Source organism: Musca autumnalis, unplaced genomic scaffold (genome assembly GCF_047663935.1).
Source record: "Musca autumnalis isolate F117 unplaced genomic scaffold, ASM4766393v1 scaffold_1, whole genome shotgun sequence".
Classification (NCBI taxonomy): domain Eukaryota; kingdom Metazoa; phylum Arthropoda; class Insecta; order Diptera; family Muscidae; genus Musca; species Musca autumnalis.
The window spans coordinates 62,826,022-62,898,110 of NW_027411644.1; the positions used below are offsets into that span (position 1 = coordinate 62,826,022).

Below are 72,089 nucleotides of genomic sequence, written 5' to 3' on the forward strand. Positions count from 1 at the left end.
GTGTCTCAGAACATACCCGTATAATTGAAGAAATGATAAAGGAGATACCCCAAAATCAATACATAACCTGAAAAACAGTTGAAAGAGTGGAAAGAAGCTTGATTACATAATTTCCACCATAACGTTGCGTAGTAAACTTTTGAAAATGCTTGGGTCTTCTGAGGGGGGATCACTTGAAGGTCCAACAACACAGGAAGATTTATACTTTTCAATGTCGTAAGAAATATTAAATGCTTATGAAGTGGCCGAAGGTGGGTTAAACGTCTATGGAATGCATGGACATTCATTAATTAAAAGTCTAAAGAAGAGCATAATTCCTGCTAATATCTTTATCATGTCAACAGGTGGTTGTGATTCAAAAGGTTGGTATATAATGAGAGGTACTTAAAGAACATTCATAAATCCATAACTCGGGAAGTATGGATTTCGGCAACAACAACGATGGAATCAGGGTTCCAAGGACAACTTATTAGAAAACATATTGATAGTCTATAAGAAAACCACTGCATGTTCGTAAACCAGTAAGGAAAGGATCAAAGTCAGACGGGGACGAGAATTTATATATGGTTTATCCAAATCTAGACCGATTTCAAAATAATTTGACAATCTTATTTCTAGACCGAATCAATCACACATTCCAAATTCTATCGAAATTAGACAGATATGCGTGTTTGGTGCATCAAATATGTACCTCAGTAATGGAATTCTGTAACTAACAGTCTGTTTCACTATGTCGAATGAAAATGAACAAAAACAAAGTCAATATTACCAAGGCATATTCATATAAGGTAAATGCATGAATTACAACAACTAACAAATTTACAAAAACAACATTGTTGTTATTGAAAATTAATTGTCAAAGATAAATATTGAATAATAGAGTCGTTCCAAAATTTTGTTCAGGAAAAACATAAATACATTTTGAAAATCCTCTAAAATAGAACAAATTTGAATCAAAATGTAAATATAAAGCACTCAAAACTGTCGTAGGTCATTGTTATTACACGTTTCCGGTGAAAAGAAGAATTTTATGGTAGCAAATTTCGAAGTTTCAAATTTCATGAGTAGACCCCATTACATTTCGAAAACTAAATTTACAAAAAAAGTAAGAATACAGCTGATTGTCACTTCTACCTTGTATAAATATGCCTTGAATATTACCATGTAAAGAAAAGTTTAGATGTTTTTCGTTCGCATTCACTTTGTTTCGACATAGTGAAACAGGCCCTAAGTTTTCGAAAACAAAACAATTGGGCTGCCATTGTATGTATGACAGTGCATGAATATGAAACCAAAACCAATATGGGTCCATTCATCAAAAGAAGCGGCCCTTCTTTTAGAAACGGTCTATAGAAGCACTCATTCTTTCCGAAAGGGTCTATAGAAGCACTTTTTCTTTTAGAAAGGGTCTATCGAATCGCCCTTTCTTTTAGAAATGGTCTATCGAAGCACTCTTTCTTTCAAAAATGGTCTATACAAGCACCCTTTCTTTCACAAAGGGTCTATAGAAGTACCCTTTCTTTTAGAAATGGTCTATCGAAACACACTTTCTTTCAGAAAGGGTCTATCGAAGCACCCTTTCTTTCAGAACGGGTTTATAGAAGCACCCTTTCATTCAGAACGGGTTTATAGAAGCACCCTTTCATTCAGAACGGGTTTATAGGGTCTATAGAAGCATCCTTTCATTCAGAACGGGTTTATAGGGTCTATAGAAGCACCCTTTCATTCAGAAAGGGTCTATAGAAGCACCGTTTCATTCAGAAAGTGTCTATAGAAGCACGCTTTCATTCAGAAAGGGTCTATAGAAGCACCCTTTCATTCAGAAACGGTCTATAGAAGCACCCTTTCATTCAGAAAGTGTCTATAGAAGCACCCTTTCATTCAGAAAGTGTCTATAGAAGCACCCTTTCATTCAGAAAGTGTCTATAGAAGCACCCTTTCATTCAGAAAGTGTCTATAGAAGCACCCTTTCATTCAGAAAGTGTCTATAGAAGCACCCTTTCATTCAGAAAGGGTCTATAGAAGCACCCTTTCATTCAGAAAGGGTCTATAGAAGCACCCTTTCATTCAGAAAGGGTCTATAGAAGCACTCTTTCATTCAGAAAGGGTCTATAGAAGCACCCTTTCATTCAAAAAGGGTCTATAGAAGCACCCTTTCATTCAGAAAGGGTCTATAGAAGCACCCTTTCATTAAGAAAGGGTCTATAGAAGCACCCTTTCATTCAGAAAGGGTTTATAGAAGAACCATTTCATTCAGAAAGGGTCTATAGAAGCACCCTTTTATTCAGAAAGGGTCTATAGAAGCACCCTTTCATTCAGAAAGTGTCTATAGAAGCACCCTTTCATTCAGAAAGGGTCTATAGAAGCACCCTTTCATTCAGAAAGGGTCTATAGAGGCACCCTTTCATTCAGAAAGGGTCTATAGAAGCACCCTTTCATTCAGAAAATGTCTATAGAAGCACCCTTTCATTCAGAAAGGGTCTATAGAAGCACCCTTTCTTTCAGAAAGGGTCTATAGAAGCATCCTTTCCTTCAGAAAGGGTCTATAGAAGCACCCTTTCATTCAGAAAGGGTCTATAGAAGCACCCTTTCTTTCAGAAATGGTCTATAGAAGCACTCTTTCATTCAGAAAGGGTCAATAGAAGCACCCTTTCATTCAGAAAGGGTCTATAGAAGCACCCTTTCATTCAGAAAGGGTCTATAGAAGCACCCTTTCATTCAGAAAGGGTCTATAGAAGCACCCTTTCATTCAGAAAGGGTCTATAGAAGCACCCTTTCATTCAGAAAGGGTCTATACAAGCACCCTTTCTTTCAGAAAGGGTCTATAGAAACATCCTTTCCTTCAGAAAGGGTCTATAGAAGCACCCTTTCATTCAGAAAGGGTCTATACAAGCACCCTTTCATTCAGAAAGGGTCTATAGAAGCACCCTTTCTTTCAGAAAGGGTCTATAGAAGCATCCTTTCCTTCAGAAAGGGTCTATAGAAGCACCCTTTCATTCAGAAAGGGTCTATAGAAGCACCCTTTCATTCAGAAAGGGTCTATAGAAGCACCCTTTCTTTCAGAAAGGGTCTATAGAAGCATCCTTTCCTTCAGAAAGGGTCTATAGAAGCACCCTTTCATTCAGAAAGGGTCTATAGAAGCACCCTTTCATTCAGAAAGGGTCTATAGAAGCACCCTTTCATTCAGAAAGGGTCTATAGAAGCACCCTTTCATTCAGAAAGGGTCTATAGAAGCACCCTTTCTTTCAGAAAGGGTCTATAGAAGCACCCTTTCCTTCAGAAAGGGTCTATAGAAGCACCCTTTCTTTCAGAAAGGGTCTACAGAAGCATCCTTTCCTTCAGAAAGGGTCTATAGAAGCACCCTTTCATTCAGAAAGGGTCTATAGAAGCACCCTTTCATTCAGAAAGGGTCTATAGACGCACCCTTTCATTCAGAAAGGGACTATAGAAGCACTCTTTCATTCAGAAAGGGTCTATAGAAGCACCCTTTCTTTCAGAAAGAGTCTATAGAAGCACCCTTTCTTTCAGAAATGGTCTATAGAAGCACCCTTTCATTCAGAAAGGGTCTATAGAAGCACCCTTTCATTCAGAAAGGGTCTATAGAAGCACCCTTTCATTCAGAAAGGGTCTATAGAACAGGGACGAGCTTCTTTGCTTAGATCGTATAGTGAGGGCGCCCACTGAGTTGTTTTTGCATTTGCTTCTCTCTCTCACGTATAGTGTAAATGAATGAAAACAAACAAAAACATAATGTGGTTGTTGCTTTTTTCACTCATACGTTCATACATGTCTTCGCTTTGGTTGTATTTCTGTGGTCGTCGCTGCTATAGAAGCACCCTTTCATTCAGAAAGGGTCTATAGAAGAACCCTTTCATTCAGAAATGGTCTATACAAGCACCCTTTCTTTCAGAACGGGTTTATAGAAGCACCCTTTCTTTCAGAACGGGTTTATAGGGTCTATAGAAGCACCCTTTCTTTCAGAACGGGTTTATAGGGTCTTATAGAAGCACCCTTTCTTTCAGAACGGGTTTATAGGTTCTATAGAAGCACCCTTTCTTTTATAAAGGGTCTATAGAAGCACCCTTTCTTTTATAATTTGTTTGTTAACGCAAATCGAAACAACGCAACGCAAAGTCGACTAAAAAGTGACGGCAACGTCTTCAATATAGACGACTGAAAAGTCTTCCATGTAGATGACTGAAAAGTCTCCAATATAGACGACTAAAAAGTCGTCCATATAGACGACAGCAAAGTCGTTTATTTAGGCTCCTGAAAAGTCGTCCATATAAACGACTGAAATGACGTGCATATAGACGACTGAAATGTCGTCCATATACATACGTAGGCTTCTGAAAAGTCGTCCATATAAACTGAAATATCGTCCATATAGAAGACCCAAAGTCGTCCACAAAAACGATCCATATAGCCGACCGTAAGGTTGTCAATTTTTAACGATTGCTTTAAAAATGATGTTTCGGTTTCAAAAATAATTCTCAAAATATTTGTTGTTGTTTATTCGACTACAATATCAAATTTTATAACTAAAAAAAAAAAGAAAACATAATTAAATAAGTTCAAAAGCATAGCTAAGTACATGGTACATGGGCGATATTTATCGCCTTTTTTAACGTCATAAACAAATGTCATTATTTCGGTTTTGTTTCTTCTCCTCTTTCCTCTTTGTTGCTCAGGCTGCTAACTAAAGTTCAACATTATTTAGATTTGACCCCGATGAGGATGGTAAATCAACATCACTGGGTGGTATAAAGAGACCCTTACTTTGTACCGATTTATTCTTTTCGGATAACTTGAGCATTTCTGTACGCAGCTTATCGAGAATGGCATAATTTGGTTGATTAATGGCAGCCTTACTTTGCAGAACTGTGATTTCCTGTTCCTCTTGTTTCTTTTCTTTGAATGTTTTAATGGAGTTATTGCCATAGAGGCGTAACAGAGAGCCCCAGGTTTTAATGTGGGGATGGAGAATCTAAAATGCACAAACATTAGCATGAGATTCGTTAGGGAAATTCCTTTTGACTCACCTGTAAGATGGCCTGCGAAGCAAGTTGTTTACCCTCGCGCTTATTTTTACACAATACTTTGGCGGTGTGTTTACCCACAGTCATGGTGAACTCATTCTTTTTACTATGGGTCCGATTGATTTCATAATTGATTTGTACATCTTCACCCAGACCATAGTTACGCTGCAAACAAGTCAGCAGTATGGCATGTGGTGTGGGTTCTGTGGTCTTGTTGCAAAACTCCGTTACACGGGGATCTTCTATTCGTATGTCATCGAACACCTAAAGACCAAAACAACTAAAATCTTTCCAAACAAAGTCTCTCCAAATTCCCTACTTACCGATAAATCCTTTTGATTACTCCTAGCCACGGCGCTTTTGTCCTGTTTAACACCCGTTATTTTATCTTTCATTTCAGGTATTAGTATCTCTAGAGTCTCTCTGGCCGCCTCCGATTTGGCTTGCCTCTTACTTGTACCATATCCCGTACCATATTTCAAATCATTTATTGACACTGTGGCAGCATAGGGTGTGGCAGCATTTTCCAATTCCTTAAACTCATATGTCGGCTGCTTCTTCAGGGCATGTTGGACATATTCATGCAGGATACACACATAACTTTTGCCACTTGGATTCATAATCCATTCACGACGTGCACGAGGATTTGATTTACCATCACCTGGCACTAATACTGGGAACTTAATGAGTTTTGTACCATCGGGCAGTGTTGGTCTTTGTATATTTTTGAGATTTTTACGATTTTTGGTAAATTTACGTCGCGCATTCCACGACTTGAAGCGCAGGACACGTATTACACGAAATTTGAACAGCTTTTGGCAATATTCATTGAACTGTTCGGGTGTGAGAGATTCTTTTTGGATATTTTCATTGACGGTAACTATTTTGGCAGCTGGTACTAAGCTACGCAGTTTTTCTTTTTCTACATCTGAGGATTTTTGGGGAGAATTGCTGTCGGTGTTATTGGTAGAGTTGTCTCCACCAGCCACTGTGGTAGCTTCATCAGTCATTTCTACATCATTGGCATTTTCTTGGTTACCATTTTGTTCACTGCCATTAGTAGTGGCGTTTGTCGTGCTTGTGGTTGACGTTGTAACACTATTTTCCTCTGTACTCGAAGTGGCTGAAAACCCAAATGGACATTTCGATTGTGTGATTGTGGATGAGGACACAGTTGCTTCGTTGCCATTTTCTTCAGTTGCTTTGGCAGATTCTTCAGATTTTCTTATTTCAGCTTCAGCTTCTTCCGCCAAAGCTCGTCGATAATTTAGACAAGGTATGGAACCAACGGGTATTGCATGTTTCTGCAAGGCAGAGAAAGAAAATGGATGTTCTATTAAAAACTATTTGGTCAGTAGTGCTATTCTCTAACTCATTCTTTGAGCTACCGACAAAAATCGATAAAATTAAAATGCTTATTATGTCGGTAAACAACAATATTTTTCGGTAAGTTAGCGACCTAAAAATAGTAGTCGTAAAGTTCTACCGATAGCAAGAGTGATTTCAACTTTTATTTTAACTTTTCATTTAAAATTTTGTTTTTTAATGTAACCGATTTTTTGGAGAAGGTATTCTATCTACAAAAAACCATTAAAAGGTACATATTAATAGGGCGTTTTCAGTCTAAAAAACCTGTATAGAACGACTTCTATCCACAAAAAGACAGTGGAACAGGCATTCTACCCAGCAAAAAAAAGTCCTCCCAAAAGCATGGGTTTTGTAGGGGGTTTTTGACAGCCGTAACTACTCCCAAACCCCCTTTCTTCCCCATTATTTTTACAAGGGCATGTCGCACTCATTTTCTAGTTATTTTATGACCACTGGAATAACTAGTTATTCTGTGGCCACTAGAAGTTGAAAAGTAAGGTGAAAAAAATTCTATTTTTAGAACAGTTGATGTAGAGAATTTGTTTTTAATTTCATCACACTTCTTTCTTTTATTTTACTTTATTTTATTTCGCTGTCCGCCCGAATTGAACCCACGAACCCTCTGATTTCTAGACAAAGACTCTACACACTGTGCCACGCACACGAATATTAGGGGTTGCTTAAGAACTTAAATGTGCAGTGCATATGTGCACCACGAATTGTTATTTTTTAATTAAAAAAACTCGCGTTCCGACGGTGAGCGTTGAACACACAACCCTAGGATTTATAGTCGGACACACACACACTGTGTCACCGTCCTCATTACTTAGTGAGGAGTAAAGTAAGTAGATTTGCCTTGTAAAATTTTTAAGAAGTAACCCATTACTTTTCAAATTACTTGTAATGCGAAAAGAAGCTTGTTTACATTACTTTGTAATGGGTTACGTAATGACTAACAGATCCGAATTTTTTGCTGGGTACCTATAAACACCTACAAAGTTTTCTGTCTATTAAAGACTTCTATAGATATCCTTCAAGCCACAAAAAAAGAGTGAAAAAGGTATTCTAGCTAAAGGGAAGCATTTCCAGGTGCTTTTAATGACTTCGCCTTTCAGGAAAGCATTTCAAAATTGTACCGTACGCGTCCACAGGTATAATAGATATAATGAATAGCTGTGAATCAAATAAGCAGTCGCGGACAGCTCAGTTGGATCAGGGAGGGTAGAGAGTCCCCAAATCGATGAGACGAGTATTTGTCTCAACTAAAATTTATAACATAAAAACTAAAACTGTGGGTCCTGATGTTGCTATCAGACCAACGAATGTACATATACCCCACAGAGATACCTTGACCATGGAGAGATCTCAACCTTTAGACGGTATAGATATTTATAACGGTGGCTCAAACATGGAAACAGGAACAGGGGACTACACTGCCGAAAACCTCAGCCTACAGATGTAAGCGATGGCAAATGTGACGATGATATTGTCAATATCGTACCCGAAGCTATGCTAGTTAGCCCTGTTGTAATAAATAATCAGGTATGTGATGAATTTCGAATCGATTTGCAATGAAAACGATTTGCCCAAAACGAGTGAATTATTTTTAGATGTGATGGGAACGGCATCGAATTTCAATTCCACGTTGTTTCTATTTCATTAAATGCACACAAACAAAAAACAGACTATTGATCCCTAATCTGCAGTTGAAAGAAAAAAAAAATAGAAATAAAAAAACACTTTTTTAATCTTGGCGATGGCAAAAACCGAAAAAATTTTAATAAGAAATAAAATATATTTGTGTTCTTATTTAAATTGGCCTATATGGAAGTTTAGTGTCGAAATTCTTTATAAATAGTGAAAACAACATATTAAGCGTATGTTCACCAATTTGGAGAAAACAAACAAGTTAAAAGTAGATTTTTTTTTTGATATGTGCTTTTTTTTAAAGAAATAACAAATATTTTCGTAATAAAATATACTAAAAATAAGGAAAATAAATGTAAATTTATCTATTCTATATCCGTGTTTAACTTTCAAGCTTTTTTCTAAAAAATCTTAAAATTCATTACATCGTTTATAAATCGACCACAAAAATATGATCGATTTCAAAACGAGGAAAATAAGCGATTATCAGATTGCATCACACGTTGTTTTGATCAAGTTTTCCATAGAACATAATGGAATATGAAACCGATATCGAAAACAATTCGAAATCGGAAAAAGTACATGCATCACACCTACAGTCGTTTTTTGACTCGTTTTGCGATCGAAATCGATTTCCATCACATTCCTGAATGTTGCGTTTTTTAATTCCACGAAATCGCTAGGCTTCTCCACCCTAACGACAATCGGTATATGGTCCCAAGCGAAGATATGGCAAAAGCATCAGGTTAGCTACTGCAATTAGCCGTGATTCTAATGTGAAAGTCGTCGTTGATTGGCGAAAATTCCGATGCGTCTGTCTGCTTCGCTATTATGTTTGTTTGTTTGTTTAGGTGTGTACGATAACTTTCCCAGCAGTAATTACACAGAAAGATCCAGCAACCTCTCTCAAAAGGTATACTCTCTCAAGCAAGAAAAATTGCAGAAAGTTATCGAGCAACATTTTGTTAGAACTTGCAAGAAAGTCATCTGTTTCCGAAAATGTATGAAAATTGTTTTTGTTTCTTTTGATATTTTAAACCAAATGGAACAAAGACACAAATTTTTAAACTACATTTTACTTATTTAAAGCAATAATCCTATCCACAACGCTTTAGAATCTAAAAAATCTGCAATTATGAAATTTTCTTGGTCAAAAATGTTAACATTTAAAGTTGTTTACATTGAACAGCTGATTAAAAGTCAGTCATATGATTGTACCATGTTTTTGCAAGAAAAATTTTCCCAACAAAAATTTGAAAGTTCTCAGTCACAGAACTGTCAAAAAATCTCTCTCAACTCGGTCTCTTTTGCTGGATAATTTTGTTATCGAACAGCATAGAGCAAAAATTTGTACGAATTTGTACAAATTTTTGGGTTATCGTACAGATCTATTGTAAATGTTTTATACTGTAAACAAAATACTTTGTTATTTGAATTAATTTTATGTCATAGCATGCCATTAATTAATAGTTTTTGTATACATAGAAAATAAATCCAAAGAAAATAAATTTTTTTTAACTGGTTATGGGTCCAGTTTGAGAAAAAATTAAAGGATTGTTTTTCAAGAAGATATTTATGTGAAGTTCTGTGAATAATAAAAAGAATATTTATTGCGACGCCGTAGAAAATAAAATATCAAGAGGAATTAATTGTGAGAGACACCTGGAAGAACCAATAATTTACACTGCCTGGAAATTGACCTGGAAACAAAAATGGAAGATTTCAAGATTGAAAAATTACATGGAGCTGAGAATTGGTCTTCTTGGAAGTTCCAGATATGTATTATTTTGAAGTCAATGGATCTCTTCAAGGTTGTAGATGGTTCATACAGCAGACCGACTGGGGCAGCTGCGGCTGCAGACGGCAATAAAAGTTTGGATAACTGGGAACGGACTGTCATCAAGGCGCAGAGGATTATTATATTGACAATTCCATATTGAAATATGTTATGTGCTGTAAGGAATCTAAGGAGCTAAAGCTAAAGAAGCTAAATGCGATTCACGAGAGTCAGTCAGAAGTAAAGGCCTGGGTACATAAGCTGTCTCGCCTGCTTGCCTGCTTTGCAAATTTGTTCGGGATGGTCGCAATTTTTATGAGCCAGCCACCTGGGTTCGCAAAGGAGAACCATAAAGTTGGTATGCTGAAACGCAGTTCAAACCTAAGATGCATCGCAAATAGTGAAAGAAATTACGATTTGGAACTATGAAAATCAAGAACAGATGCAGACAAATTATTTAAAAAATCGCGAAGATCCTTCCTGGCCGCTTCTAAAAAATAATCGGGTCTTCAATATTAATCTCGGAACCAATGTCTTGGATGAAGTGACCACAAGGTTCCAACATCCAGAGATACTGATGGTTATGTAGCAAGAAACAAATAGAAAATATTTGAAAAATATAGAGAAACAATAATCCCTTGCCATGACCTCTGAAGTTATATAATTGGATTTTAAAACTGGTGCGGTTTAATGGCGAAGGTATTTAAATATATTTTCATCGGATGATCCTCACATGTTGCGGGAAAATATCAATAAAGAGCAATCTATTTTGTCTTATTTATTTCAAAAATAAAATGTTTTTTCTTGCCATAATACCGTCAATATCTTTGGATTTTGGAACCTTGTTTGGAACCGATAAGTTCCTAGATCGATATTGAAGGTCCATTTATTTTTTGGAAGCGGTCCGAATCGATCTTCTCCATTTTGTTATACCCTCCACCATAGGGGTATATTAAGTTTGTCACTACGTTTGTAACTACTCGAAATAATCATTTTAGACCCCACAAACTATATATATTCTTGATCAGCGTGCAATTCTACATCGATATAGCCATGTCCGTCCGTCTGTGGAAATCACTCTAGCGTCCGAACGGATTGACGTAGGTGGATGAAATTTTGGGAAAATCTATTATTTGTACGTAGGACTTTTGGTATTGAAAGCGGGCTATATAGGTCCACGCTTTCGTATAGCCCCCATACAAAATGACGAGTGACGCGTCGTCGTTTTAAGGAATTTTTAAGATATTTGTCGTATTTTACCACCGAATTGGTTGTAATTTGGTATTTTGTGTCTCCAGAGGCCACAAACCATTCCTACCAAAGTTGGTTTATATAGGTCCACGTTTTGGTATAGCCCCCATATAACGCCCCATATAAAGTACGCGTCATTTTAATATACTTTGAATGTATTAGTCCCATTTGACAACAGAATCAGTTGCAACTTTGTATTTTGTGTTTCCAGAGGCTAAGAAACATTTCTACCATAAAATGTTTATATAGGTCCACGTTTTGATATAGCCCCCATAGGACGATATCTCCCGATTTTCGGCATTTTGAAGGTTTTGGCCTCATTATCACACCGAGATGGCTGAAATTTGGTATTTAGTCTTCGTTGGGGGTATAAAACAACCACCAAAGGTTACCATAAAAGGCTCAAAGTGTACTAAAAAAATAATTTTCTTAAAAAAATATTTAAAAGGCAAAATACTTTCTATACAGGTTTCTACAAATATAAAATTTTTATAAGAAGATCCACATATATACAGTGAGTCAAATAAGTATTTTGCCTCTTTAAATAATTGAAAAATGTTTAATAAATTCGTTAAAAACCATCAAATCAGGGAACAAACAGTGGAGTATTTGTATGCAGTATATTTGTAGGTAGTTTAAGATCCAATATCTGCAAGAACCGCTCCAAAATGCTTGCTGGTATTCTAGATATTGACAAAAATCTATAATAACATTACGTCAAATAAAAAATAAATTTATATAATAAATTTACGTCAAAAAAGTATTTATTGAAACGTTTTGTAAAGTAAAGGCCTCGACACATTAGTCTAAAAAAGACTAAAGACCAAGTTCGACCTAATAAAAAGATTTCAGAATCACATTTGAATTAGGTCGAACTTGGTCTTTAGTCATTTACCAGATATGACTTAAGCAAGAATGCCATGCTTCTTATGTGTCGAGGCCTTTAGCCTTAAGGCCAATAAATTTTACTCTTATGAATATTGTAAAACTTATTGGCCTTAAACTGGCGTTTACACCAGACAGTTTATCTTCAAATACAACCCTGATTTACTAACACATACATACATTTGTCGGCTGTCTTCCAGCTGTCCATCATTTTTTCACAGACAGTCGGGTTAACAAATTTTTGAAATTTTTGTGAAAAAGAAGTGAGAAGATAATTCAAATGTGCTAAAAGCAAAAGAATATGCACAAAAACAAAATATGTGAACTAAGAACGAAAAGGAATTGATGATTTTCATTCATAATTTTACAACTGTTTTTGCAGTTGTCTGGACGCGGACAACACACAGCCAAGTTTTCGGATTTTGACAATCAATACATGAACCCAACTGTCCTGTCATGTGTAAACGCAGGGTAAGGCTTACTTTACAAAATGTTTCAATAATGCCTTGTTCATACTAAAGCTAATTCGCTCTCTATTTGTTGCTCGATCCCAAATTACGATATAATTACTTCATTTCCCATACAAAATTTGGAGAACGAACAAAGATTTTTGTACATTGTTCAATTTAAATTACCCTCAGAATGACGATAAAATATGTCCCATTCTAGCAAATGAGATAATTTATCGAAATAAATTAATTATGACAGAAAAAATACAAAATTTAAAAATTTATTAAAAAACCAAAAATTTTTCGAAAAACTGCAAAATATGAATGAAAAGTAAACAGTTTAACGACCAGTATACATTCAAATCACAGCAAATTTTGTCTTCTCCTTCACTGCAGTTGCATTTCTTGTCCGTCGTTTCAAATTCGCGTACAAATTTAGAAACAAAAATCAAATGCCTGCGGGAAAGTCTGTATACCAAAAAGTTATTTTGACAGGTCTCTCTCTCGTTAATTTTTAAAATAGAAAAATTTTAAAATATACTGAAAACACCAAAATTGTGAGAAAAAATAGGAAACATGAATGAAAATAATATAATTTATTATTAAATAGATATCTGAAAGAAGGACAAATATGTTTTCAGTTCATATCAATTAGCTTTATTAGTCTTTTGGATGAAACTTTCTTTAAAATCAGTAAACAAAAACTATGAAAATATGAATCATGTTGCTATGAATTTTGTACCATGTCGTATGAACGGGTTAATTCGTGTATGTAATTATGAGAACGAACGACGTGATTCAAATGCTGGTATGAACATGGCATAAATAAATACTTTTTTGACGTAAATTTATTTGTGTTGTTATAGATTTTTGTCAATATCTAGAATACCAGCAAGCATTTTGGAGCGGTTCTTGCAGATATTGGATCTTAAACTACCTACAAATATACTGCATACAAATACTCCACTGTTTGTTCCCTAATTTGATGGTTTTTAACGAATTTATTAAACATTTTTTCAATTATTTAAAGAGGCAAAATACTTAGTTGACTCACTGTATATATGTGGATCTTATAAATGTTTTATATTTGTAGAAACCTGTATAGAAAGTGGTCTTCAATCTTGTATAGAATAACGTCCGCCTACAAATAGCCTATATAACAAACCTTATATTTATAGATGACCTGTAAAGGTCTTCTGTTTGAAGTATACCTTATAGAAGGATTTCGATGTGAATCCCTTTCTATAGAAGGTCTTTTATCTGTTTACAAACGACTTTCCGTTATGGGTACTCTACACGATATATTATTTTACATATGTGTTGTCACTTTGCATATACATTTTGTACATAAAAAGTGGCAACCCATATGTAAAAAACATATCGTGTAAAGTACCCACTATATATCTACAAAAGAAACTGTAAAGGTCATCTATCTACAGAAGACTTATATGGAGGTGTTTCAGTCTACGAAATACATGCATAGAAGGTCTTCTATGGTAAAAAAAAACCTGCAGAATGTCTTCTATCTATAAAAGTCTTAAATAGGAAGTTCTTTCTATGAAAAATATATGTCGAATTATTTTATCGAAACCTGTTTAGGACACTGTATAGAAGAACTCTTATACACAAAAATTATATGCCCATAAAAGACCGGCATAGGAGGTATTATATCTGTGAAGAAGGACTTCTATGTATAGTAGACCTATATGGGTAAAATGAATGTATTCAATCCGTAGAGAACTTTGAACAAAATGTATTCTATCTATAATATGGCCCTGTACTCTCCTACATCTTTGTCGGTGTTTATGCTATTCATTTTTATTATGATCTTTTGATGCCTGCTACTACTAACAGTTTTATTTAACAAGACATTAATTCAACGCCATTGGGCCAATTAGATGAATTAAATAATAACAATTCGTTGTATGTTATCACTACTCAAAATAATAATTTGAAAATTATATAATTAAAATTCATAATAATACACATAAGGAATATAACTTAAAAATTTTCCATATAGAATGCGAGATCTGGGGTAAAAATGACAAAACTTTTGACGATCAGAAAAAATAAAAACTCATCAAAAGTAGGAGATAAATTAATTTAAGTTCCATATCAAACTGCTAACTCAAAGTGAAATATGATAGTTGCGATCTGGGAACGAGTGCACGGAGCAGTGTAATCACCACATTTACAAAATAATAGGAGTGTCCACCCCAAAATGGAATTGGTCCAAAATACATGTCTAAACTTCTCCATTTTGGCCTATTTTGTATTCGTTTAACATTGTTGACATCCCAACTCTTAATTCATTAACAGAAATAAGACAATTTGTTTTATATTATGTACTGTTTACACCAATATTATAAATCGTCTTAATTTTTTTTTTTTGTTCAAAAAATAGGAATTTGAAAGAAAAAGGACAATAAAACTATTTTTATTTTACGACCGAAACTGTAAATATTTTAGTTCATAGTAGTAAACCCAATTAATTTGAAGTTTGTTGGAAACAAAACTCCTTTGATGGTAGACCAAACAAAAATGCTATTGTCCATGTGGCGATTTTCCCATAAATTGAGCAATTATTGGGCAATTCAATGGATTTTAAAGACAACATCTGTTGTGAATAGAGCTGTTTAACACTCTGTTTCCTGGAACGATATACAATGATTGGTATAACATAAATTTGTATATTTTGATGCTTCTGCCCATGTTAAGCTAATTTCTATTCGCCTTTTATGTAAGGATCAGCCTAAAAAGAGTATCTATTAGGTATTCATTCATCGACCAAAGAATGTTTTGAGGCCCTCAGCATTTTTTCTGCCCGCAGAACAATTAGTTTCTTCATATTTGAAAAATTGGATGATTAAAGATATGACACATTTTTCTACGTGCTTTGTAAGAAAGCTAACTTTAAAGAAATAGGCTGACTTCATAAATGCAGTTTTTACATTGCAGATATTGACAAAAGCTATGATGTAATGAAGAATTTTATCTAGCTTTAACGAGTTTTTATCTCTGCGTGAAAACTGATTATCGTTTGCATACCACATCTCTTAATGATCATTTCATAATTTAACTCATAAAATTTGAGCAGCTATGACGTAATGAAGAATTTTCTAAAAAAAAATGAAAGAATGTAAATGTAACCAAAAATAATTAGATCTTCAATTTCTAGATTTAAGATGAATTATATATATGAAATTGTTTTTAGAGTAGCTATGATATTTAGGTGGATTCTTTGTAATTATATAAATTGGCCTCAAAATTGTCTACAAATGCAAAGCAAACAAATAAAAAATAAAATAAATAAAAAAACGTAAAAAGACGAATCAAATATGATTGGCAACACTGACGTTGTCAAAAAAGAGACATGTCATTTTGCTGCATTTATGAACGCACACATTGCTTTACTATGTCTACTTTTTGTAAAATTCGGTTTTAACAATGAATGAAATATTTGGGTTATTATTGAATAGCACTTTCGAATTGATGGCCAATAATCTTGATTCAAATCGAACATTTATAAACAATTATATTTTAAAAAAGGAGGCGTCGCCGTAAATTAGCATGTTTACGAAACACTTTATTTATTCGTCTTTGCTAAATAGAATTGTTGGGTCAATTTGCTTAATTTTCCTCATTATCTGTTCCCAAAGTGTTACCTTTTTTCTTCTTTCTCATGTCTCGAACGAACTTCCAACACTAACTTTATTCTTTCATGACTCCGTCTTTTATTACTAGATTATATCGTCACCATAAATGCCGGAAGACGTAACCCACAAAAATAAAACTTTACAGGAGAAGCAAAAAACGTTATAAAATGAAAACGGTGTTATAAAATATCGAAAAATTTTAGTATCGTGTTTTAAGACAGAGAAGAAATATATTTTTTGAAAAAAATTAAATTTTTTTCCAGAATGTTAGAAGCTGTGTGGGTTACGTCTTTTGGTATTGTATTTTTCTGAAATACTAAAAGACGTAACCTACAATTTATTGAGTATACATTTGAAGAAACTAGTATAAATGAAAAATTATAAACAAATTAGGACTGGTTTATTGGCCTACGCAGTTAAGCGAACTTTAAACTAGCCATCTGACGGTGTTGGGTTCAATTCCCAGTCTTGACGTTGATATTTCAATGGACCACAATTAGGTGAACTGTTTATTGCAATTACTATAATTACTTATAATTTCAATTGTATTAGACGATATTAAATCTGGAATATTATATTTATGGTTGTATTTAAGTCAATTTATGGACAAAATATAGTTCATATAAATTAAGTGATCTGTAACAGTTTAAATTTAACTTTTAATTGTCGTAAGGAATGTTGTCATAAAAGTAATGACAATCACTTGGAATTAAGCGTTTTAAGTCTTGCAGGTGTTGAAATTTCTTTTTTGAAACTTTTAGCCTTTGTGTGTACATCTGAGGAGGATCCACTGCCTCAAAATTTCTGGAACTTCTCTATGGTAGAATCTGGTACTCGTCTTTGATATCAGTTTTAAAAAAGATTATACTGCTAGGATCAAAAGCCAATGCTCGCAGTGACTGTAGGATTTCCTGTCTTTTTGTATAATCCAAACCAATACAGAAAATTTGCGTTTTTGTCTTGACCTATTCGATTATTACACTCAGCTGATCTCTATTAAACCATGGGTTGGTTGACCATACCATCTTTTGCAAACTTACAGCCTAATCGTATCCGTCTTTAAAGAATACATACATCTTTGTACTAGAACGACGTGAATTTTGACCACATACACGTTTTCGTATCAACGTCTCAAATTTTGAACATTTCCGTTCGTTCTTTCTCTTGGAAAAATTAACAATATCGGGACGAGCATTGCCTTCCGAATAACCACTTCCTTTTGTCCGGTTAATATATTGTTTTCCATATGTGCGTTTTAGATGTTTATTTAAATCAGGGCATAGGTATTCTGTCATCATCTTCAATTATGGATTTTTTCTGTAAGAGCAGTAAAAACAGTCTAAAAATTAACTAAAAGAATGGTCTTTGTGATTTTTGAAAAAAGCTAACATTCTTGAGATATGGTAACCTAAGAGTCAAATTACACATATGGAGAAATAAGCCGAGTAAAAGACAAAACTGTTAAAGTAACTACACCATGTGATAGGTATTTCTATAAGCTTTCATACCTTACCCATTTTATAGTAATCGGTTCAGTAGAACTGGGTCTAACCCGGTTTTGAACCGGGACTTTCGGGTCAAATAACCGGTTAACCGAATCCGCCCCCTTGGAAATTATACATTAACTCAATAAGCCCTCCCTCTGGCATTATAATTGCTGCAAATATCAAAGAATACATTGTTTGTACTGCTGTTTAGTTTTGAAATAATGTGGGTTACGCCTTTTGTGTTCTATGAAAATTACAGTATGCTGTTACGTCTATTGGCATTTCTTGAATAGGATCGTTATTTTTAAACGTAGAAGCTTGAAATTTTGCCAGAGCATGTATTTTAGCTTAATATATCAGATTCCATCAAAAAACGAATTTCCATTTCCATGTCGGTTACGTCTTCCGGCATTTATGGTGACGATATATAAAAATCACATATAAAAATTTTAACAATTTGTTATGTTCTTACGGAGGTGGTCGATTGAATGAAAGACGATGTTTAAACATAACAATCAATTCATTTATTGAATAAAACTTTAAGTTGTTTTATGAGTTGAAATAAAGTATTAATTATGAAGAACAATGAAATATAACGAAATATGTACAGATGAGATGTCTATTAATTGGTGGTTGCAAAGTGACTAACTGACTGTGTACTGACAATGAGTATAGAGAGATAATAACTTAAAACTACTGATGCATGCAACACTGCTATGATGCTGCCAGATTGTTGCATTTTATGTGGTAGTACTAGGGTTACCCTAATATCTCCCCTTTTAAGTTTGAACCGGGCTTCTGGATATTACTTCAACTGGCTGTCTTCTCTGTGTGATCCTTCTTGGTTGATAGTTGATGATGGGTGAACTTGGTGGAGTAATGAAATCTTCACTTGACTGTTGTGATGCTGTATAATCCGTAGGAGGCAATTGAATGTTGAAGTCTTGAAGTAATATATCAAGAGGTAATGCGTTGTCTGATGATGGAGGAACCTCATCTGCTAATCTTGTTCGAAGTTGATCTGCATGAGCCTTGATTAACTTTTTGCGACTTCCGACCCATATTGCTGTGTCGTAAGTGACTGTACCTGTTCTGTTGATTATTTCTCCAGGAACCCATTCTGATTTGTTGTGACGGAACTCTTTTGCATATACTAAATCTCCTGGCTTGAACGATTTAGGCTTAGTTCCGTGTTTGGCATTATACTGATTTTCCATTTTCTCGTTTCTTTCCAGAGCTGATGTTGAAGGCTTTCTAAGAGCGTCGAATATGGTTCTCATTTTGCGTCCTATAAATGCTTCTGCAGGTGATGAACCATTTGGTGAATTTACATTTGGCATAGATCTGTATACTTCTTGAAACTTGCAAAGTATTTCCGGTATCGTTCCTTCCCCTTCCATTTTTTTGAGTGATCTTTTGAAAGTGTCAACAAACCTTTCGGCTTGTCCGTTTGAGCTGGGATGAAAACGAACTGTGCGTGTATGTTGAATGGCTCTTTCCTTGCACCATTGCTCAAAATTGTTAGAACAGAACTGTGTTCCATTGTCTGACACGAGCTGCTCCGGGTTTCCGAATTGTGAAACGTATTCGTTCATTAATTTGATTGTAGACGTAGCTGTGATTGACGATGTTTGATAAATTACTGGATACTTTGAGTATGCATCCACTATTAAGGGATAGTAAAATCCTTTAATTGGACCAGCGTAGTCGATGTGAACTCGTTCTAGCGGTCTTGTTGTTAATGGCCATGATGATAAGTCTGTCTTGACTGGATTTTTACATACTAATTGACAATTTTGACATCTTTTGACGTAATCTTCAATATCTTTGTCTATGTTGGGCCAATAGACATAACTCCTTGCGAGCGTTTTGCATTTTTCAATTGCGAAATGTCCACGATGAAGTTGTGTTAAAATTTTCTTCCTGAATTTTTGTGGAATAATTATTCTTGAATTTAAGAGTAGACATCCGTCAACCTGTGATAATTCATCCTTATGTTTGAAATAAGGTGCTACTTGTTGGTCCACTTGATTTTGTTTTTCAGGCCATCCTTTTTCCATGTATGATAAAATTTTCTGAAAAATTTTATCAGATTTTGTTTCTTCTGCAATCATAGCATTTGTTACTGGAAATTTTGATATTGATTCATTTAAATCTTTTTGTATGTCCTGCTCAAAGTTGATTGATGCTATTATGAAATCATCTGAAGGCTTCTCATGAGATTTTATAAGCCTTGAAAGAACATCGGCATGTCCGAAGTCTTGAGTGTTCGTATACTTGATGTCAAAATCATAACCAAGTAGAATTAGCGCCCATCTTTGAAGTCTATTCGCTGTATAAACAGGTATGCCTTTTTTAGACCCAAATATGGCTAATAATGGTTTATGGTCTGTATGAAGTGTGAATTTTCGACCAAGTATCATGCGGTGAAATTTTTGTACTGCAAAAATTAAAGCGAGACCTTCCTTTTCAATTTGACTATAATTTCTCTCTGCAGGAGTCAATGACCTTGAAATATGATGAATTGCTTTCATACTTCCATTTGGAAATGTATGATATATAACAGCACCAATACCATGACTTGATGCGTCTGCTGCTATATGGACTGGTAAATTTGGATCATAGTGTGTAAGCAAGAGATCTGATGAAAGAATACTTTTGAATTTATCTAGTGCTGCCTGGCACTCGGTTGTCCATTTGAAATGAGCTTCCTTCTTTAAAAGGTCATCAAGAGGTTTTCTCAAATTTCTCATATTAGGAACATATTTTCCATAATGATTAATTGAACCTAATAAAGATCTTACCTCGGATATATTTTCAGGCACTTTGAGCTGTTGAACCGCTTTGATTTTTTCTGGATCTGGACGTATTCCTGTTTTATCAATTATTTGTCCCAAATAAATAATTGAGCTTTGAAAGAACGCACATTTTTCAAATTTTAGACGAAATCCGAATTCTTGAATACGTTGCAGTAATGTTTGTAAGGATTGCTTATGCTGTTCAATGTCTGGACTGGCAATCATAATATCATCGATATATGCCTTAACGCCATCTATACCTGTGCATAGTTGATCCATTATTCGTTGAAATGCACCTGGTGCACATTTCACTCCTGGGGGTAATCTGTTGAATTTGAACAATCCCTTGTGGGTGTTGACTGTTAACAACTCCTTACTGTCGTCATCTACTTCTGTTTGTAGGTAGGCGTCTGATAGATCCAAATGAGTAAAAACTGTGCAGTTGTGACATTCTGCAAAAATCTCTTCTGGTGTAGGCAACGGATATTGATTAGGTTCTATGGCATTGTTTAGACCTGTTGAATAGTCTCCGCAAATTCTTACTTTTCCATTGCGTTTACTTACGACTATAGGTGCTGCCCACTTTGATGTGTCCACTGGAGTTATTATACCTAAATTTTCAAGACGTTGCAGTTCGGTTTCTATTTCACTGCGTGCTGCGTATGGAACTGGTCTTTTTGGTATAAAAACTTCTTTTGCATTTGGAAGTACCTTGATGTTTACTTTTGTTTTGGTACATAAACCCATTGAACTGTTGTCAAAAACTTCATTGAATGATGATTTTATTTTTGATATTTCATCGTTGAAATTTATTTGATGACACCATGCTGTAATTGGAATGTTCCATAGATTAAATTTCTCAATCCAATCTATGCCCATTACATTTAGTGATTCCACGTCTGAAATATAGCATTCCACTATTTCACATTTATCTCCTATTGAGACTTCTGTTGAACATTTAGCTAGAAATTTCATCTCCTCAGCATTTGCAGCATTGGCTGTCTCTGTTGTTGGGGTTGTTTCAGGTTTTCCTATGCGTTTCCAAGTTGACTCAGAAATTATGCTTATGTCGGAGGCTGTATCCACTTGTAATTTCACTTGTTTTGAATTAATACTCACTGTGACATATTTTCTTAATTCCTTGAAGTGTACTTGCTTTGTTGACAATATAGTTTTTGTATTGAATTTTGATTTATTCTTGTTGAAATTCTGATGAGTCACACTGTTCTTCTTAGAATTTTGGTCATGATTGGTTTTGCTCTGTTGAGGTTTGTTGTTGTTGTGATTTGGTTTGCTCTGCCTGTGCATGCTGTTGCAAAAACCATCTTTGTGACCAATCTGTTGACACTTGGTACACTTGTGCTTGGAGTAGGGGCAATGTTTTGCATAATGCATATCTCCACAATACCAACATGCTGTTTTTGGTATCTTTTGTTTTTGTTGAGGCTTACCAATTTTGTTGCACTGTTTTTGACTTCCCTCAATTAGTGCTGTGTCACTTTTCAAATCCAAAATGCTTTGTGTTTCATCAACTAGCTTTTCTAGGTTGACTACTTCCTTACTTTCATTAAGATGCCTTAATAAACGGATTCTGATGTCACTGTCTTGTGATGATTTAAGACCAAGTATGAAAATTAAACACTTGAACTGGTCTGTAGTTAAGTCATCCAGTTTAAAAAGTTCACACTGAAGATTGACACGACTAGCGTATTCTTTAAAATCTTCATTTTCCATCTTTGTGATTTGGAGACACTTATAACGTAAACTTACTTGTGTTTCTGTTCGGCCAAATAGTCTTGTGAGATGCTTGATTGTGTCTGCCAATGAAAGTTCTTGAGGTTGTTTTGGTAACACGAAATTCTTGAATCGTTCATGAATGTGATTGGACATTTTTCTCCACAAAAGTCCTACTTTGTCTGCATCGTCCAGTGCACTTGCTTCCCTTTCGAAGATGTGTTTGAAACGATTGTACCACGATTCAAATAATAAACCACTGTCAGGCTCATAGTGAAAATCCGTCATGGAATTAGCTAAAGATTCCATGAGGTGGGCTTTTGCCACTGATGATTCTCCACCTGGAACTGATGATGAAACTGCGTTTGCACCTTGTTGTCCAGCGATGATTTGTGTGAGTTTATTTAGTAATTCCTGTTGTTGCGCAAATTGTTCCTGCTGCTTTGCTATTTGCTCTTGCTGCTGTGCAAGTAATTTTACAATATTCGCTTGTTCCGACATGTCTAGATTTTTCTAGTATCTGTGTTTTTAGCCGTTACAATTTTGTTAGAGACGCTGCCGTCGTATGTCTGTATGTGTGCGCTGCAAAAATGATGAAATTTCCCACGTTGCTATGGTGTGTGTGTTGAGCTGAAAAAAAATTCTGTATGTGTGAGACTGCAAACTGTTGTTTGTGTGAGTGTTGATCGCTGAAGATTTCTTGAAAATTCTTGTTAGAATATTCCTGATGAACTTGCGCCTGTGCGTTTTGATGTTTTCCTTGAAAATCTTCCTGCCACAACTTTTATTGTGTGCGATGTCTTGATGTTATTACGCAGCCTTGTTGAAAGTTCTGATGAAATTGTGAAATTCCTTTTTGTTACTGAGTGCTGTTTTCAATTCACAATCCTCGTCGCCAAATTGTTAGCGAGAATGATACATATTTGTTCCAAAATCCTCGTCGCCAAATTGTTAGCGAGAATGATTAATCTTTGTTCCAAAATCCTCGTCGCCAAATTGTTAGCGAGAATGATTAATCTTTGTTCCAAAATCCTCGTCGCCAAATTGTTATGTTCTTACGGAGGTGGTCGATTGAATGAAAGACGATGTTTAAACATAACAATCAATTCATTTATTGAATAAAACTTTAAGTTGTTTTATGAGTTGAAATAAAGTATTAATTATGAAGAACAATGAAATATAACGAAATATGTACAGATGAGATGTCTATTAATTGGTGGTTGCAAAGTGACTAACTGACTGTGTACTGACAATGAGTATAGAGAGATAATAACTTAAAACTACTGATGCATGCAACACTGCTATGATGCTGCCAGATTGTTGCATTTTATGTGGTAGTACTAGTGTTACCCTAATACAATTTTTGAAAATAAATGTATTATATTAAATATTTACCACAAATCCACCATTTCTAATTGTTTCTTATGTATTTTTCTTGTTTTCTTCGCAAATATCCGTTCGCATAACAGTACTAAAGAAATGTCAATTATCGTGCAGTCCAAGTGGTAAAACTGCGCAAATTTATCAATTTGTATACACAAAGTTAACATCCTGAGGACCTTTTTTGACCGATCCTTTCATAAACCGCTAATGGAAATTGGCTTAACATGGGCTCAAGGATCAAACTACAAAATTGTATGGGATATCAATCATTATATATTGTTCGAGGTAATAGCCAAATCTTAAACAACTCTATATTCAGGTTTTGTCTTTAAAAATCATTGAATTTCACAATAATTGCTCAATTTTGGGAAAAATCGCCACAAGGACAATAGCCTTTTTTGGGCTACCATCAAAGAACTTTTGTTTTCAAACAAACTTCAAATATATTGGATTTACTACTATCAACTAAAATATTTACAGTTTTGGTTGGATACTGAACCAAAAATATTTTTATATTTGAAAATTTTGCCTATTAGGCGAAGGTCATTTTTTATTAATTTTTTTAATTAATTTCTCGTTAGAGACGAGCTTACTGACCAAGATGCTTTTTGAAAAAGGAAAGTCGACGATAAAAAAAAAACAACTTGCATTTGAAAGAGGAAATAAGTTAGAGGATAGCGAAGCCGCCCCACAGTCGATGTGTCTGAGGAGCCTTCCTAAACCAAAGGCGAAACATGCATGTCACACAGTGGTGATTGTGTGGGTTCGTATCGTCGGCTTTCCTTTTTCAAAAAGCATCTTGGTCAGTAAGCTCGTCTCTAACGAGAAATTAATTAAAAAAATTAATAAAAAATGACCTTCGCCTAATAGGCAAAATTTTCAAATAAAAAATCAGCTTGAGCCAGGCTGGGGTTCGAACCCACGTCCTTGAAAGACACATGGGAAAAAGTGTTGTCACGGTGTGTTAGTGTTCAGAACCAAACTTATAACTTTCAAAGGCTACGCTAAGCGTTTGTCATGAAAGCCATACAAAGATTTGAACAAAAAAATTCAACTTTGTAAAAAAAACAACTTGCATTTGAAAGAGGAAATACGTTAGAGGATAGCGAAGCCGCCCCACAGTCGATGTGTCTGAGGAGCATTCCTAAACCAAAGGCGAAACATGCATGTCACACAGTGGTGATTGTGTGGGTTCGTATCGTCGGCTTTCCTTTTTCAAAAAGCATCTTGGTCAGTAAGCTCGTCTCTAACGAGAAATTAATTAAAAAAATTAATAAAAAATGACCTTCGCCTAATAGGCAAAATTTTCAAATAAAAAAATCAGCTTGAGCCAGGCTGGGGTACGAACCCACGTCCTTGAAATACACATGGAAAAAAGTGTTGTCACGGCGTGTTAGTGTTCAGAACCAAACTTATAACTTTCAAAGGCTACGCTAAGCGTTTGTCATGAAAGCCATACAAAGATTTGAACAAAAAAATTTAACTTTGTAAAAAAAACAACTTGCATTTGAAAGAGGAAATAAGTTAGAGGATAGCGAAGCCGCCCCACAGTCGATGTGTCTGAGGAGCCTTCCTAAACCAAAGGCGAAACATGCATGTCACACAGTGGTGATTGTGTGGGTTCGTATCGTCGGCTTTCCTTTTTCAAAAAGCATCTTGGTCAGTAAGCTCGTCTCTAACGAGAAATTAATTACAAAAATATTTTTATTGCCCTTTTTCTTACACACAAATACAAAATATGCCAAATAGGAGAAGTTTAACCATGTTTTTTGGACCATTCTCTTTTGTTGGTGGGCACTCCTATTATTTTGAACGCAACTGTATATTGACATAGCTGCGAGAGAGCTCTAAAACAAAACATAAATAATGTGTAGCGGAGCGTTAAGATACCCCTATTCTCCATAATAATCTGTTTGTGTTTCTGATCATCTACCCACAATAGACCGTTGTATTCCTTGTTCTGTCTATAAAAGAAAATAATTTGGCCTGTTCCCGTACTTTATAAAGTGGTAAAAGTTGTAAAAGTCGTAAACGATTTTCATATACATTTTGTGTACGGGAACGCAAAATGTGTAAAAGTGGTAAAAATTGTAAAAACTTTTTAGTTCTGGAACAGAGCTATTATTTTATCCATTTCTCCTGAAAATGATGTAACATGAAATAAAAAATGTAAACGTTGATAACTTGGTAACGAGTTAAGATTTTTAAACAATTCAAAAAACTATTTTGTAGACTGTAGACTTTACCGTTATGCTTTACCGGAATACCAAAATGGTCATTTTTAAAATGATCATTACAAATGATGCACCACAATAATCGATTAATAATTTCCAAATTTTTCGCTTTCTATGACATTTTAGTAAACAGAATGGTGGAATAATAGGTTCCCTATCGTTTTCAGTAGAATTGTCATTGATTTCGATAGAATAAATGATGTTCCTGACGTAATTTTGGCATGATTGTAATTAATGTCCCTTTGTAGGCAATTTGGCTAGAAATTTATAGTTTTTGAAGTTATTTTCCACAAAATGACTATGACGGCGATGTCTAGAGTACGTACAGACAATTTAATGGTATTTGGAAAGACCTATATCAGCCAGACTTGCTAGTCTAGTCTTTAACGGCGTTGCCTTGATAGAGGTAAAAATCAGGACATAGAACAAAATTTTTTGCACTTTTCTTTGAAAATAGTTTTTTTGTGCTTATTAAGAAAGAAAATGCTTTAAACCGGTTTTTTGTTCGTATGTAATATGCCTATACAACTACAAATTCCGTTAGATTTAACGATAATCAACAGAAGTGAAAATGTAGTCAGTTGTTGAGAACGATTAAAGTGTTTAGTATTGTTTGTGCATGTTCCTGAAATTTAATTCCCGTGGTGAGTATTTTTTCCGTTATTTGTATTATAATTTCCAAATCGCTAATGTTCATTTTTTGTCTGTATTAAATTATTTTATACTTTATAAAAAAAATTAAGACTTGCACATTTAAATCCAATAATCACGTTTCCATCATAGTCGTGTGCTCATTACCATGTGTATTTTCTAACCACGGTAATGACAAAAGGAACACGGGAATGATATTTTGAATATAAATTTGAGATTATTCAAACTATGATAATTATTTAATAAATTTATTATAGAATTATCAAACCTCCAAAAAATTGTTTAGAAATGCAGAGAAAAAAAATTAATTTCCGTGGGACTACTGTCACGTGGTTTTTAAAAAATCCTTAAATACCTAAATATACATGGCCCACCGCTAATTAATGCATAAAATTGTCTTATAAAACAGTATAAGCCGCAAAAATATTTATTTAAACCCATTTTAGCACTTCGCCGTTTTCGACCCCCAAAACCAGTCATTTCACAATATTAACCTATATATAATTTTCTCGATAGTATATGTGGTTAGTATTCCCGACTTTTCATAATTTGTGGAAGGTCCCAGTGGACCTTGCACATTTTATTGCTAATTAATCCTTACCCTTGCACTTCCAGTCCCCAGAAAATATGGCCTTGTCGTTGAAACGACCCGTGTCTTTTTGTGCAAATATAAAGGCATGCCACTGTTATGGGTGACCTGGACCCAGCCTTCTGGCAGTACTTCAAAATGATTGTGTCGCTTTTCTAGATAAAGAAATTTTGGATAAAATGTAATTATTCAAAAAATCAAACTAACTTACCTTCCAGTACCGTTTTAAAACGCTCCTCATATTTTGGCTTTTTGGAACCCTTTAAATCATCTGGCAAATTTTCATCCAATAAATGCTCAATTTCTTCATCGTCTAAATCTAAGTCGGAAGATTCATCACCGGCATCTTCATCATCACCATTTTGTTGGCTATTTCGCAACGGGCCATCACCACCGTTTTCACTGCCATTGTCTAAATATTTGGAGTTTTTGTTTATCAATAGAGAATGACATTAAGCGGTTGAGAGATTATGTACATATTTAAATTGGGAATGATTGGGGATTTTGTCATTGCTTCAACTAAGATTTTAAAAAATCATTGTTGACGAATTAAAAAAAAAACAAGTAAAAAAGTATCAGTCGGCTTTGCCGACAGAGATATACCCTCAGCATGTGTATATTGAAACACTTTTTTTCCAAAAAACGCATGTATTTAGGGAGTTTTAAAAATTTTGGGCGTTTGAACTGACAAAAATGTTGACTAGGATTTAATATCAAAAGTTTTGCGGAGGAGATACTAAAAAGAATGGATCTCCAGCCACTACATATGGTACCATAGGGATTTTTTAGAACTTCAGGGATGTTTGCTCAAGAAGTATGAACTTGCCCCTGAAACAACTTTTACCATCGCAATTGAGGCAGCAATGCAAGTTGCTTCAACAAAAATCAAAGTGATTCGAAAGCAGGTCTTAAAGTGAACATGTATCCGAAATTTTGAGTGGGAGGCACCGGATGGAGTGGACAAATATAGTCCATATTTGAACCTGATCTATATCTGGTAGATATATTAGGATGTGTAAAGTATGGACCAATTCGGCCACTCTCTTCAAGAGTTATCGTACGCACAATTTTTCCGAACATTTTTGAACTTTTGTGGGGGAGGTACCTGAAGGAGTGGACCGATATGGCTTATTTTCGAACTTAAACTATGTTTGGACAAAATATTACTAAGGCCAAACTTTGGACCGAATCGGCAGACCTGTTCGAGAGTTATTTTGCCCTCCAACCTCCTCACACGGTGTCATAGGGGTTTTTTGCAACTTTCAGGCTATTTTCTCAGGAAGTATGGACTTGCCCCTGATGAAACTTATACCGTCGTATGGAGGGCAGTGAATACAAGTTGCTAAAGCAAAAATCAAAGCGATTCGAGAGATGTTCCTAAACTGAACTTTTCCAAAATTTTGTGTGGGAGGTACCCGACGGAGTGGATTGATTGAGTCCATATTAAAACCTGATCTAAGTCTGGTACACGCTCCACGATGGGCAAAGTATGGACCAAGTCGGTTACACCCTTCAAGAGTTATCGTGCGTACAAATTTTCCGAACATTTTCGAACTTTTGTGGGGGAGGTACCGGAAGGAGTGGACCGATATAGCTCATCTTCGAACTTAAACTAAGTTTGGACAAAATATTACGAAAGCCAAAATTTGAACCGAATCGGTTCATCCCTTCGAGAGTTATCGTGCGCTCCAGCCAGACAGACAGACAGACGGACGGACATTGCTCAATCGACTCCAAATTGTCTGAAACACATTTCGTCCAAACATACTTGGGGTCTAAAACCATTATTTCGATGAGGCACATTTTGCCCGTATGAAAGTGTATATACCCTTCATAGCCTAAAGGCTGAGGGTATAAAAAGATACTCGCCGAGTTTACACTTATTTTGCAACTTTGAGTTGTACCACCTCACAAATCCATTAAAGTTTTAATAAATAAAATACACCCTCCCACTTCTTATTTACACAATTTTTTCACCTGACTCAATAACATCCATTCGCAAAATCGGTATCATACGCATTTTAACAGATGTTTTTTGTTTGTTGTTATGGTTTGTTTCAATACGAAATGTTATGGATAAAATATCATATTCTACTTTTTTGTCATGCAACGTGTTTTAGAGAGATTTTTAGTTTTTTTTTTATCTTAGTTGTCACTACATTATATCTTCCGTTTTTTTTTTCAACACACCGATCCGTAGACTAACAATTCATTTGTCTAATGAAGATCTATTTGAAAACAAAATTAAAAGCACAGCCTCTTTCTTTACTGTGTGTTGAACTTCTTATCTTCTTATCGCCGCAATCTATAATAAGAGTTGAGAATGAGCGTTAATGTTGATTTTGTGATAAGAAAAATGTTAGATTTGATTTTCCCTGTGATTTGTGTGAATGCGCGATAAAAAGGCATGACAGATATGTTATTAGTACAGGTTGTGGGTAGTTAGGAACGTGGCCGGAATTTTAACATAATTAAATAGTTTGTTGTTTACATTGCCCTAACTGTTTCCGCTACAGATTTATCTCAATTCTAAGATGACCTATCTTCAACCAAGGACAAAATTGAAATACTTTTCTATTAGGAAACTAAGTGAAAGGGGCAATATGTTAAGCCAAGAGCCTATTACATCAGTCATTAGGAAAACATAAAAATTCTTAAAAACAAATATTTGGTCTGTTCCAGAACTACAAGAATCTCCTAATTTTTACTATTTTTCTCGATATCATAAAGGGAAAATTGTTATCGTAGTAAAAATTTGTAGATTTTCCAGGTACTGGAACAAAAATAATGTGTTGGGTCCCGGGTCATTGCAACATCGAAGGAAATGAAATAGCGGATGACCTGGGGCTTTGCGGATCACAATCAACCGATATTGAAGTCTACAACTTATTCAAGCCATCCTATCTATGAATAAGTCCGACCTGAAATGAACGGTGGGAATAATCACGGGTCACTGCAGAATAAGGGGTCGATTATGGATGGCAACTCAACTGAAGTTGCGTTACCAGAAGTGAAAATCACACAATAAAAATAAGTGAAACGAAGTGGCTTCAGAGAGCATGAAATACTGTGCCACTAAAAAGTGGAATTCTCTCTCTACTAAACAACTAAAATCTTCAATATCATAAATCTCTGGTTCATCTCTCTTAAATCTCTGTTACATATATTCACACAATGGATCACAGCCACGCAGCCTTCAACCTAAACTTCGTCTTGTATCTGTAGAAGACCTACGTAGAAGTTTTTTATCTATAGAAGGCCTGTAAAAGAAGTCCGTAGAAGACCCATATGGAAGGTCTTTTATTTGTTGAAGGCCCACATAGAAGGTCTTCTATCTGTAGAAAACCCACGTAGAAGGTTCCTATCTATAGCAGACCTTTGTAGACCCACATAGAGGGTCTTCTATCTGTAAAAGACCCACGTAGAAAGTCTTATATTTGCAAAAGACACACACGGAAGGTCTTCTTTCTGTTGAAGACCCACATGGAAGTTCTTTTACCTGTAAAAACCCACATCGAAGGTCTTTTATCTGTTGAAGACCCACGTAAAAGGTATTCGATCTGTAGAAAACCAACATAAAATGTTTCCGTCTATAGAAGACCTGTGTAGACAGTCTTCTGTCTGTAAAATACCCACATAGAAGTTCTTCTATATGTAGAAGATCCATATGGAAGGTCTTCTATCTGTAGAAAAACCACATAGAATTTCTTCTACCTGTAGAAACCCACATGGATGGTATTTTATCTGTTAAAGATCCAGATAGAAGGTCTTCCATCCATAGAAGACCCATATAGAAGTTCTTCTAACTGTAGGAGACCCCCATTGAAGGTCTTCTATCCGTTTAAGACCCACATAGAATTTATTCTATCTGTAGAAGACCTACGTACAAGGTTTCTACCTATAGAAGACCTGTGTTAGTCTTCAATCTGTGGGCTTACACGCAAACTGTGGCTTCTGTGCACTTTCACGGCCAATATCCACCCAGAGAAGTATGGACTTCGGTTTTAAGAACAATAATCCCTATATCTGAAAAACTTCTAAGACATCACAAGACCGCGCCTAAACCCCACTTAATCCTAAAATGTTCCTACAAATTGGAATATACCCCAAAACAGACGGCCTGCGATCGAGGATTTAAGACTTTCACCTATAGACAGGTGCAAAAGTCGGCTACGCGAACGAACTTTGAGGACTATGCGATTTTTTGGAACTGTGATGGCCCATATCGCGGGAAGTATGGACGTCCCATAGAAAAAATATATATTGTTATATTCAGGACATTGAGACCTATCTTTAATAAAAAAATTCAAAATAATCAGGAGGTCGCGTGAAAATCCGACTTATGCCCATGAACCGCCATAGTACCCCAGTACTGAAGTTGCAGCTCCCACCTTGGATCTTAATTCCGCGGTTGTCAGTCACCAGTAGAGCTCAGGGAAATTGTTCAACGTTACATGTCACTGGATGGCATAAAATTCGTGCCTTAACAGGCCAGATCCAATGATATATGAAATAATATGCGGTAAATTAAATGTCTACATCCCTACAATCCCACGGTAGCGGGTTCTTTTGTACCGGATTGACCCGTAATCAAGTGTTTCGGTCAGTGGCTACCAACCCAGCATCAAACATATGCTATAACAACAACTACATCCCTAAACTTTAAACTGTCAATTTAGCTAGTAGATCTGCAGCCCCACTTTCACCTGAAGAACAGCGGAGATGGGCAGGTCCTTGAATGTACAGGTCGACCCACACCTGTACGACCCGGCCTAACCCACATGCCCAAAAAATCAAATTGACTATAAAGATCAAAGTGGGACCTTTCGAAATAACTACTAAAAAAAACTCCATATTGCCTTGTGTAATACCAGGTTATACTACCTACTAAAATAATGCAATGCAAAAAACTCCATTTTTTATCCGAACCTCAAAAAAAGGAACAATGCAAATCGGTATGAATTTCTTGCTCATATAGTCTCTCTTTATACTGATAGCTACGATGTATATTTCACCATCCGAGATCTAAACCTATTTTAAAATTGAACTCTATTTTTTTAACTGAAATGTAAGACCTTTCTTTTTGGGTAGCTGCAAAACCTTCTTTGTGTGCAAAGTCTCCATTAACTTAGACTTAGGTCCTTCATGAAATGTTAATACTTGCATACCGGTTATAGTTCTTCCCTAACTTGTTGTTTACCTTAACATAAAGTTTGGTCTGCTTTTACTACGATAACAATTTTCAACTGCCCCACCAAATCTACTCATCTAACTCCAGTGGATCTGTGGTTACATCCCATCGAGGCAGCCACTTTCCCGGAACTAGAGATAGACCCACAGCGAGATTGAACAGAGGAACGAACATACAAACATAATAATAAACACTGTTACAACAACAACAAAAATCTATAAAATTATACTTACCCTCTTCATCGTCATCTGAATTCGAGCCAACTTCATCGAGGACCTGAAAATGTCGCAGCTGTTGATCCAAAGTCTGGCTGTTGCTATCCTCTTCGGCACGATTACGCATCTCTTCTATGGCGCTCAAAGAAAAACCAGCAACTTTCATTGCTTTGGCATGATCATCCAAAGATGATGCTTGAGATCCATCGCTTAACTTGACTTTCTTACAATCGGGACCATCTTGTTCCGCCACCGAAGATGATGAACCAGATAATTCCATTTTATTGTCATCATTATCATTTTCCATTTTTGTAGCAATTTCTTTAAATTATTCTTATTAACAACTACTAAACAAAATACATAAAGATAGGTGTAGAACATTTCCGTAGAAGACATTGGGCTAAACTCGTTTTAATAACCAATTAATGATTAAATCCAACATAATTTATGGCTGTCTTGCAAAATGCTTTACCAACAGGAGGACAGCATACAGAATTGGATTAAATCTAATTGATTATGTGCGAGTGCCCCCGGTAAACTAACAACAACAATAACATAAATCCACTATTTTTTCCAAAAAGAGGTGTCGTTTTTCCAGTCCTTTTATGTTTTCTTTTGTTAACTCCTTGATGAGTTTATCAAATCAGTTCGTGTTCTTTCATGTCGTCTGTCGTCCACGAAGCCACTTTCACAATGGTTTTTGATATCATATTATAATTTATATTGCATAAAAAATTGACATAAAACCTATTGCAAAAGTACTTCACAATATTTTTTTGTTTATTTTAAATTGTTTGTTTAATATATGGAAAATTAATACACAAAAAACCTTCAAACGTTGAATGCAAAAAAGCAGCAAAAAATAGTGCAGTTTTTCATTAAATAACCGAGTACAGGGTACAGGGTATTCATAGACACGATTGCCAAACAGCTGTTTGTCTATACCATAAATTAAAACGGAAAATGTTTGACGAGAGTAATTTTCTCATATTGGCTTTATGCGGCACATACATTTACTGCCAAACTGAAGTACATCGGCGATAAGAAACAAAAAACATTGTATATTATTTGTCATTTGTAAAGCAATTGACAATACGGAAGTCACCCAATATAACCCAGCAAAAAGTTTGCATCCGCGGATGCTGTTGAATTACTACAAGTGTACAGTACATTTGCCGTTGGAGTACATCTTTTCCTATGAATTCACTTATGAATTTTACAAGAGAGAGCGCAGCTAGATGCACTCTATTTTGCTTCCACAGCACACAGCTAGGATGCACTCCGTTTTTGATCCAAATCACAGCTATTGATGTAGGTCTGTCTGGTTACCCTAAAATTTGTAACAATTTGTACCAATTGTTGCTCGAAGTCGTCTGTTAAGACAAAAAAACCAGCAATAGAGAGCGATTCGAGAGAGACATTTTGACAGTTCTTTCACTGAGAGATTGCAAATTCTTGCTGGACAAATTTCTTCTAGCAGCAACTAGCAATTCTTCTTCTTCCTGAAAACAATCAATCATCTGTTTTTAATTAGTTGTTGATTTATGTTTGTGAAAATTAAAAACAATTTTATTGTGGAAATAACATAGTCTAATTGTATTGTTTTATGGAGAACAAATTTGTAAAGTGGAAAAATACTTTTTTGTTAAATTTTCTTTTTTATTTTTAATAAAATACAACGTGTTTGCTTCCTTTATTGGAGGACAAAAGCTGAAAACAGATACAACGTTTGATTTAAGTTTTGCGTTGGGCGTCGAGAAAAAAACAACAACAACAGGGCGACGACGATACCAAAGTCCAGCGTTTATCTGTTTGCCGGCATATATTTCAAATGAATTTGAATTTTTCGGCATCATGCCCAACAGTGTAAAAACGGCCAAAACGACACAAAACTTTATCCAAACGTTGTATCTGTTTACAGCTAAATTGTTCTGTTTTGGCAAGCCGGCTGATTGCTTGCTGGTTTTTGCTGGGAAGGTGTCTGTTTACTTTTTACAATTTTCTAGCAAAAGAGAATAAAAACCCCTTACTCTCTGAGAAAGTTCTTGCTGGAAAATTCTTGCTGGAAAAGTAACCAGACAGACTTAATGCAAGCTATTGCGAAATATCCCAGAATAAATAAAATTCATTTATTATTTGTGTAATTTTTGGTGCAGTCAATATTAACTTTTCTACCCCTCAAAACTATGTGGAGTATCGCGACTACCATAATATTGATTGGGATAGCATACATAATTATTTGGTTGGCACTGACTTTAGTAGTATATTCCTAACATCGGACGTTAATGCGTTGCTGTCGTTTTTAGATGCTCTTGTCAATAACCTGTTTTCTTTTGTTCCTATTGTCAGAAAACGCATCTCTTCCGGTTCGGAACCATGGTTGAAAAGTCGATCTATTATGTTATCGAAATCACTACGAGATATGGCATATAGGCACTATTTGAGTTATCCTACCCAACCAAATTGGTTAGCATACTGTGGCCTTAGAAACAGGGCCAAGTCTGTACTTAGAAGTGTACGTAGGAAGTATTATATTGTTACGAATGTAACTGATAGGTTTAAGTTAGTTTAGTTTAATTTCCGTTAATTTAAAAATTTGAATTGTAACGTAAAGTTTTTATTACGCAGTTACTTTATTTAAGCAACAACAACTACCATGTAGAACTCTCTTCATCATTCTAGTCGTTACATTACCTTTTGTTAATGTTCTTTTGTTTGTTTGTTTTGCGACAATAATGTAATTATCGTCTAGTTCCTACTTCTTGTATTTCGTGTAGTTGTTTGTTGTTGTAGTTACGTCATTACTGTGCTTGTATGTATGTGAGTATGGTTGTTCGCTTAGTGCGAATGTGCGTCTGTGTGTTCGTTGTACAGATTCGAGGTGTTGCCATATGCTCTAGATATTTCTCGAACAGGGAGACTTTGGGATATAAATGCAGGGGAACTGGCAATGACGAGTAGTCGTGTTTTAAGCGTTGAACTGAACAGATCGGTTAAATAAGAGCTGCGTGCTAACTAGAGACTTGCTGTGTGCTTTGTAATTAAAGTCGGTTCTGAATAAGTGTAATAAAGTAAATAAAGCATTGTAGAAACGTAATCTAAAACGAACCCTGTTTTATTTGGTACAAATCGTATCGGGGAATAAAACAACGTCTACACGGAGATTAGTTAAATCTAATTCCGTAACAATTGGTGTCAGCAGTGAGATTACGATCATCCTACAATGAAGTTTAAGGATCTGCGAGTGGAAGACTTGAAGAAGGAGCTAAGTAAGTTGGAGTTGTGTTCTACTGGCAACAAGGCCGAACTACAAAAACGCTTGTTGGAAGAGTTCGAGCGCCGTGGAATGAACATCGATGAATATGAGTTCGAGAAGGAGGAAGTCGAGTTATCGGCAAAGGGCGAATCCAGCGTTGAGGAAGTTTCGTCGGTAGTTGCCAGGGGTGACGATTTGAAATCAATGCTGGCTATGATGATGGAGAAATTAGATGCTAAAATGGAAGAAAATTCCAGAAAGAGCGAAGAAACTTCCAGACTTATGATGGAAATGAAAGCAGAAAATTGTAGAATGGTTGAAGAAAATTCCAGAAAATTAGAGGAAAAGTTGGAGGAGAACTCTAGAAAAATTACCGAAAACTTAATGGCAGAAAATTCTAGGATGTTTGAAGAAAATTCAAGAAACTTAAAAGAGGAGTTGGAAGGGAATTCTAGAAAAATTAACGAGAAACTCGAGAACATCACGATAGTGATTGAAAAGAGAGTAGAAAACGTGGAGGTGCAAATTAAAGAGTTGGATAAAAAGATTCTGTCTGTTGACGAGAAATTTCTGGCCCATGACGAGAAATTTGTGAACCTGGAGAAGAAAATGTCGGAACTGGAAATTAAAGGCGGTCCAGTGAGAGCTATCCATAACGCGTTAAAAATTAAGCCTCCAGTGTTCGACGGCTCTACCTCTTTCAATGTGTTCAAATTACAGTTCGAGACAATGGCTGCTAGAGATTCTTGGAACGACAACGACAAAGCGGTATCACTCCTGATGTCATTGAAGGGTGATGCTGCTGACGTATTACAGAGTATTCCCGCCGCTTCTAGGAACAACTATGGAGATATAATGGCTGCTCTTGAACGTAGGTACGGTAGTGAACACAAGCAAGAGATCTACCGAATGGAACTGAGGGGAAGAGTCCAGAAGCCAAATGAGACTTTACAAGACTTTGCGGCTGATATAGAGCGGTTGGCGCAGTTGGCATATCCAGGAGAGACACATCCATTGGTGGACCGCATAAAGATTGAGACATTTGCAAGTGGTATTCGTGATCCAGAGATAAAATTTGCGACGTATGCGGCACCGATAGGAACATTTGCAGAAACCGTGTCATTTGCCCTGGCCCAAGAAACCGCGAAGATGCTGGTGAAACCTAAAGCTTACAACGTGCGGAGGCTGCAAGTTGAGGACAACAATTCCCAGACCGTTGTCGACCTGCTGAAAGATGCACTGATGCGTGTGAAACGAGGGGCTGCTAGAACGAAAAAGACTTGTTATAACTGTCGTAAAGCTGGACACATTGCACGAGAATGCATATTGGAACGACCAAGGCCCAGATCCACCTCACCGCCTTCAAAAAGCGACGACCAACCGGTGGCGAAGAATCTGGAAAGAGAGATATCAGGTGAATCAAATAAAATGAATTCCGTCGATCACGAGGCGCCGCTGGCAGAGGATGAAAACGATGGTCCCACAATTTCTATAGCCATAGTCCAGCAGAAGAACCACAACTTAACGGTGAAAGGCTTCGTCAATGGTGTATTGCGTACCTTGACATTGGACACCGGTGCAACAAAGTCCATTATTAGACCGGATTTGGTGAAAGGGAAGGTATTGCCATTAAATGGAGTCAAATTGCGGACGGCCACAGGCGAGACTACAACGGTGCATGGAAAGGCCTACCAAAGGCTAAGTATGGGTAGGAAATCGGTAAATTTCGATTTTATAGTGGCCGATATTGTGGACGAAGTTATACTTGGTGTAGACTTCATGATTGCCTTCGATATAAACCTGGACATAAAGCACCGTGTGATGACTTGGTCCAATGTGGAAATACCGATTAATGTGGGTTACAAAGAGAAGAAGAGCATGTGTCGCCCTAGCGCAGAATCTGACGAAATCGCTGTAGATGTCCGTACGCTGAAGGTGGAAGCCGCCGAAAAATGGCCAGTACGAAAGCGGAAAAATCTCGCAACGAGGAGGAAAAAGCGAAGATGTACGTCGAGGAAACGTCCATCGAAAAGCGGCCGTACAACAAGGAAAGACAAGTCCGATGAAGACCAGGTGGCACTTAGGAAGGTGACCACAAAGAAAGAAGGTATAACGTCAAGATTCCTGGAGAGAAAGCAACGTCCAGAAGAGCAAGAGTCCAAAGCTGACGCAGTAGAGGGTACATCTAAATCAGTTGCCACCACTACAGAACGAGAACTGCATCTAGTCAAGAGGAACAGGCTTAAGCGGGAGGCAGTGTTACCAATGCCCATACCACCGAGAGGGAACTGTGCCTATTCGGGACGAACAGGCTTAAGCGGGAGGCAATGTTACGAATGTAACTGATAGGTTTAAGTTAGTTTAGTTTAATTTCCGTTAATTTAAAAATTTGAATTGTAACGTAAAGTTTTTATTACGCAGTTACTTTATTTAAGCAACAACAACTACCATGTAGAACTCTCTTCATCATTCTAGTCGTTACATTACCTTTTGTTAATGTTCTTTTGTTTGTTTGTTTTGCGACAATAATGTAATTATCGTCTAGTTCCTACTTCTTGTATTTCGTGTAGTTGTTTGTTGTTGTAGTTACGTCATTACTGTGCTTGTATGTATGTGAGTATGGTTGTTCGCTTAGTGCGAATGTGCGTCTGTGTGTTCGTTGTACAGATTCGAGGTGTTGCCATATGCTCTAGATATTTCTCGAACAGGGAGACTTTGGGATATAAATGCAGGGGAACTGGCAATGACGAGTAGTCGTGTTTTAAGCGTTGAACTGAACAGATCGGTTAAATAAGAGCTGCGTGCTAACTAGAGACTTGCTGTGTGCTTTGTAATTAAAGTCGGTTCTGAATAAGTGTAATAAAGTAAATAAAGCATTGTAGAAACGTAATCTAAAACGAACCCTGTTTTATTTGGTACAAATCGTATCGGGGAATAAAACAACGTCTACACGGAGATTAGTTAAATCTAATTCCGTAACAATATGCAATTTTTTGGTAGGCTTGGACCGACACAAATCTGGAGTCATCTTCGTGCTTGTGGTGTAGTTGGTGTTGACAATCACGATGCTCATTTTGACGCTAATGCATTAAACGATTTTTTTACAGAAAGTAATGGTGATAGAGATGTAGGTAGTTTAGAGTTTGCTGATGTTGATGGGCAAGTACATACTTTCTCATTTAACTGCGTTTTTGAAATTGATGTTTTTGATGCTTTACAGCGTGTTAAATCACAATCAGTTGGTGTAGATGGCATACCTGTAAAATTTCTAAAACTCATTTTCCCATATATATCAAGATATATGACTCATTTCTTTAATGCTATATTTACTACTTCCGTCTTCCCCAATGCGTGGAAAGTAGCAAGAGTTGTTCCTATCCCTAAAGTTAAAGGACTTCATACGATTGAAAACATGAGACCCATAAGTATATTACCAGCGCTCTCTAAGGTGGCGGAGCACCTTATTAAAGAACAAATTCAAATGTTTCTTGATAACCGTAAAATTATCTACAACTGTCAATATGGCTTCAGGCGTGGTCTCAGCACTACTTCTCTTTTGGTTGACCTCACGGATCTAGTTAGGGAGACAATTGAAGGAGGCGACAGTGGTATTCTCGTTGCTTTGGACTTGTCCAAAGCATTTGATCGAGTAGATTATTCAACGCTGATTGAGAAACTAAGAACTAATGCCAAGTTTACACTTGCGCTCCAAAATCCATTGGATTTCACGAAATCCTGAAATACACCCCGGTGTTTACACTTATTTTTTGTTGATTTCAAACATATCACAATGATCAAGGTAGATGCATATGTGCAGCTGATTGAACATGAATTTTCAAAACAAGCAAAATAGCGCCGAATAACACCCTCTTCTCCTGTTTTCTGCCATACAATTTTAACCTATTAGAAGCTAGCAGCAAGCATGTTCATATTTTCATTGGTATCTAATATTATAGCTGATACGTTGATTTTGACATTTCTGCTGGAGTTTTTGCAATTTCCGTAATTTTTCCGTTTCCGTATTTTTTATGAAATTTGTATGGGGGAGAAATTTTTTACAATTAGATCTATTTTCTAAAATTACCATTAAAAAAGTACGGGAACACAATAAAAAATTGCATTGTATCAAAGTTATTTAATATTTTTTCACGTTCTTTACAAATTTTGATAGTAAAATTTGTTGTTTCAGCAATTCGCACATCTACCTTGTTTATTGTGATACGTGAAAAGTGTTGCAACTTTTGGTACTTTTTTAGGCAAAAGCAAGGTTGTATATCATGTGTACTGTGATTTCGATGTTGATTTCGCTGAAATCACGAAATGAGATGATTTCATTTTTGTATGCGAAATCATGATAAATTTTGCATGATTCCGCGCGAAATCACGAAACGCCTTCGAAATCACGAAAAGACGCCGAATGTAAACCAAACATAAATATATGTTTGATCTAACATCATGCAAATTGATTTCCTCTTACTTAACAGGACGTTCCCAGTATGTTTCTCTTAACGATAATGCTTCCAGAAGGCGTAATATATATAGTGGCGTACCCCAAGGATCCATTTTGGGCCCACTTCTTTTTATTCTCTATATGAATGATATTGGTAGTTGTATTGTTAGCAATGAATGTCGTCCTTTTTTGTATGCGGATGATATTCACTTATTTTTCAGTGGTAAGACTGTTTCTCAATTAGAGTTAAATGTGAATAATACCTTACGAGCCGTTTCGAGTTGGTTGCAAAACAATCATTTGGTAGTTAATGTTTCCAAGACCAAAGCTATGCTGTTTGGACCTATTTGTCGTGTTGATAGTAGTTTGAACATACATATTGATGGTTTGGCGATTGATTTTATTGATCAAATAAAGTGTTTAGGAGTTATTATTGATTCTAAACTAGATTTTTCTGCACATATTGATGCTTTATATCCTAGAGTGATAAATATGCTTCGCAAATTGTATGCCACAAATATTTTTTTGCCCTTCTTTGTGAAAAGAAATCTAGCGTATTCTATGCTAATATCATTAATTTCTTATGGTATAGAAGTCATATCAGGAACAACAGACGAAAATTTTATTAAATTAGAGAAACTTTTTAATATGATTGTCCGATTCGTTTATAATCTGCGTAGGTCACAACATATTTCTGTTCATGCTACCAATTTTTTAGGAGTGCCTTTTAAGATATTTGTAGAACAGCGTGTTATTTCATTCCTCTATAAATCTGTCCTTTTAGACCTGCCTGGCTTGTTACGAGAACGACTATCTTTTTCCAGATATACGAGGAATATACAGTTAATTTTTCCGCGTTTTTCCTCAACGTTGTACGAAAGATCATTTATTGTTCGCTCTGCACGTTTATGGAATCATCTTCCCCCTGAGCTGCGCCAATTTTCTTTTTCGCGTAAAGTATTTCGTGAGAAGTTTGAACATTATGCAATCGGTAGAAGCCTGACTTGAATAATGGTCGATCTGTATTGATTTTAATGTCTTGATATTATCAACAATAGGTTACAAACAGAATAACTTATACATTTGGCTGGGGAGCCTTTTTGCCTTTTTTCATCATAGTTTTGTTTAGAAATATTACTTAAGTGTTAATAATGAGTTTAAGACTGTTTTGTAATGCTATGGAGTATGATTTTGTAGTAGTTTGAGCGTTGCGATACATATAGGCTTGCTAGCTTCTTCATCGCAATACACATTATAAATAAATAAATAAATAAATAAAATAGGAATACAAAGAACTTTATTATATAAAGACAAATTAGAAAAAGTTTCCATTAAATTCAATCACAATTGAGTGTACTTCCTCCGTTCTCCATTTAATCCAAGCGCATCCGATTTTGCTTCGTCATCCTAAATGTTTTTTATGTTGCCTTCCCATCACTAGTTCAGCTTTCGACTCCAACTCCACTCCATCAAAAATTTCCGTCTCGTAAATTACCACAAAAATGTTCGCAACTTTAGTTTGTATTTTTTTACTTTATAACAAATTCTTCGAAATATATTCACACTTGTTTCTCTTTTGAAGAAATTCTGTCGGCAGCGACGGGTAGGGATCAACCAACTGCTTTTGTTTTGTAGGGATCTCTAAAGCAACTGCTTATAAAATGTATCGACCGGAGTACATTTTTCATAACTCTGTTGGACTACATCGAAAGATGTTGTGAAATCATAACTCCAATTGCACAACTTCCAATTTCTTTTTTGCTGGGAAGAATATCAGGATTTGGTAGTGGATGCCGTTGAAGTGGTGGAATTTAAGTTGAGTAAGTACATATATGTATGTATGTGGGATGGATATGGACGATTGTTTGATCTCCAGTAGAAGCAGTTCCAAGTGACTCTTTTTTATGTCTGACATGTAGAAAAAAAACAAGAAAAGCCTATCCAGAATGGTACAATAATACAGGTAGCATTATCAAGCCAGCTGATGGTAACATAATGTGTCAATTGCATTGAATTGATGTCAAATTTTGACATCTTATGTTACCAATAATTGCCGATGCGACTACCTGTGTATTTGTACCATGCTAACCAGTCTGCTTTCCAGAAACATACTCAAGATTTCCTTTCTAAATCTGTCATTTGGTTAGGAAGATGGTAAATTTTAATCTTTCGACTGAATTTTTTGTCCTTTAACTAACCTATAAGTGTGCCTATTGCATCTTAAGCTGGGTACACATTGTCAGTTTTGAATGTCGATATTTCGCAATTATCGATAACTGTCAAACCGTCCAGCAACCACAAAACATTTTGCGGTTGCATGATGAATGACAAAAATGAACGGCCACACTAGCAAGCAACAACATAGCTGTCATTCAAAACTGACAATGTGTACCCAGCTTTAATGAACAAATCGAAATGAAATATTTGTACAGACGATTAGAAGGGAGACTTTATAGGCAACTAGTATGGTCTTATTGACCATAAGAGGGCTTCGTTATAGTTGGTCAGATGAAAGTCTTTACAGACGAGCGCCATGAGGGTGACTTTCGACTAAATGAACGCTTTTCGGGTAAAAATTGGTTAAAGTATCGCTTTGATAGCGACGTTTGACTGTTTTGGTACTGTACACAGCTTTTAATAAATCAGCTGTTTGTGGCACTGTATATTATTTAGTAAACAAAATATTGATTCAAGTTCGTCTTCGGACGGCTCAAAGAAAAGACGCATAGACGCAAATTAGATTCTACGCCCACGGGCTTTAAAATAATAACCTAAAAAAACGTTTGTAATTTTAAAAATAAATAAGAAACAACAAGGTGTAAATACCTTTTAACAAATTGTTGTGGAAATACCGCCGCGACCAAGAAGCCGAAAGGAACAAGGCCACTTTAAGCACAAAAAAAAAAAAAAAAAAATATTGATTCTTCTTATTTATCATATTTATATACTCAAGACTCAAGAACCACCGTTGATTTCATGAACAAGTTTGGCCTCGACAATAATAGTTAATTTCTCAAGGAGAATCAAGTTTAACCAGTGAATTTTACTTCAGAAAGAAGTCTTTGTTGACAACAAGACATTAAAGTTAAGAAGGACAACATCATTAAAGTTACAAGGTTTGCGTACCTTTAAAACATATGCCGTGACCAAAATTTTTAAGCACAAAAAAAAAATATTGATTCGATTGTCCTCCTGTCCACAGATTTCCAAAGATGAAAATAAATGAACACATAAAACTGGTGGGTAAACATGTTATCCTCGTTCCCTACGAAGCCAAACATGTACCCAAATACCACAAATGGATGCAATCCACCGAACTACAAGAACTGACAGCATCTGAACCGCTCACACTAGAAGAGGAATATGCAATGCAAAGAAGTTGGCGTGAAGATGAAGATAAATGTACCTTCCTCATCCTATGTCGCAACACCTATGAACAGTGTAATGATGAAATCATCGCCCTAGTGGGTGATACAAATCTTTTTATATCACAAGATTATGAGACTGGAGAAAAAGTAGCTGAAGCTGAAATAATGATTGCCGAAACACAGGCAAGAGGTAAAGGCTATGGTTGGGAAGCTATGTTACTTATGATGAAATATGCCCAACAGGAGTTATCAGTGGAAAAATTTGAAGCTAAGATTGGTATGGACAATGAGAAATCACAGCGTATGTTTAAGAAAATGCAATTCTGTGAAATAAAACGTGTTGAAGTGTTTCGTGAGATCACCTACGAGAGAAAAGTGACCAAGGAGTGGATCGAATGGCTGGAACAGCAGGTTCATTTACAAATGGAAAACTATTAAGTGCAATTATTTACATGTGTATATAGAATAAAGCATTTATTTTACTTTTCTTATAAGAAATATGATACTGAATGTATTTTATTTATTTTTTCCTAGATTGAAGGGAACACGACATGGTGATGGCTATTTGGGAAAAAGGAATAGGTTAAGTGTACATTACTATGCAATTTACTATAATTTTTTATTGGAATGAACATAATGAACATTGGGTAACATATTAATTTTATATGAAAAACAATATCGAACACAAAGGTCCTCAAATGTCATCTTCCTAATATAAAAAAAGGTCTTCAAAAGCAACATATCTTACATAAAGTGATCTGAAAAGCCCACTTTCTTATATTAAAGGTCATCCACATGTATTCTTCTATATTCTATATAAAGTCTTCACAAAACCACCTATTCTTATATACAACGTCCTCAAAAGCACCATTTCTTATATAAAGGGTCCACAAAAGCATACTTTATTATATAAAGGGTCCCATCCTTTCACATATACATATATAGGGTCCTCAAAAGCACCCTTATATAAAAGGGTCTCCAAAAGCAATCTTTCTTATATAAAGGGTCTTTAAAAGCACCCTTTGCTATATAAAGGGTCTTCAAAAGCACCCTTATATAAAGGGTCTTCAAATGCACCTCTTCTTATATAAAGGGTCCACAAAAGCATACTTTATTATATAAAGCGTCCTCAAAAGCATACATTTATATAAAGGTTCCTTAAAAGCACACTTTCTTATATAAAGTGACCTCAAAAGCACCATTTATTTCACAAAGGATCCTAAAATCACCCTTTCTTTTATAAAGGTTCCTCAAGAGCACGCTTATATGTATAAAGGGCCTTCAAAAGCCATCTTTCTTATATAAAGCGTCCTCAAAAGCACACTTTCTTTTATAAAGTGTCTTCAAAAGCACACTTTGTTATATAAAGGGTCTTCAAAAGCACCCTTCCTTATGGAAAGGGTCTTCAAAAGCACACTTTCTTATATAAAGGGTCTTCAAAAGCACCCTTTCTTATATAAAGGGTCTTCAAAAGCACCCTTTCTTATATAAAGGGTTCTCAAAAGCACACTTTCTTCTATTAAGGGTCCTCAAATGTACCCTTTCGTATATAAAGGGTCCTCGAAATGGGTCCTCTTATATAATGGGTCCTCAAAAGCCCCCTTGCTTTTATAAAGGGTCCCCAAAATCAGCATTTCTTATATAGAGGGTCCTCAAATCACCCTTTCTTATATAAAGGATCCTCAAAGCACCGTTTATTATATAAAGGTCCTCAAAAACTACTTTTTTATATGAAGCACAATTTCTTCTATAAAGAGCCTCAAAAGCACCCTATCTTTTCCTATGCATAGGACCCAATGAGCACCCTTTTCTATATATAGGACCATCAGAAGTATGCTTCTTTCTTGTGTTAAGTGTTCCCAAAACGTCCTCCTTGTATAATGTGTCTAAAATGAAAGGCCTGAACTTATATTGCACACAAAGTTTGGTTAATTTGATAAAAGTAAAAAAAATGTTTTTTTTTTTTTTTTTTTTTTTTTGTTAAGAATTTTTAAGAAATTGTGTTTTATTTGTTGGGGTTTTTCAAAGTTTAAACTTTTTTAAAGCAATTATCAAAGGCATTGTTTTTTTTTTTTTTTTTTTTTTTTGATAAAAATAATAATAAAAAATACGAATTATATAATAATATTTTATATATATAGAAAATATAAAACATAAACATAATATAATATATATAATAAAAATAATATAAACTAAAGTTAAACAATTGTTATAAAAAATATAATATATAATTAGCATTACAAATTTAAAATAGTTGAAGATTTCTTTTAACTTATGTTTTTTTTTGTTTACTTGATTGTTTTTTTCTTCTTTTAATTTTTTTCTTATAAATATATTTTTTCTCTTTTTTCTTTTGTCTTCAACAACAAATTGAACAAATTCCACTTTCATTATGATTCGCATTTGTTATTTTAATATTTATATAAAGTTAATTGTATTGTTGTTGCTGTTTGTTCTATTCCGTTTCTATTTCGTTAATGTTCTAGGCTAGCGCCCGAGGACCATCTATGGGCATTGTATGCAAAACTTCATCCAATAATTGCAGAGCACGATGCAAATGCACCTCTATCCAACAAGGTGTCTCTTTGATCGATTGTCGTGGATAATCAGGTCCCCAACCTTTGACAAAACTTAAACGTAGAATACAAAGGCGTCGCAAATCATCAACACCAATACCAGCGGCCGCAGAAATGTCTGTAAAGAGTAATTTGTTATTAAAATGCACAAAAGATTTTGTATAAAAAGTACTTACTTCTAGGTGGTGCACCTAGTTGTGAACTGGGTAGACCGGCCACAGCAGCGGCCTGAGCAGCAGCTGCTGCTTGAGCATTACTGGCTAGTGAGTGCATTTGTTGATGACATTGACGTAAATCAAATACCTAGAAATGAAAATCCAATTTTTTTATAATTTTTTAGTTTATCATCAACATCAGTCCTATCTTCCTATATCCGACGGCAAGGGCTAGCAGACTAAATATAAATTCTATTTACGAAAATGTGTACTCAAAAGCACCCAGCGGTAGTAAAAATCACTCTTTATTATATAAATGGAAGTCAAAATCAACCTTTTGTGTAGAAAGGATCCTCAAAATTACGTTTTTTACATAACGGGTCTTCGAAGCACACTATCTTGTATCAAGGATTCCTAAAAATCTGCCTTTCTTATAAAAAGATTCATCATTTTTTATATAAATGGTCCTCAAATGCTCCCGTTCTTATAAAAATCGTTCTCAAAAGCCACTTTCTTATATAAATGGTTCTCAAAGGCACACATTCTCATTAAAGGATCCTCAAAACCTCGCTTTTTTAAATACAAGTACCTCAAAAGCTTCATTGCTTATATAAAAGCCGGCTTTCCTATATATAAAAGGTCCTCAAAAACTTATCTTTCTACATAAACAGTCCTAAAAAGCTTTCATTATAGTATGAGGGTCAGCAAAATCACACTTCTTATATAAAGGGCCATCAAAAGCTCCCTTTCTTATATAATAAAGGGTAATAAAAATTTCTCTTTCTTTCATATAGGTTCCTCAAAAGCTCCAGCCGCTCATAAAACGCACGCTTTCTTATATAAAGGGCCAGCGAAATCAACATGAAGAGACCCTAAGATATCACATTTTCTTATATAAGAAGTTCTCAAAATCAACATTTCGTCATCAAAATTATCCTTTCTTTCATCAAAAGCTCCATTTGTTATATAAATGGGTCCGTCAAACTCCTTGTTATATTAAGGATCCTCAAGAGCCCAAATTCTAATATATAGAGGGTTCTCAAAATCACCCATTCTCATATAAAGTACCCTCAAAAGTACCCTTATATATAGGATCCTCAAATGCAGCCAAGCTCTTATAAAGGATGCTCAAAATCTCCCTTTCTTAAAAGGATGGTGGCCAAAAGCTTGATTTCCTTTTACAAAGGGTCCTTAAAAGTTGCCTTTCTTATGTAGAGCGTTCCCAAAAGTCTACTTTGTTCAAAGACACTCAGTCTTTTATAAAAGATCCCCAAAACGCATCCTTGGTTAATATTTTCCATTTTAATCTCACCTTAATACATGCCGCTGGATAAATTTTATGTACAGCATCACCGGGAGTACGGCCAGCCTCACGATCTAAATAGTAACTTTGTACAAAAACTGAATTATCGCTAAGGCAACGTAACCAAACATCACCCTCGCCTCTTAAATCCAATTGAACACCTTTGCCGATGTGTAATCTAGGAAGAGAAAGAGAGAAACGACAACTACGAACATCTGACAAAATAATGAAAATCGTCATATTACCTTGCTCTCTCCGATTGTTCCTGCCGGTGAACATTGCTAAGGGCACCCAAACAAAAACGATTACCACCCGATGGATCAACATAACCATCTACGATGACATTCGGTTTGGCAGAGGGTACTTTAAATGTTTCACCAACCTGAGTATCCAATTCGAAATAGGCTATTGAACACCAATATTCTGGAGGTGGTTGACGTGAGAGTAAACGTGGGGGTTCCTGTTGGGGCATGACATTTATGTTGTTCCCTTAGAATCAAAGGAAGAAAGAGAATTAAAGAGAAGTTGAGTTATTGTAATATTTGTGTTTCACTTACAATATCCCCCCGGCATTAGGGTTCTGGGATCTGGCGGTTGCATTGCCTGTGTATAGGTTAAGGTCGATGACCCGGTCCATGTACCCGCCGGTGATGCTGTATTGCCCGCAACATTACCACCCCCAGTGGCATTTGGTTGGTTGGCGTTTTGAGCATTTTGACCTTGCACCTGTTGACCATAGTTGTGTTGTTGACCAGGTGGTACCTGGCCCCCGCCGCCGCCACCTCCACTACCCGGTACAAAACCATTTTGTTGCATGTGCGGGGATATGGGTTGTTGAACATTACCAACACCACCACCGGGACCAGCACCACTGTTAAGGGCAGCATTGAATTTAGCATCGGCTACATTAGGCATTTGTGAGGTGTTTGGTGAGCCATAATAACCCGTGGCATCAGGGGCCTGGCCACCATTTGCAGCTGTCATAGTGGGACCAGCTTGGGTAGGCTGTTGCATTCCTAATCCAGTAGGGTCATTCGGAGAGTTGGTGGGGCCATGGTGTTGACTCACCACATGACCATTGCCCTGGGGATTTTGTGGTTGTGGTGGAGCCATAACAGGACCGGGATTCATGGGACCTGGCATACCCATGCCATGGCCAACAGCTAAGAAGGAAAAAAGACATTAGTTTTGTAATATTAAAGGTTAGATTTTGGGGTCTAGTGGGAGTGGAAAGCTAAACTAAAATATAAATATAATAAAGTTAACAAAAACAAGGCCAACATAACTTAAAGAAGAGTGTCCCTTACAAAGTGAATGTTGTTGTTGCGTTTGTGTAGAATGCTGCTGTTGTTGTGTAGCTGTTTGTGGCGGTCCAGTGCTTTGTTGCTGTGGCTGTTGTTGTTGTGGTACCTGTGCCGCCTGAGGTGGTTGCAGCCGTGGCGGTGGTGGTACCATCCACGAACTACGTGGACCACCCTCATTTGGTTCAATTTTTGGTATCGTACGACCAGCTGCAGCAGCGGCATACATTGCGGCGGCATTCATGTGATTGGTGGGATCATTAACTAAATCAAAGCGAACCAAAGTAGAAAAAAAGAACGAAATAAAACTCAAAAGCGCTCAAAAAAAAAAAGAAAAAAATTGATAAAAAATTGCACATACCTGGTCCCTGCGGATAACCATAACCACCCGGTGGACCCACCATTTGCGAAGGATGATGTTGTATTGTTCCAATATCATTGCCATCAATATCCATACCACCCACCAGTGGTCCAGCCGAGTATTCATCTTTGACGAGGCGACTTGGCCCCGATTGCAAACTTAAGCCGGATAAATCAATGCCCGGCGATACCACACGCTCATAATGATAGGGATTTACACAAACCGAATCACATTTGAGATCAAAAGCGAATGCACAATATTTAACATGTTTCAATTCGTTTTTATGTAAATCTGGCCAACGCCAAATTCGAGCATAGATGACGTGGGGGAAACCTTTGCGTCCAGCAACCTGGAAATGGAAGAGGAAGAAGTGATTTGTTAGATGAACTTATTGAAATATTAGTTAACGGTAGTTTTGTTGTTGTTGTTGTTGAGATTAAATTGCAAATGAAGCTTTCGTTTTTTTCGACCGAAATATACCCTCAGCCTATACCCGTATAGAAACCACTCCACAAGTATTGGACCCAATCATTCCATTCTTATGTTTGCAGTAGAAGAAGATCTTATCTCGGGAAGTATGGACATCCGCAACAAAAAATATCAATCGTTGTAATCCGCTTCCAAGGGCTTCTTACTGTAAACCTTTAAAAAAATATGCGTGAGGAGGCCTTAAACTGGACTCTTTTTCGTGGCCGATTTAAACATGCTATCGATTTGACTCGAAATTATTGAAGTGTTGACGATACATTCACACTGGAGCAGTTTCCAAGAAAAAGGTAAATTTTTTCTAAATAGAACCCAATTGAGTTAATAGTTCTTCATCTTAATGTTAACCGATTATTTGGTAGTATATGCTTTGCTAGCTACCGGTTTGGAGGCCTCGTAAATATACAAACATGTCGTGTTTACTATCGATGATTGTTTACACTGATAAAACGAAGCGGTCTGTGGCGGCGAGCACCGACACTCAGATAAACTTTAGAAAAACAAAACAAAAATTAAAGACAAGAAAAAAAACAACAACAAGTAAACAAAACCACCGGAAACAATTCATAAACGTTAACTGTCTGACTCACTCACCTGTAGGCGTCCATCTAATGTACGCTGTATTGTAACACATTTGCTGGGATGTGCTCCGTTTGTTGTAATGGCGGTTATCAATGAATCCAATTCGTCACGTTTCTCTTTGAGTTTTTTAACCAACGATTCAATGGCACGTTTGGCAAATCCTTCACTTTCACCGCCCTGACGATGGCACATCAGTGAATGGACAATACTCAAACAAGCATCCGCGGATGTGGGAGCATTAGAGGGTGGTGGTGGAGGCATTTGTACAATATCGCGAACTATATGAAAGATATATTTAACATTTTGTTTCACACACACACCCATTGTTTCATAACAACAACTTACTATCTTGGGGTCCAACGCCAGGATACATATGACCACCCGGACCAACGGGTGGCACTCCCATACCACCATTTTGTACAACCCCAGCACTACTGCCCGGCAAACCCACCATGCCGGCATAGTCCTGGGGTCCTAAACTTCGCGGATCCACTTTGTCGGCGACGTTTGTAAAATCGCCGTCACAATATCCGAAATTCGACGATGGCCACAAATTGATATAGGAGAGGCAACAAATTTACAAAATAATTTCTTCTTTCTTTTTCCTTAACTCAACACAACAGCCAGCCCAAGAGAGCGACTGCGAGAGAACACCACAACACCAAACTCAATTTATAAATTCGTTGGTTTCCTGTTTTTATAATTTCCTCCTTCTTGGAAGTTAATTTATTTTCCTTTAACACAAAACAATTATTTAATTATTTTTATTTATTTGTTTTTTAAAACACCAACAGAATGCACCGCAAAAGCAAGTGGACCAACAATACACACAATATACAACTCCCACCTATTACACATACACAAACAAACGCAACGCCGCTCGCCACTTAACTTTGCTATTTCTTTGTTTTACACAATCATTCGCAAAATTCTATTTTTATGCTTTGCTTTTAATAACACATTTTAACATTTTTTCGCGAAATACTAAACGAACACAATAAAAATGTATTGAATCGTATTGCCATTATAGCATTGAGAGACAGAGAAGACCCACAAAATCCAATAGAAAAATGTTTTTTTCAGCTTAATCAAAAAAAAATTTTAATCAAACTCCCCGACGACACACAAATTGACGTTCAATGTTTAGGGATATGCAGGTTGATGCAGATGCAGGCGTTTGTAGATTCAATGTTTAGGGATACGTAGATTGATGCAGGTACAGGGGTTTAAATGTCAAAAACAATCAAAACAAAAAACATATGATTCAGTTATTCTACGTTTTGATTGTCGATGGTCAGACTAGCAAGATTTCAACATGGCGACGTCAAGTTTATAGGCGAGGGGTATGAGGTAGTGAAACCTCTGCACACGGTTTTCTGTGTTCATGATGTTGCCTCTTCCTATTTTTCGTAAACAAAAACTCGCTAGTGTGACCATCGACATTGGTTCATATTCCATAGCATGGTCGAATAATAAGGTGTAACGCCAAAAACAGCTGATCTTCATACCAGTTGTCAAAATGCGTTATTGTGAATAAAATCACATACAAAATGTAAACAAGCAATTCACAGTAATGCATTATTGTGAGCAAATTTGACGTTTGACATGATTTGATGTCATGTTCCATGGCGAATTGTTTTGTTTTTCCCCTTATTTACAAATGTTGACATTTTACTTTTGTAATGTAATATCACGGTTATACTACAGCTTTTTGCCGGGTTAACCCACTTCATGAGGATTTATTGCTTAATGTGGTGAAATCTGACCAGTAGTGCGATTCTCTAAAGCCCCCGGCACATACGGTACGTTGCGCGACGCGTTGCGCGTTGAAAACAACAACCACATGAAAAATGTGTAAGTGATGCCAAGTTTGTTCTTGAAGTTTTCATGTGGTTGTTGTAACGCTCAACGCGCCGTATGTGCCGAGGCCTTAACTCATTTTTGGAGTTACCGACAATTGTCGGTAAAATTAAAATGCTTATAATTTCGGTAATTACCGAAGTTTTTCGGTAAGTTAGCGACGAATAAAAAGCAGTGTTCGAAAATAAACACTATTATATCGTACCGTACCGTTCTGTACCGTACCAAAGTGGATAGGTACACTACGATAGTGTACCGCTCCGGAGCACAAACACTAAAAAATATTTTAGTGATACTGTACCGGAACACAACGATAATCGTAGTGTACCGCATGCCGGAGCACTAAAAATCGTAGTGCTCCGACTGCGGAGCACTAAAAATCGTAGTGTTCCGACTGCGGAGCACTAAAAATTTTAGTGTTCCGACTGCCGGAGCACTAAAAATCGTAGTGCTCCGACTGCGGAGGACTAAAAATTTTAGTGTTCCGACTGCCGGATCACTAAAAATCATAGTGCACCACGTGTTGGAACACTAAAAAATAATAAAGGTATTATGTTTTCTTAGGAAAATTAAATATTTGGTTAAATTTGATCAAATAAAAATTAAGATAAACTGTTACATCCATGTATGTTTAAATTAGTTAAACAGATTGCGAAATATGGTCAAAATTATGAAAAAAACAATATTTAGTTTTTGTGGAATGAAGCAGAAAGATCGTTGTGCCGGAGCACTAAAAATCGTTTTGTACCACGTTTTGAAACTATAAGGTAATGAACCATACATTAATTTATTATGATTTCTGAGGAAATTAAATATTATATATATATTTTTTTAATAAATAAAAATTAAAAGAAAATGTGAAAAACATCTGATTTGGTTGTTGGACAGTGGAGCACTAAAAATCGTAGTGTTCCGACTGCCGGATCACTAAAAATCGTAGTGTTCCGACTGTCGGATCACTAAAAATTGTAGTGTTCCGACCGCCGGATCTCTAAAAATCGAAACAATGGATCAATAAAAATTGTAGTGTTCGGTTGTGGAGCACTAAAAATCGTAGCGTACCAAGAGCCAAAACGCTAAAAATAACGTTAAAGTAATCGTTTGTTTATTATAATTTATGAGGGAAATTAAATATTTTATGTTTTTAGGATAAATAAATACATATTAATAAATAAAAATTAGAAGTAAATGTGTAAAATATCTGATTTGATTTTTGGACAATGGAGCACTAAAAATCGTAGTGTTCCGACTGCCGGATCACTAAAAATCGTAGGGTTCCGACTGCCGGATCACTAAAAATTTTAGTGTTCCGACTGCCGGATCACTAAAAATTGTAGTGTTCCGACCGCCGGATCTCTAAAAATCGAAACAATGGATCAATAAAAATTGTAGTGTTCAGTTGTGGAGTACTAAAAATCGTAGTGTTTCTACCGCAGGATCACTAAAAATCGTAGTGTTCCGATTGCCGGATCACTAAAAATTGTAGTGTTCCGACCGCCGGATCTTTAAAAATCGAAACAATGGGTCAATAAAAATCGTAGTGTTCGGTTGTGGAGCACAAAAATCGTAGTGTTCCTACTGCCGGATCACTAAAAATCGTAGCGTTCCGACTGCCGGATAACTAAAAATCATAGTTTGTCCGACTGCCGGAGAACTAAAAATCGTAGCGTACCACGAGCCAAAACGCTAAAAATAACGTTAAGGTAATCGTCTGTTTATTATAATTTATGAGGGAAATTAAATATTTTATGTTTTAGGATAAATAAATACATATTAATAAATAAAAATTAGAAGTAAATGTGTAAAATATCTGATTTGAATTTTGGACAATGGAGCACTAAAAATCGTAGTGTTCCGACTGCCGGATCACTAAAAATCGTAGGGTTCCGACTGCTGGATCACAAAAAATTGTAGTGTTCCGACCGCCGGATCTCTAAAAATCGAAACAATGGATCAATAAAAATTGTAGTGTTCGGTTGTGGAGCACTAAAAATCGTAGTGTTCCTACTGCAGGATCACTAAAAATCGTAGTGTTCCTTGTGGGGTGCGCCTCTTAAAGGTTAATTTTTGTGAAATAAGAAGAAGAATGTATGAATGATAACATTCATCATTTGACAAAAACAGCTGTTTGTATAACAGTTGACAATTCTGACGTAAAGGGGGAAATAAAAGAAAAACAAAGAGGGAAAGGAGAAAATGATTTGACAGGATGATCTTTCCTGCTAAAAAAAGGCCGGAAGATTTGCCTTTTTTGGATTTACCTTTGAAGAAGATTGGATGTGTGGCTCCAACCAACCAGCAAAAAAAAAAACAGCAAGACAGTTTTTGGTCAGGAAGAACTTTATTTATAAATGAATACCAATTAATTCATTTATTCAACCTGTTGTGAAGATAAATAAAGAAAACAAATACAAAATACAAAGCTATCTACACAAAATTTTAAGCCTAAACAAGTGAATTCAAACTAAATTAAAAGACTTAAAGGCTAAAAGAACGAATAGCAAACTGAAAATGAATTGAAACATGAGTTAAAAATTTGAAAGATAAAATATAAACACTCAAATCTAAGCTCAACAAAATTTAAAGCTAAACAAGTTTTAAAACTAAACTAATCGGAAAACTAAATACATCTAAAAACTAAATCTGTAAACTAAATACATCCTAAAGCTATACTGCTGGAAGCCACACCATCGCCCATCCAATCCAACGAGGGAGGCGCAGATATTCCTTGCATTGCCAGTCCGGCATGCCTCGGTATAATCCCAATTGACATATCCAACTTCATACTCGGACGGACAGACGGACGACAGCATCATAATTAAATTCCGCGTAGTTCACATGAAAAGAAAAGAATAAGCAAAAGGTTTATTATTAGAAAGGGAAAAACAAGCTAGATTTATAGTTTATAGTTACCTTGGTTTTGCGGGTACAGGCATAAAACCTTGCATTGAGCTCACTTCAGGGTTAGGAAGCCGTTGTTCATAATTTCACCGCCAAGATTTGGAAAGCGGTATTCTAGGTTGTTGCTCCTGTTTCTACATAAAGAAAAGTACAATCAGCTTAAGTCCATATCGAACACGGAATATAATTATCCAGCTAATACTATATACATAAAGACATACGTACATATTGGGATCAAAAATAGCCGTTACCACATCACCACTAGCAGTCCGAAAACCTGGAAATAGAAGGAAGAAGAAAGACGATCGTTAGAATATCCTGATAAATTTTAATCTATAAATGATATTAATTGATCAATTTGTCAATCCTTTGAACTCTACTGTTTTCTTCAGTTTTCCTATTTACTTTTTTTTCTTTTTGATTAATGCTTGTGTCTATGTAAATGACATAGCTGGTAATTGCTTGGATAAATAAAGAATGTATTCTGAGTTGAATTTGAAAATCATGTTTTCGGCCTAAAGCCCTATTAATTAGGTGGTGGGGATGGAATAAACAAGGTAAGTAAAGGGTCAAACTTGGGACGTCGGAATAGCATAGACGTCATGGCGAGAGGTGTTCTCAGTGGGAGGGCTAAATCTCCTGGTTGGTCAGCCGCCAGGAGAGCTGTTTCAGTAGGATATATTAGGTCAGGGTGAGTTCAGATATTAAGTTTTAGCTTAGATTAATTTTCTTAGCAGGCGTATTTCAGGCTTCATTTTAATTTCCCCTTTTGCTTTTTGAAAGACCGGTATGATTTTTTTTTTGTCAACCGAACAGTCAACGAGTGGCAAGAACCACCCCTCAGCCGACGAGCCATAGCCGCGCTAAACGCCAGCATACCGGCAATGCCACTCAATGACAAAACATGGCGAATTTTCGCTCATTTTAAAACCCCGGTTGCTACAAAATGGCGCCCAGAACGTGGGGCCTGAAATATGTCTTTAGTTTAAATAGGTTTAGAAATAGATACATTTTCTGCTCGTTTGTTCTCAATAAGTCCCGTCTAGGTAGTTAAAGAGTCCCTGGCGCGTTGCTATATTGCTGGCCCGAGAAGAAACATCTGTTTTTGTATAAGCAACATGGTTAGGTTAGTCTATCGCTAGTGTCTTAGTTGTAGTGTTTATTTAATAGGACTTCTAATCGCACTAGTTGTTAGGAAACCTTTCCTATGTTATATTGTATTTCTTTTAGTTGTTTAGTTTTTCAATAGCCATTACCAACATTTGCCAATTCCTCAGGTTAATCATCCTCATGCGTGGAGGCCCATCTGAACGAGCCGTAGAGAGCTGGTAGATGCGCTGCTACCCGAATGTGAATGGTAAAGCTTGGGAGAATTTGGCAAGTGTTGGCAAGTTCCCCTTAAGGAGAATTCCAGCCATTTTTAGTTTTAGTTTAGTTTTAATAGCCAAAATGAGCAGTTGGTTTAGAGTGTAAACGCTGGCTTACCAAAGGGTTCCATCGGACCTGCGATAATCGTGTCTTAGACCATGGATCGTAGTTGTCATGGGATATCCGCAGGGAGGTCAGTACCAGCTGTTCATTCCACTATGCATTCATTCCTTTTTGTTTTTAGCTCGAACTCACCATATACCTGTAGATAGAAGATAAGAAATGGGTTAGAACTTTGTACTCCTATTGAAACAGTATGTTTGACCTTTACTTACCTTTGTTTTGACCAGTAATCCCACCACCTGATTTCGATACGTATAGTTACATTTCTTCTCAGAGAATATTCCTGCTCGACAGTAGGATTTGGATTTTGGAAGTGCCTGTGAAAGTGAAGAGTGATAAGAAATTTGAATTACATTGAATTGAATATTTTGAATTGTTATTTAGAATTTTAGTACATTTGCGCAACTTGGTAATTGTAGCGAAATTGGATTACTCTGAATTAATCTGGATTTAAAGTTAGATTTGAATTGGAATTTTTGGCCAAGTTTGGCAATTTTAAATATTTGATTGAATTTAAATTTTATGAATAATTGGTTTAAATTTACGGAAGTACATTGATAGTGTGTGTGTATTCGATAATACGTAGAGATTTTTGCACTTTTTTGAAGATTGATTTAAATTGAATTTTGGCAAATTGAAAAGTTTCATAAACATTACTTTAATTTTTCCTAGCAACATTGAGTGCGAGGACAGATCTATTTTTTTTTTTTGGTTGTGTGGCGGCGGTGTCTGCTTTACTTTGGGTATTCCTTTTGTTGCTCTAATACTTCTGATAGAAGGTTGGGTCTTTGGGTTTGAATAATAAGGTTAATAAGAAAATGCCTAGTACCAGGTCGACGGAGAGAGACTCTATGGGTAGGCCTATCCTAGGGCAGAGTAGGGTAGTTTCCGCGACCACTACAGCCATCGGTTTGGCCACGACCTCCAATAATGTTCCTACTACAGCCCCCAGCATGCCTAACGTGACACAAATTGCGACTACTGCTGCTCATAATGTCCCCGTTACCAGTCACAATGCCCAGATACCGGCACAGGGAGCTTCGGCAGCACCTGCGAACATTCCTGCCATCGTAGCTGCAGCAAGGCCCGGTTCGTCGGAAGCACCACCAGTTCCCTCAGACCTCCAAGATGCCCTCAATACGTCCAACGCGTCGTTTTGGTCCCATGGCACTATATCGTCTCCGAACTACAGTGTCTTGACCGGGTTGCAAAACAGACCAACAGCACCGGCAGCAGTCGGGGCTGGGGTTAGAGAGATAATAAACACAGCGGTATCTATATCCCAGCTCCAATTTCGTCAACAGGAAGAGGAGAGGTTGACATCGTTGATACCACGAATCGTAGAGGCCACCAGACGCTCGATGTTGGTTGGTGGCGACCCCATGGATCGTTTGTTTCCGTCAGCCAGCTGGACGATGCCAGGTGCGGCTGCTCAAGCACAAGCTCGTGCATCTTTGGAGTCGGCCATCCTCACCTCCCAAGCGTTGGCGTCGAACTTAAGGTCGCAGCAGGCGCAGTCGAATCTACCAACCGGTCTCCCGACGCAAGTACCACAGCCAGCTCCATTCCCCTATGCGCAAGTGCCGACTACCAATTCACTACCAGCACCAGCTCCCAATCCGGCACCAACAGACTATCCACGTAGGCCTCAGCAACAACCACCTTTCCAGTATCCGCAGATACCGAGAAGCAACGTACCACCAGTTTCCATTCCTGCACCAGTGGACTACTCCTGTAGGCCGCCGCAACAACCTCCATTCCCGTACTCGCAGATACCGGCAAGCAATCTACCACCAGCTCCTAATCCGGTAACACCAGGCCCTTTCCCCTACCCACCACCAAGTTTATCCGTGCCTCCTCCAGCTACCACAGTTCCGACACAAACCATTTATGGTTCAGAGGCCTCGGGGCGTTTCAACTTGGCGAAATGGGGAGTGTGCTTCGACGGTACGGACAAAACGATGAACGTCCAGGAGTTCATTTTCCGGGTGGGAGAGCTGAAAAGGGATTATAACTGCCCCGATGATGTGTTTCTCACAAAGTTCCACCAGCTGTTGGAAAAGCCAGCCTTAGATTGGTACTGGGACAGGAGGAAATTCGTGCAATTCCGTTCATGGAGCGAAATAGAAAACGCTCTGCTATCGCAATACCAACGGTTTGAAAATGAGTTCCAAATTCAGATGCAGATATTGAATCGCCGTCAACTTCCGCAGGAGTCTTTTGAAGAATTTTACAATGCTGTTTTAAGGCTCCGGACACAGCAAAAAGCTCCGTACAAAGAACATGAGATGGTAGAAATTATGAGAGGCAACCTAAAACCATCCCTGGCACAAATGATATTCTCGGCTCAGATATACAACCTTGGCGAGTTCTACAGGCAAGTAAAAAGGGCCGAAAATTTGTTGGTAAGCCAGAGGCAACAAAGATACAACGCACCACAGAGAGTGCATGAACTCGCCTGGCAAGCTGAGGAGGACTATCCACAGGAGTTGGAAATCGATGCTGTTAGCACGCCGGCGAAATATAAATGCTGGAACTGTGGAGTTTTGGGTCATAGCTGGATGGACTGTAGGGAGCCACGGAAATTGTTTTGTTATAGATGTGGTCATGAGGGAGTCACCGTTCTAGATTGTCCCAAGTGTCAGGGAAACAGGTCCCGGAACCCACCGCAGTCTGGGCAGGTGAGGTCGACCCCAGTCTAAGCCCAGAAAGTGTAGATAATAAATATAGTGGTAGTGTTAAGGTAAAAATTTTAAAGAATGTTGAGCGAGGAGAATTGGAGTCAGAGTGTAAACCTAAGTTGAGGGAGTTGAAACCTCTTCATGTCCGCATAAGGGAGTACAATGAGGCTAAGGCGAGAATTTTCGGTCAGATTTCCAATAAAGTGAGGAAAGCTAGGGAACGGTATAAGAAGAGGAGGCGCATTCGGCAGGAGATAGCTTCGGCTACAATCTTCGAGGGAGAGGATAATCGACTGTATACCAAACTAGACATTAACGGTCAAGAGATAGAGGGTCTTCTAGATAGTGGTGCTACGGTTTCATGCCTAGGGAAGGATTGCCTTGAGTTTGTTGAGAGGGCGGGATTAGCTATTGGCCAGTTCCACTCTTTCATCAAAACCGCTGATGGTAGCCCACACAAAATTGTTGGTAAAGTAACGACTGACGTCAAATTCTGGAAACAGGAGCATCCCATCACGTTTTATCTGGTTCCATCTCTGAGTCGTGCACTGTTTCTGGGTGTAGACTTCATGAGATGTTTTCGTCTTTTTGCTCAGGTCGATGGTTTGTCCCTCCATGAAGTGAGTCTCGGCGATGCCGAAGTGATCGATGATGTTAAGACCCATACTCTGTCCGATGAGCAACGAATACGTTTGCAAAATGTGAAGGACAAGTTCCCATGCTTTACCAAGTATGGTCTGGGAAAGACTAAAGCTGAGGTCCATTCAATCGACACTCGTGATGCAACTCCGGTGAAAGATAGGCACTATCCTGTTTCCCCGGCTGTGCAGAAACTTATGTATGCGGAATTGGACAGAATGCTTGGCCTAGGTGTAATTGAAGAAAGCGAGAGTCCATGGAGTCATCCGGTCACTTTAGTCCGAAAGGGCGAGAAGAACCGTTTGTGCCTGGACGCTCGCAAACTCAACGCACTAACAGTCAAGGATGCATATCCTTTGCCGCATATAGAGGGTCTGCTCAGTCGGCTGGGGGATACCTATTTTATTTCTAGTGTCGATCTGAAGGATGCGTTCTGGCAAATTCCATTAGATCCATCCAGTAGAGAGAAAACTGCATTCACGGTGCCCGGACGACCACTTTACCATTTTACGGTCATGCCCTTTGGTCTGTGCAATGCAGCCCAAAGGTTATGCCGTCTAATGGATAAGGTGATTCCTGGCGCACTTCGTGATAGAGTTTTCGTCTATTTGGATGATCTATTGGTAGTTTCGCCAGACTTCGACACTCACCTGAGATTGTTAGAGCAAGTGGCCGATTGTTTGGCAAAAGCGGGACTCACGATAAATGTGACCAAATCGAAGTTCTGCTTCAAAGAACTGAGATATTTGGGTTACATTGTGGGAGGAGGCAAGCTGAAACCTGATCCGGCAAAAGTGGAGACAATCATGAAGTTTGCATATCCAAAGACTGCGAAGCAGGTGAGGAGTTTTATGGGCACAGCAGGGTGGTATAGAAGGTTTATAGCCGACTTTGCCACCATAGCTGCTCCCATATTTGAAACCCTGAAAAAGGGCAAACAGTTTATCTTCTCAGAGGAGGCCAAGATTGCATTTGACTCGTTGAAACAGGCATTGGTTACCAGTCCAGTTCTGACACATCCAGATTTCTCGAGACATTTCTTCGTCCAGTGCGATGCCTCAGATTTGGGAATAGGGGCGGTGTTGTTTCAGAGGGATGATGAGGGCGGCGAGCACCCAATCGCCTATTTCTCCCAGAAGTTAACCTCCGCTCAGAAAAACTACTCTGTGACAGAGAGGGAATGCCTGGCAGTGGTGATGGCCATTCGGAAGTTTAGGCCATATATCGAACTTATGCCATTCTCTGTCATCACTGACCACAGCAGCCTGAAGTGGCTGATGTCACATAGGGATCTGAGCGGAAGGTTAGCGAGGTGGAGCCTCCAACTGCAGGCCTACTCGTTTGATATCGAGCATCGCAAGGGCACACAGAATATTGTCCCAGACACTCTTTCACGATACAACATGGAGGAAGTGTCACTGGATGTGTCGTCCCTAATCGATCTGGAGTCGCCAGCCTTTCAATCTGATGAATACAGGGAATTAATTGTCACGATTCAGGACAATTCTTCTCAACTTCCCGATCTGAAGGTCGTTGATGATCTAGTGTACAAGAGAACCTGTGTCTATGACGGTATTCCCCTCAACGAGGATTTTTGTTGGAAATTATGGGTACCTAAAGAGCTAACCCAGGAAATAATCGAAAAGGCCCATTGCCCACCCCAAGCTGCTCATGGAGGTTTCCACAAAACCTTAAAGAGGGTGAAAGAATACTTCTTTTGGCCCAATCAAAATGTCCAAATCCGAAATTTTATTCAAAACTGTTTCGTCTGCAAGGAGACAAAACCAGCCAATACAACCTTGAGGCCTCCTATGGGGGCCGAGATAGGGACCAGTAGACCTTTTCAAAGGATCTACATTGATTTCATGGGACCGTACCCTAGGACAAAGAATGGAAACAGTTTCATTTTCATCGTTGTAGATCACCTATCCAAATTTGTTTTACTAAAGGCGATGACCAAAGCCAACACTAAAAATGTTGTTAAATTTTTAATCAGCGAAGTTTTCCATAAGTTCGGGACACCCGAAACCATTGTTTCGGACAATGGTAAGCAATTTACCAGCAAGGAATTCGCTGATCTAGTAAGCAATTTTGGGATCAAACACGTTAGGACTGCCTTCCACTCTCCTCAAGCAAACGCTTCAGAGAGAGTGAATCAGTCAATATTGGCGGCCATACGATCATATTTGGGTGAGGATCACCGCGAGTGGGACAAAAACTTGTCCGAGATAGAGTGTTCACTTAGGTCTTCAGTACACAGTTCAATCGGAGTTACACCGTACTTTGCACTCTTCGGAGTAAATATGGTTACGCATGGCAGCGTCTACAAGCTGGCCCGAAAATTAGAGCTCCTAAATGATCCTGAAATCTCCATGACCCCCATGGCAGTAAAACAAGACCTGGTTAGGGACAAGATTAGAAACAGCTTGCATCAGGCATATCTTAGAAACGAGAAATCGTACAACATGAGAAGTCGCAAAATTAAATTCATCCCTGGTCAAGAGGTTTACCGCCGAAGTTTTAGGCAAAGCGATTTCAAGATTAACTATAATGCAAAGCTGGATAAGAAATTTTTTAAATGCCGCATAGTCAAACCTATTGGTAATTGCCTCTATGAGGTAGAGGACCTGAAAGGAAATCCTATTGGCATCTTTCATGCCAAGGATTTAAAACAGTAGAATCCCTGACTCACAAAATGATTGCTCGCATTCCTCTTCAATAATCTTTTTTCCTTTAGTATATAACCTTTATAAGAAGATTCAAAATGAAGTTTTTTTGAAACATATGGTATTCAAAGTAGCTACAGATATTATAGTTTTTTAGTAGCCCTATAATTCGTTCAGGGTGACGTAGGGGATGGAAGATACCAAGGAACGGTCCTGACCGGTTTTAACATGGCAAAGCCCAGGATTTATCTTGGTCCCTCTTTCATCCCAAGTGGACACTGACCTCCCCGTGGTGTCACCTGGGGAACTGCCTTTAACACCCGTTAAAGGTAGTGAGCTAACATGTGCCGCGCGTTCACCCATAAGAACGTTAAAAACTTGGGTTTGGGCGTCGGGTTAGTAACCCTCCCCTAGAAAAAACAGCCTACTATGAAAAAACGAAAGAAAAGAAAAACAAACCCCTCTAAAGTTGACGAACCCCGCAAACGTTTTAAGGACCATGATCTGCGAATCTGCACCTGGAATGTTCGCACTCTTTATAGAGAAGGTGCAGTCTTCGCATTGGCAGACGTACTTGAAAAGTACAAGACCGATATTACTGCCATACAGGAAATACGATGGATTGGGAAAGGCGTCACAACAACACCTAAAGGTGACGCACTGTATTATAGCTGCCATGACGTAAAGCATGAGTTTGGTTGTGGATTCGTAGTTAGTCGGAGACTAAAACATCTTGTATCCAGCTTCACTCCAGTGAATGAAAGACTTGCTGCAATACGAATAAAAGCTAAATTCTTCAACATCAGCTTTATTTGCGCTCATGCTCCCACTGAAGAAAAGGACGAACAGACCAAAGATATATTTTACGAGTGCTTAGAAGAAACATATGACCGTTGCCCTGCCCATGACATTAAAATCATTCTAGGCGATTTTAATGCCAAAATTGGAAAGGAGAATATCTTTGGCCCAACAGTCGGGAAATTCAGTCTCCACAGTGAAACATCTGACAATGGTATGAGACTGATAGACTTTGCAGCTGCAAAAAACATGGTAGTTAGCAGTACCAGATTTAATCATCTCGATATTCATAAGGGCACCTGGCTGTCTCCAGATCAGAAAACAAGAAACCAAATTGATCATGTTGTGATAGATGGAAGACATTCATCGAGCGTGTTGGATGTACGATCGTTCCGAGGCGCAAACATTGATTCGGACCACTACCTTGTTGCAGCAAAGGTACGCACCCGCTTAAACGTAGCAAACAAAGTACGAGCAGACACAACACGAAAGTTAGACATCGGTAAGCTGCAATCACAACAGATAGCCACAGCATATTCCACTCAACTAGCCCAATTGCTTAATCAAAGCCCTCCTCATCCCGATAACATATCAGCGCAATGGCAAAGCATTGCCCACTCCATGCAAACAGCCGCAAAATCCATACTTGGATACCAGAGACCTCCACCAAGGAATCCATGGTATGATGAGGAGTGTCGTGCTGCCACCGAAGAGAAAAATGCGGCATATAAGGCTACTTTACAATCCGTAGCAACGCGTAGCGCACGAGAGAGATACAGGGAGAAAAGGAGAGAGGAGAAACGTCTTTTCCGCAGGAAAAAGAGAGAGATGGAAAAGCGGGAGTGTGAAAAAATCGAGATGTACAGGAGCCAGAATGAAGTCCGAAAATTCTACCAAAGAGTCAAGCATCAAACTGATGGCTTTGGTACAGGCACATCCTCCTGTAGAGACCAGCAAGGTAATTTGGTAACTGATACAGATAGTATACTCAGGATATGGAAAGAACATTTTTCAAATCTGTTGGTATCCAATAGCAGCGAAGAAGACGAAGATACCACAGTCCCAATCCCAGAAGATGGTATTGAATGTATACTGCCCAGCCAAGATGAGGTAAAGACAGCAATAAATCGGCTGAAGAATAATAAGGCAGCAGGGGCCGATGGCTTACCAGCCGAGCTGTTCAAAACCGGAGGCGACACGCTGATAAGGTGTATTCATCAGCTAGTTAGCACCATCTGGCAGGAAGAACGAGTACCCGACGATTGGAACCTGAGTATCCTGTGCCCCGTCCACAAGAAGGGAGATAAGACTGTATGCTCTAACTATAGGGGCATAAGTCTACTCCCTATTGCCTACAAGATCGTGTCAGGGATATTGTGCGAACGACTAAAGCCAATGGTCAACGAGATTATTGGACCATACCAATGCGGCTTTAGACCTGGCAAGTCCACCATTGACCAGATATTTACCCTGCGGCAAATCCTGGAGAAGACCCAAGAGATGCAGATCGACACCTACCACCTTTTTGTCGATTATAAAGCAGCCTTCGACAGTCCGCTGCGCTCAAAGGTATTCCAAGCCATGTCTGAATTTGGTATTCCCGCAAAGCTCATCCGGCTTTGTAAAATGACTTTAACTGACACGAGGTCCTCAGTTAAAATAGGAAAGAACCTCTCCGAAGAGTTTGGTACCAAAAGAGGTTTCAGACAAGGAGACAGCCTTTCGTGTGACCTCTTCAACATCCTGCTAGAAAAGGTTATACGAGAGGCAAACGTCAAAAGAAGTGGCACAATCTACACCAATAGTCACATGTTACTTGCTTATGCTGATGATATAGACATCATGGGTCGATCAGTAAAAGAAGTAACTGATACCTTTATAAAGGTCGAAGGAGAATCTGCTAAAGTGGGTCTGGCGGTAAACGGTGAGAAGACCAAGTTGATGGTGTCGACGCGCAATGCGTCCATTGAGCTCGGACCGACTGTGGAAGTTGGTTCCTATAATATTGAGGTAGTAAAAGACTTCGTCTACCTCGGCACCTCCGTCAACACAACAAACGACATCAGTTGTGAAATAAAAAGAAGAATTGTATTGGCCAACAGATGCTACTTTGGATTAAGTAAGCAGTTTAAAAACAAAGCCACATCTCGTCAAACAAAAATAACGCTCTACAAAACACTGATACTACCCGTGCTGATGTATGGCTCCGAAGCCTGGGTACTTGCGCAAGCAGACATGGCAGTGCTTGGTGTGTTTGAGAGAAAAATTCTTCGAAAGATCTACGGACCAATCTGCGTTGACGGTGAATATCGACGTCGCATGAACCACGAGCTGTATCTGCTATACAACGACATCAATATTGTTAAACGTATCGAGATGCAGCGATTGCGTTGGCTAGGCCATATCAAAAGAATGAGCGATGATGAACCCGCTAAAAAGGCGTATGAATACATGCCACATGGCGGTGCACGCAGAATTGGCAGGCCAAGGAATAGATGGCGCAAACAAGTGGATGTTGAGATGAAAAGGCGCGGTATTCCAGAGAGCAAAGCAACAAATAGAGAGGAATGGAGATCTCTTCTTAGTTCGGCCTATAGAACAAATGTTCTGTAATGGGCCAGCTAAGTAAGTAAGTAAGTATAATTCGTTCAGAATGAATTTACTTGAATTGCTAGTAAGCGAATTATGGGGGTAAATTAGATTAGCTGCTGCCAGCTATTCTCTTTATATAGTCTAAATGGATAGAAATTGTTTGAAGGAAAATAACATACGAAATTTTGTATTCTTACTAGAATTTGGAAGTCATTGAAACATGCGGATTTCGTTTGCCCCTAAGGTAAACAAATTCCTATTAGCTCAGAAAGGATAATCTTATCCTAATAAAAAAAAAAAAAGACAGCTGCAACAAAAATTCTTGTTAGTTGAAGGTATTGAAATACTAATATAGTAACTTACGTTTTTTTTTTGACAAATCGTCCTTTTTCAGTTCTAATCAGGTACTGGTAAATCCTTTTCCAGATCATAAACAATTGACAGTATTAATCCAGCGGGGTGTATTTCGCGGTCGGATACATTGGCATCAACACCCATGCACGCGGGTAATATTTCATGGAAAGCAAGTGATAGATCCGGAATCCGTAGGCAGATTTAATTGAAGTTTAATTTGAGACATGATATGTCTTGGTTAGCGAAACAGTATTAAGCTGTACTCACCTTTATGAAGTCAGCTCTCAGAAACCAATCTGCAAGCTGCGGAACAAAATTATTTTCATATACAAGAGGTTAAATCATAAAAGTCTGATTGCTCAAATTAGTGAAGTTGGATGTATATATATGTTATGGTATCAAAATCAATAATACAAGCCAATCTGATCTCTAAGCTTGTGGACAATTCAGATAGTAGTATTTTTGTTCTTAGTCGAGCTTTGATGGAGTTTGATTTGAGGCTATGTGAGGCAGGAGTTATGTGCCTTCGGCATTATTTTTCAATAATTATTTGTCATTATGTTCAAAGTTTCGGAAAAAGTAAATTTATAAGCAAAATTGTGATCAAGGAGCTGACTCACCGGTAGTGATAGCGGGTTTTCAAATCCCTGGAACTCCTATTGGCTTTCATCGATCATTGAATCCATTGAAACTGTCTCTTCTCCACCATAGGAGGCCAATCTCCCAGACACTAACAGCAGAAGTCAGAATTGTGAGTTAGATTACGAAAAGAAGCTTCCTCGGTTTTTAGACAAACACATTGATTGCGACGCCTGAGCAGTCAGCTTGTGACTGTCGTTGACCATGAGTGCACTTCCCCTATCGGCAGATGTATGAGTTATGTAGTATATATGTGTTACCAGTACCCATTTGAAACCATGACACAGGGCAGGGAATTGTTGTACACAAGATCGCGGAGCTGTCAGTTGTCGACTTATGTAGTGAGAGTCTAGAAGCAAGGAAGACACGATCAAACACACCAAGGTGTGTTCGAAATAACATCGTATCCAACGTTCCGACAAAAGCTGCAGGTATAGTTGATGGTACTCACACAGGAGAGAAAGAGACAGAATTCACGAATCCATCTTCCTTCCATAGAATTCCAGATTTCATCCGGCATGCATTAAAACATCTCCATCTTCTTGGGTAGAATATAATGTAGGTCCGTAGTGGTGTCTGAAACATTTCCTCCCAATCATATTATCAAAAACCACTTACCTCAGATAGTCAATGTTTCGATGTATCATGCTGTAAACAAGAGGTTAGTTAATTGGTTGACGGAAATATAAAAAAAGCTATCTTCGAAAATGTTTAAGTATATGTAAGAATATTAAATATTATCATAAAGCACTTCGCCTTCAGCTCCAAGCATAGTCAAATCCTACTATATACCATGCCTCTGGTGGCCCTTTAGTGAAGAGAGCAGATACCCAGTTGTTATCCAAATTGAGAAAATTCTGTCTTTAGTATCGTTCGGTCAACAACATCTGGGAACTTCAAAACCAAAAACAAGATGTAGACGAGATAGCTATATATCCAGAACAGAGTAAAGTTGTATTTGCATACCACAATAAATTTTCCAGAAGTTTAGCTTGCATCAACATTCGTCTGTATAATCAGATTATCTTCCTATAGAAGATGGTTGAAAAATCCTGACATTATTATGTGTCTGATCGAAATCATAACCTCTGGTTTGGTTTTTTTATTTGCCACCACAACATGTAAACAACTACCAACCCTATAAGTTTCATACAATGGTATTCCATCAAATCCTCATACATCTGGTTATATAAAGAGACAATAATCACTAATATTGATTACACAAAAAAAAAGATCTATTGTTCACAAAATTTCAATCATTGACCTGTTTTCATATACAGTAGCAATATTTTCACCATCAAAATACTCACCTTCTTTGTAAAAACCTTTTAAAGCCTCAAAGATCGTTTACGAAATTACATAGCCACCGAAATTTATAGAGAAAATCTTAATATATTTAAATAGACCTCATTTTCTGGTCGCAAACATAACGTAAAATCACTTTTTATTCCAAATCATGATATTAAGCATTTGAGTAAAAGAAGTAGATAATTCCCCAATTAATTCACCTTCTTTCACCCTTAAGTTTGAAACTTGGTGAAAAGTTTTATTGTTTTATACTTTGTTTGTCTTCAATTATCACGTCGGTCGTGGTTATCTAGCCATACAAGAAGGCTTACCTGCGTAAAGGTGATCAATAATCTTGATCTTTTCACACCAACACCCGTGATAACTGAAGAAAAGTTAAAAGACATCTAATTATTTTAGCACATGGCCATCACAACGATTTCTAAATACCAGAACTTTGAACCATAAGTTTATAAACTCGGATAGATATCCATGTTTATGCATCTTTTGATCCTCAAAGACAACCATTGTTGTAGTTCACACAGTAAAGCACAGTCATAGATAATCTTGTGGACTCATAACTCCTTGGCTTCATCCAGGCTGTAAGATTTTTCACGAAGAGAAACACTTTTTCCATTTCCAAACGTCATAAAACAATCACTTCATTCTATAAACCATCTCGCTACAGCATATCGACTTAAAATACCACCTGATCGATTCTCCCAGGAATATTTTCCCAGAATTGAAAGTGGACAAAGACCTCAACATGTTTAGCCAATTTCCTAGTATAATTTCCATTTATACGTGCTACCTTTCCTCCGCACACAATTTTTATTCGCAATTTGCTCATCTTTTCTTTATCCTTCAGCATAAATTATTTAGTTACTTCTTGTAAGCGAGTGGTAGTTTACAATTAGTAAACCAACCACATCCAGCACAAAAAGTATAGATTATTAACACACACTATCGATTTGCTTTTTTTATTATCATTAATCCTTCATCAAATGCAAAAGAAATTGAAAATATATTTCACTTCTTATATTTCTCTTTTTTTTTTTTTGTTACTACAAGTCATTGGAGTAATTCTCTTTTGTTTTGATTCCATGTTTCTTTTTCTAACCATTGTCACCGCTTGGCTTACTTCTTTTTCACACTACAAATCACTCATTCAGTTCGAATCCCATAGGGATATTTGTTTTTCGAACTAGGTGTTTCCGCCAAAACACGTTTTCTGTTTTTGAATGAGTGCTTTTTATCGTAGTGTGAATACATGTAAATGCACCTCATTCAATTAAACCACCAATCTTCTTACGTACACTAACACACAGCTGGTAGAGTATTCAATTTATGTCATTTAATTTTTCTAACAAATAAAATATTGGCATTATTTTATTATTTTTATAATGATATCATCAGGCAAACACTATATAAAAGCACTTCAATTTTCGTTTATTTGCAATTATTTGCATTAAGCACTACTGGCATGCACTCACACATCTATGGAAAAATTTGCATTGATTTTGAATTTTAGATTAAACAAAACTCCATAACTTTTCATTTTTATATTTCAATTATTGTCACTATTTTCAATTTTTATCTTACACGTTTGGCAAATGTGCACAAAAGCCCTCCAAATTTAGTTTGGGAACACACAACCAAACCAATGCAAAACCATGGCATTTTATTGATGTTTCTTTTTCACTTTAAACTTTTCCACAAAACACTTTTAACCGTGCGAAATACGCATATTTTATTTCCCGGCACTGAATCCGACACGAAATCTTTTATTATTATTTATTATTTTTCTTTTTAACAAACTTACCTTCGATTCACAAAATTTCTGCAACAAATAAATTACTCTACGCGGATTCGCCACCAAATTTACCATTCAAGCCATTTTCATTCATCAACATGCCTATTCATTCATAAAAGTACGCGTAGCGTATGGCGTATTTCGTGAAATGTTTACACAAAGTTTCAGATATCGCCCAAACTATGTTCACACAAAGGTTTATAAATCGCGACTTTCTTACGCTGCGCGTAACGTATGGCGTACGCCTACATAATACACAGTTACACCAGGTTTACATAGAACAAGAAATACATTAATCATGATGATTTAACTCATTTTTATTGAAAAAAAAAAAATGGAAATTGAGTGTCAGAGTTGCCAGATCGGTATAAATAGAGTTGCCAAACCGTTGTTTTCATACAAATTTCATATTCAAAGAGATTTTTGTGGGGTTTTATTATGTTTGATGTCGCACTTTTTCCCTCCTATCCTTTGATAAGGATATCTACAGGATAGTTGGCTTTGTGGGGTGCGCCTCTTAAAGGTTAATTTTTGTGAAATAAGAAGAAGAATGTATGAATGATAACATTCATCATTTGACAAAAACAGCTGTTTGTATAACAGTTGACAATTCTGACGTAAAGGGGGAAATAAAAGAAAAACAAAGAGGGAAAGGAGAAAATGATTTGACAGGATGATCTTTCCTGCTAAAAAAAGGCCGGAAGATTTGCCTTTTTTGGATTTACCTTTGAAGAAGATTGGATGTGTGGCTCCAACCAACCAGCAAAAAAAAAAAAACAGCAAGACAGTTTTTGGTCAGGAAGAACTTTATTTATAAATGAATACCAATTAATTCATTTATTCAACCTGTTGTGAAGATAAATAAAGAAAACAAATACAAAATACAAAGCTATCTACACAAAATTTTAAGCCTAAACAAGTGAATTCAAACTAAATTAAAAGACTTAAAGGCTAAAAGAACGAATAGCAAACTGAAAATGAATTGAAACATGAGTTAAAAATTTGAAAGATAAAATATAAACACTCAAATCTAAGCTCAACAAAATTTAAAGCTAAACAAGTTTTAAAACTAAACTAATCGGAAAACTAAATACATCTAAAAACTAAATCTGTAAACTAAATACATCCTAAAGCTATACTGCTGGAAGCCACACCATCGCCCATCCAATCCAACGAGGGAGGCGCAGATATTCCTTGCATTGCCAGTCCGGCATGCCTCGGTATAATCCCAATTGACATATCCAACTTCATACTCGGACGGACAGACGGACGACAGCATCATAATTAAATTCCGCGTAGTTCACATGAAAAGAAAAGAATAAGCAAAAGGTTTATTATTAGAAAGGGAAAAACAAGCTAGATTTATAGTTTATAGTTACCTTGGTTTTGCGGGTACAGGCATAAAACCTTGCATTGAGCTCACTTCAGGGTTAGGAAGCCGTTGTTCATAATTTCACCGCCAAGATTTGGAAAGCGGTATTCTAGGTTGTTGCTCCTGTTTCTACATAAAGAAAAGTACAATCAGCTTAAGTCCATATCGAACACGGAATATAATTATCCAGCTAATACTATATACATAAAGACATACGTACATATTGGGATCAAAAATAGCCGTTACCACATCACCACTAGCAGTCCGAAAACCTGGAAATAGAAGGAAGAAGAAAGACGATCGTTAGAATATCCTGATAAATTTTAATCTATAAATGATATTAATTGATCAATTTGTCAATCCTTTGAACTCTACTGTTTTCTTCAGTTTTCCTATTTACTTTTTTTTCTTTTTGATTAATGCTTGTGTCTATGTAAATGACATAGCTGGTAATTGCTTGGATAAATAAAGAATGTATTCTGAGTTGAATTTGAAAATCATGTTTTCGGCCTAAAGCCCTATTAATTAGGTGGTGGGGATGGAATAAACAAGGTAAGTAAAGGGTCAAACTTGGGACGTCGGAATAGCATAGACGTCATGGCGAGAGGTGTTCTCAGTGGGAGGGCTAAATCTCCTGGTTGGTCAGCCGCCAGGAGAGCTGTTTCAGTAGGATATATTAGGTCAGGGTGAGTTCAGATATTAAGTTTTAGCTTAGATTAATTTTCTTAGCAGGCGTATTTCAGGCTTCATTTTAATTTCCCCTTTTGCTTTTTGAAAGACCGGTATGATTTTTTTTTGTCAACC

The 72,089-nt window shown here is 37.1% G+C and overlaps 3 protein-coding genes across 13 annotated transcripts; 1 reads left to right on the forward strand and 2 right to left on the reverse strand.

Moving 5' to 3' along the window:
• Positions 1 to 4,472: 4,472 nt before the first annotated feature.
• Positions 4,473 to 33,253, reverse strand: pasha (microprocessor complex subunit partner of drosha). 6 transcript variants are annotated; one of them, XM_073978611.1, is made up of 7 exons: positions 33,184 to 33,253; positions 32,373 to 32,701; positions 27,160 to 27,360; positions 26,961 to 27,103; positions 5,363 to 6,343; positions 5,043 to 5,303; positions 4,473 to 4,987 (listed from the first exon to the last, which is right to left on the reverse strand). In XM_073978611.1, the coding sequence occupies exons 2-7, from the start codon at positions 32,659 to 32,661 to the stop codon at positions 4,700 to 4,702; spliced, it is 2,163 nt and encodes a 720-aa protein (XP_073834712.1). In that variant the 5' UTR covers positions 32,662 to 32,701; positions 33,184 to 33,253; the 3' UTR covers positions 4,473 to 4,699. The 6 variants fall into 6 exon arrangements, with proteins under 6 accessions (XP_073834712.1, XP_073834720.1, XP_073834756.1 ...); XM_073978619.1 differs by having other exon boundaries at positions 32,373 to 32,698; positions 33,184 to 33,229; XM_073978655.1 differs by having other exon boundaries at positions 32,373 to 32,698; positions 33,175 to 33,200.
• A 9,785-nt stretch (positions 33,254 to 43,038) lies between these two features.
• On the forward strand, positions 43,039 to 44,120 carry Mnat9 (microtubule-associated Nat9). Of its 2 annotated transcripts, none has more exons than XM_073978128.1 (2): positions 43,039 to 43,176; positions 43,263 to 43,926. In XM_073978128.1, exon 2 carries the CDS (start codon positions 43,273 to 43,275, stop codon positions 43,864 to 43,866), a length of 594 nt encoding a protein of 197 aa, XP_073834229.1. In that variant the 5' UTR covers positions 43,039 to 43,176; positions 43,263 to 43,272; the 3' UTR covers positions 43,867 to 43,926. The 2 variants fall into 2 exon arrangements, with proteins under 2 accessions (XP_073834229.1, XP_073834238.1); XM_073978137.1 differs by adding an exon at positions 43,963 to 44,120 and having other exon boundaries at positions 43,127 to 43,839.
• Positions 44,121 to 45,845: 1,725 nt separating this feature from the next.
• Positions 45,846 to 51,433, reverse strand: Med (Smad/Smad4 homolog Medea). Of its 5 annotated transcripts, none has more exons than XM_073978088.1 (10): positions 51,053 to 51,433; positions 50,538 to 50,926; positions 50,205 to 50,470; positions 49,125 to 49,473; positions 48,770 to 49,027; positions 48,020 to 48,625; positions 47,708 to 47,951; positions 47,472 to 47,640; positions 46,181 to 46,307; positions 45,846 to 46,122 (listed from the first exon to the last, which is right to left on the reverse strand). In XM_073978088.1, the coding sequence occupies exons 2-10, from the start codon at positions 50,644 to 50,646 to the stop codon at positions 45,911 to 45,913; spliced, it is 2,340 nt and encodes a 779-aa protein (XP_073834189.1). In that variant the 5' UTR covers positions 50,647 to 50,926; positions 51,053 to 51,433; the 3' UTR covers positions 45,846 to 45,910. The 5 variants fall into 5 exon arrangements, with proteins under 5 accessions (XP_073834189.1, XP_073834199.1, XP_073834218.1 ...); XM_073978098.1 differs by having other exon boundaries at positions 51,040 to 51,361; XM_073978117.1 differs by lacking the exon at positions 48,770 to 49,027 and having other exon boundaries at positions 51,053 to 51,379.
• Between the last annotated feature and the right edge of the window lie 20,656 nt (positions 51,434 to 72,089).

Coding starts and splice junctions, on each gene's coding strand:
- Mnat9 (XM_073978128.1), top strand. CDS start 43,273: ATGAAAATAAATGAACACATAAAACTGGTGGGTAAACATGTTATCCTC.
- Med (XM_073978088.1), bottom strand. CDS start 50,646: ATGGTGGGTTTGCCGGGCAGTAGTGCTGGGGTTGTACAAAATGGTGGT. Junction 48,626..48,769: donor GCAACAACAACATTCACTTT/GTAAGGGACACT, acceptor TTTCCTTCTTAG/CTGTTGGCCATGGCATGGGT. Junction 47,641..47,707: donor GAACAATCGGAGAGAGCAAG/GTAATATGACGA, acceptor TTCTCTTCCTAG/ATTACACATCGGCAAAGGTG.
- pasha (XM_073978611.1), bottom strand. CDS start 32,661: ATGGAAAATGATAATGATGACAATAAAATGGAATTATCTGGTTCATCA. Junction 27,361..32,372: donor TTCAGATGACGATGAAGAGG/GTAAGTATAATT, acceptor CCAAATATTTAG/ACAATGGCAGTGAAAACGGT. Junction 5,304..5,362: donor GTAATCAAAAGGATTTATCG/GTAAGTAGGGAA, acceptor TTTGGTCTTTAG/GTGTTCGATGACATACGAAT.